This window comes from Pinus tabuliformis, chromosome 5_2 (assembly GCF_031772625.1).
Source record: "Pinus tabuliformis cultivar Carrire ecotype Pingquan chromosome 5_2, CPIR1, whole genome shotgun sequence".
NCBI lineage: Eukaryota > Viridiplantae > Streptophyta > Pinopsida > Pinales > Pinaceae > Pinus > Pinus tabuliformis.
The window spans coordinates 288113001-288185089 of record NC_142306.1 but is presented as its reverse complement, the minus strand read 5'-3'; the positions used below and the strand labels follow the sequence as shown (position 1 = coordinate 288185089).

At 36.9% G+C, this 72089-nt stretch overlaps 2 pseudogenes; both read right to left on the bottom strand.

Annotated features, from left to right (window-relative positions):
* Positions 1–30737: 30737 nt before the first annotated feature.
* On the bottom strand, positions 30738–58156 carry LOC149158671 (uncharacterized; annotated as a pseudogene).
* A 4644-nt stretch (positions 58157–62800) lies between these two features.
* On the bottom strand, positions 62801–63879 carry LOC149158670 (uncharacterized; annotated as a pseudogene).
* Between the last annotated feature and the right edge of the window lie 8210 nt (positions 63880–72089).

Below are 72089 nucleotides of genomic sequence, written 5' to 3'. Positions count from 1 at the left end.
GGGAAACCTCCTTTACATTACACAAATGAATGATTCTTGGATGATACAAATGACAAGACCTCCTTTCTATATATCAGAGTCTAAGGGGTCATAATATAATCACAGTCGACATAACAATAATAATGTAAGGCCACAATCATAACAATAGTAGGGTTCTATGGGGCACAATAATAACAATATGGGGACTACATGGGCACAAAAATATAATAAGGGGGTTGTACTAATGACAATAAGGGGTTACACTAGTAGTATAGGGACCTAACATGCCCCTCTCCTTTAAAAAGTGTTGTCCTCAATGCTTGAGTAGTTCTTGATGCTTCTGTATAAATTACTATCCTCCCATGTGGAATCTTCAATGGGTAAGTTCTTCCACTTGATGAGATACTCGGAATTTGATCTATTTCGTAGCTTTCGATTTCTCAGTTTTGTGACTGCTTTAGGCTCCAATATGAGTTTTCCTTCCTTGTCAAGTTCTCGCAATATTGTTTGAACTGGGATCTTTTGCAACTTTTGAATGAGTTCCCACTCCTTTGGGCATATGGATATATGTAAGGCTTAATGTTTGGAGGAACACTTCGTGGAATCAAATGAATAGCATGATCATGATCACGAATAGGTGGGAGGCCTTCGGTAGTCTCAAATACCTTGGAATGATTGTCCAAAACATTTTGGAGATCTGGAGAAATACATGATTTCGATGTGGGATCCTCTATTGAACATAATTGTACAATTACACCCTGTTGTTCTTTATTTAGAAGCTTTGTCATGCTATTAGAGTTGATTATATTTCCAGGTTTTCCTTCGATAGCCCTGAATTCAACTTCCTTTCCTTCCCAAAAAAATTTCAAGAAAAGTTCTTGAAAATTAAAAGCTATCATGCCGAAAGATTGTAGCCATTGGACTCCTAGTAAAACATCATCACCACCCATTGGAATGGAAAGCGTTGGGCTATTCAATACATATTTTCCCATGGATAGCTTGATATTATGGCACTTTCCAGAGCAATTTATGGTTCCTCCACTTGCAACCATCACTTGACACTCTGGTGTTAGATATAAGAAGCAATTCAATACCTTGGCTATCTTACAATTAATAAATTATGGGTACTACCCAAATCAATCAACACTCTTACCGTTTTCTTCTTGATATGTCCTTCTATCTTGATAGTTTGAGGAGTGGTCATTTCTTCCAATGCATTACAAGATATGGTCAGATTCATTTCTTCTTTCTCGATGTGACCTTTCACTTCTGGAACCTTTTTCTTCTTGATATGTCCTTCTACCTTGAGAGTTTTAGGAGTGGTAATTCTTTCCAATTCTTTACAAGATATGGTTGAATTCATTTCTTCTTTCTCTGGGCTTGGTTCCTGGTGTATATACTCTTCTTTTGACGTTTCTTGATCCTTTTCTTCCTCCTCCCCACAATCAATGTAAAATAATTTCTTCTCACCACACTTATGACCTTTAATGTATTTGTTATCACAATTGTAACAAAGCCCTTTTTCTCTTTTTTCGTCCAATTGTTGTGGTGTAAACCTTATAGGTTGTGGAAGGCTAGGAGAAACAACACTTCCATCTTTATAGTTGTGAGGGGTAGACTTCCTTGTTGCCATAATTTTGCTTTCCACTTTGTAACAAAGCCCTTTTTCTCTCTTTTCTTCCAATTGGTGTGGTGTTTCTCTTCATATCCTCACAATGTGCTATCATTTCCTTCGTGAAAATTGATCACGTAACAAGTTGTTTACGAGAACAAAGCCTTTTATACCATAAAAATTGATCTGGTTCTAAATATGAAGATGCAATACATACCTTTTGTAATAGTGGTACACCATGTATATCAAAATATTGCTCCATCTGTAGTATCCAATTTACTGGATCCTTTCCATCAAACTTCCTCATATTTTCTTTTCTTGATTTCAGGAGCTCAATCTTGAAATGATTGTACCTCTGTACTTTGAGATCTCAAAGTTCTAAATTTGCGACCTAAAGTATCCCTATGTGTCCTCTTTCCAATGCCATCAGTCTAATCAAAATTTGATTCTCCAAGAAAGAGTTATGCCCAATCTCCTAAGATGACCTGATTATATAATGTTTCATTAGCGTGAACTTGTACGACATGCCACGTGTCATTGTTTTGACCTTCTAATCTGAAAACTATGCACAGAAAACTACAGTCCGTCCTCTTTTTGTAACTTCTGATGAAATCTCAATTTGCTGCTCAGAGTGAAAGTTATAAAAATTTTCCCATGGTGACCTGTTTAGGATGTAATTCGGGATTCTGTGAAAACCATAACTTCCTCAGATCATATATCCAAAAATATAGCGAGACAAGATCTAAAATTTGGACTAGAGATTTAGAACAATTTCTTCTAAAATGAGCTTTTTATTTAGCCTCTGAAACAGTGTAGTGAAAAGGTTATAGCGAAAATACCATGATGACCTATTTTAGATGAAATTCTGGAGCTTGCAAAAACCCTAACTTCCTCATATCATATCTTTGAAAATATACCAAGACAAGATCTAAAATTTGGATTCGCAGTTTAGCAAGACTTCTTCTCAAATGGGTTTGTTTTTTAGCTTCTGAAACGTCCTAGAAAAAAGTTATAGCAAAAATACCATGATGACATGTTTGGAGCAGTGAAACCCTAGAATCCAAAGCTCTGATAGCAAATGTTAGGAAACGAGCTCACAAAGAGATAGAAAAGATAGATGAGTGCCTTACAAATAAGCCTCTTCGAGGGGGAAACCTCCTTTACATTACACAAATGAACAATTCTCTGATGATACAAATGACAAGACCTCCTTTCTATATATAGGAGTCTAAGGGGTCATAATATAATCGAAGTTGAAATAACAATAATAATGTAAGGGCACAATAATAACAATAGTGGGCTTCTATGGTGCACAATAATAACAATATGGAGACTACATGGGCAAAGCAGTATAATAAGGAAGTTGTACTAATACCAATAACGGGTTACACTAGTAGTATAGAGACCTAACACATTGGTGTTAGGAAGGTCATACTCACATAGTTGAGTTATAGAGTCATGTTATTATTTTGAAAAATATTTTTGTAGACTCTACTTGTGCTCAGGGGGAGCATCGATGGGTTCAGTGCATCTCAACACATACAAAAGGGGAGCTCAATTAGAGAATTCAGCATGTACTCAGGGGGAGTATGAACAACATAATGTATGTCAAAAAGAGAGAATATATTGGTCTACCATTTCCCCTTGATGTCAAAGGGGGAGACTGTCTTGGTGTTGTTTTTTCCATCAAGTCGAAAGGGGGAGATTTTTGGCATTATGATACAGGTGTTGTCCTTCATTGCAACTCACTCAGATGAAAGCTCATAGTGCAACAGGTCAAAGAATTACAGATCATACTACAAAGAATGAATAAAGAAAGGTATATGTAGGTTCACCTTGTCCAAGAAGCGTATACACGCAGGTTTACTTAACAAAAGGAGCATATATGTACACATGTGAGTTCACCGAAGGAAAAGCACGTATATCTTGGTAAGACAAAGTTTTTGGTCCAAGGTATTCGACCCAAGGTAAATGGTCTGAGGTATTTGGTCCAAGGTATTGGTCCTAAGTAGTTTTGGTCCATGGTATTGAGAAAGGCCTAAAACTACATAAGGAGGAGAACGTCATTAGGCCAGGTGTGCAAGTATTTTGAATATCTTATGAGGTGTTGGATCATATATCCAGGTTAGTGAGTTTCTGATGGTTTTCTTGATCTGATCTAAGGAGGCATCTATATGGCTGATTAAGGTTGATGGTTGTTACACTAAAAAATGTCACCACGACTATTTACAGTTAGTATGGCTTAATCAATAGTCATGCTACCCTCTTAGGCAAGTCTTATGCCTCTGCTCTCCATGTCAAACTCCAAAAAGAGAGAAAGTCTTGTATAAATGTATTTATCTATGGGGACGCAGGTTCTCTCAACCTTACCTGCGGGGACGCTCCCAATGTTCACAAAAGCTGCGTCCAAAGACGCTCTGTATGTAAAGGGACAGGTGCGTCCCCCTGTAAAGGTTAGAATGCGTAAGTTTCATCTTTAAAAAGTTACTTGTGGTCATTTCTAGAGCATTCTAGAAGGTTGTTCGACGTGTATTGGGCGCCTCCAGATGGTTCATGCACTCCTATCAAAGAGGAACTTATCCCATCAATAAGGGAGCTATCCCACCCAAAGAGGGGATTATCCCATTGATGGTGGACCTGATTAACCTCCTCTTGAGCACTATAAATACAGGCATTGGGCCAGAAGGAGAAGAGGTTGAAAGCTATACATTTCTAAGGGTAAATGCTACAGGAATTAGGACTCCCATTTAGAAGCTTGTGAGGAGAGATTGCCATCTTTGCTTGTTCTATTTGGAAGTGGGTGAGCTTTGTCAAAGTAAAGGAAGACTCTTGTGGACCCTGGAAGGAGCTTGCACAACACCAAGGCTCAGGTTGTAATGGTTCCTTTTGATTACCTTTAATGCAAATGGGTCCATTCTTCTCAATAACTTGTTGTTTATGAGTTATTTCATGTACTCCTTGGTCTATATGTTGAATATGCTTTGTTTTATGTTATAATCAGGTGCTATTTAATTGTTTGACTATTGGTGATTGCAGGTTTTGGAGAAAAGGAGGAGCTCATCCAGATCAACAAAGCTTGGACTTCTACAACAGCGTTTGGACAAAGGTAAGAACAAAACACTTGATTTCTCATATTATAATGCATGTTTAGAGAAGGATAGTTCTAGTTTGTCTTGTTTGTCACTAGAGAGTCTTAGGCTCCTAGGGAGGTTGGTTGTGTCTGCACAATCGACTCTTTCGCCTGACAAATTGGCGACTCCACTGGGGATTCCATTGATGAGAAAAGTCTTTTCCTTTCTGTGAACTTTGCTTTGAGAAAATTGGTTTATTTTTCTGGTTTTGGTTCTGTGATTCTGTCTCTGGGTGGGTTAGCTTAGGATTAGTTTTATTTTGGTTTTTCTTGAGTTTTTCAGTAGGACGCACCCTCTGAGTGCTGCACAGTGCGTCCCTGGACGCACTTTTGCTGTGTGCACAGAGCGGGCCTGCACCTGTGCTAACGGGTTGCTTGCGTCCCCTGCCAAAATTTGAGAAAATTCCATTTTTTACACTTTTTGCTCTTAGATTTTGTTTTTTCTTAGTTTTTACTGCCCAGATCCATTAGTATCCTGTCAAAGATCTTCACCTGAACTTGTTCCATTGGCATTTCTACTTTAAGCTTTCATCAATTGGGTGTTTTGAGTCTCTTTCTTGAGAAATTCTTGATTTATTTTCCTTTGGTCATTACTTGGAGGTTTCTCTCAGTCTTTTCACAATTTTGCATCTTTTTGCTTTTGTTTTTGCAAAAAAAATTCCCCCTCATTCGCCGGGGGGGGGCTAAATTGTGTAGGAGTGTTAATCGCCTTTGAGTGTTTTTATGTTTTGATCTTTGGAACTCTCACCCAATTTTCTCGACTTGCACTTGATTGGTTCTTAGATCACATTAGAATCATCTTGTGTTTGAGAATTCTCTTGCATAGATCACATTTGCATAATTAGAATTCTCATTTTCAGAATATGAATGAAAAATGTGCATAGATTACATTTGCATACTTTTCAAGTGAATTGTGCATAGATTGCAATTGCATAGTTTACGTTCTGAAAAATCAATCGTAGATTTAGATCAGTTTTCTTTGATTTGAATTTACACAAAAATAAAAATAAAAAATGGTTTGGAATTGATTTGCATTAGTTTTTCTGGATAAAATTAGTGCATTAGAGAATTTGCTATATTTTCTCTTAGTGATCAATTTTTTGCATTGTTGGAAGTGAATGGAAACTCTCTCCTTACTTTAGTTAGGATTCATCGAATTGAAACGATTACATTATCATATTCGATTGCATTCAATTGAGTCGGGTCATAACACCATTGGTTTCATCTCCATTTACCCATTTGAGTAATAACAGCCTTAATAACACAACGCTTAATTAAAATTCATCTAGTAATTTTTACATTTCTAGGGCTCTGATACACCAACATAGCTTAGGCTAGTGTCTTGGAGTAGGAGAGTAATTAACTCTCCAAGACAGCAAAACCAAACAAGTAGCTCATCTTGTGGTAGGTTAAATCCAACTGTTTCATTTGTACTCTGGGAAAGCTCCTCTTAAAGGAGAAGCACGAGCTCGTGTCCGAACCAGTGAGGGGATCAATCCTCCCTCGTTGGGAACGCCGCCAGACACGCACGTATTACAAACGGTAAACCTCGGATTAACCATTGTCGAGGAGCCAGGGGTCACTTGTCGGTAAACCTTGGATTATTGTCAAGGAGCCGGCAAGGGGATTGAGCTTGATACTCTGCCCTTGCGTGCTGTCGGAGTGTAGACTGTTCCCCCAGGTGCATTTGTTGCTGTTGGTAACCTTAGTGGCCGTAATCTTAGGATTCTACCCAAGGTGACGGTGGAGGGAAGATCCCACTGTACCTGGAGCAGACGTCGGTTATACTCACTTGGATTTTCTGGGGGGTTCACTTCACTCGAGACGGTTAAAGTGGAGGAACTTGGTCCAGTCTATTCATTAAGCAGGTTGCCGGGGTAACTGTTCCACCCACTATTTCTGTACTGGATTCTGCGAGGTTGGGCTTAATCACCAACTAGTGTTTTCGGTCCGGAGAGCTTACTGTTTGTGTGTGGTTTGACTCCTAGATTTGATAGCGCGTGTTAATTTGATTATTTTTACTTTTAGAGACCATAGGTGTGATTTGTGAATTTTAATTGTTAGGTGTGAATTGTGAATTGTTAATTTTAGTTTTAAATTGTTAATAAAATTCACTGAAGTTGAATATAATGGCAAATGTTCCGGAATTTATCAACCTAGGAACCCCTCCCAATGAGAATCCTAGTACTTTTCCTTACTTTGGAAATGTTGGCCCTCCTTATACGGCTACTTTGTCATTACCTGGATTTACAATAGGATTACCGATATGGTTATTTTCAACTTCGTTGGCCCAAAATACTCCAATTGTTCCATCTCAACCGGATGCTTCACCTCAACAGAGTTCACCATCTCAACATCACCAACCTTCTGTTGACCCTTTACCTTCTTCGCCTAATTTTTCTTCCTCCATTTCTTCCTCTTCGCCTGGTAAAAGCCTTGATGCTAGTAACCAGGAGGCTAAGAAGAAGAAGAAAGGGAAGAAGAAGAAGAAGAAGAAGAAGCAAGATAAGAAAGAAGTCAACCAACCAACCATGACTGTAAGTGTTAGTTGTGTTGAGGAAAACTCCGACATGCATCATAAACCCAAATACCCTTGCAGGCTTTGTAAGGGTGACCACTTCCTTGTCAATTGTCCTGGTATTCCAAAGGTCTTGGAAGTATGGTCAGAAAAATCTCATCAACTTTCCATTGATCCATCAACCAGTGATAGTCAGGTTCCTGGGAAAAAGGGTAAAGTTAGGTTTCCTTGTAAGTTATGCAAAGGGAGTCATCAAACTCACATTTGCCCTCACATGAATGAAGCCTCAACATTGTTGGAAAACCTTACTGTTCCACAGCAAGAATTTCCAACTGGTTACCGTAAACTTTCTCCCAACCTACCGTCAACTGACGGAGTGATTGATTCAATTTCACATTCAGTCAATCACACTCTTCCATTGGAGAGTGAAACTCGTGTCACTCAGGTTGATGATCCATTAGTTGATCAAGTGGTCGATTCAATTTCACATTCAGTCGATCACACTCTCCCTTTCGAGAGTAAATTTCATACTGCTGATGTTCTTCTTGTTACATCGGATTCTTCTATGCCGGGGGGCATTTCCCCTGTTTCTACAGAACCCCCTCCAAGCACTGAGGTCTTTTCCTTTGATTGGAATAGACTGAAAGAACCTCGTCTTCCTTCCTCCATCCCTTTCCAAATAATTGTCAAGGCTAGTGGTAGGGACATACATCATACTCAGGTAGATGAAGGTGCTTCTGTCAGTATTTTATCCTCAACTGTTTGGAAAGCTTTGGGTTCCCCTCAGCTTGCGCCTATTACGCAGAATCTGAAAGCTTTTAATAGAACCATCAGTGAAACTTTAGGGATTCTTCCTAAGTTTTCTATTACCTTGGAAGGTAAAACTGTCTGTATTGATCTTATGGTAGTTCGACGTCCCTTGGATTTCAATTTACTCCTTGGGCGAGACTATGTTTATGCAATGAAAGCTGTCGTATCGACACTCTTTCGCGTGATGTCTTTCCCTCACAATGGCAGTATTGTGACTGTAGACCAGCTTTCATTCCCTAGTCTTGTCTCAACTACCAATAATATGACACCCCTAAATGTTCCTGATTCTAAAGTGGTATCTACCCTGCCACGGGTTAATTATGTGGCAACTGGTCCCATGTTTTCAGTTACCGATGTAAGTGAGCCTCTCACTATTGATTTAGATTCGGTAATTGACATGGAAAACTCTATGGGATTATTTGAACACGATGTTCTTATCCCTTTTGAGTCCCTTGACGTGTGTTCCTTCCAAAAAACTATTCTTCCTTCGGATGAAGACCTTTTGGAAGCCATGATCAAGGTGTGTCCATTGACATGTCTTTCTTCCAGTTGGAAGCCATGATCAATGCTACGAGGATAGTTTGTTCCTCTCTCAACCTCGTTAAAAAATGAAACTGGATGGTACGAGGAAAGTTCCTTTTACTGTGTCGACCTCGTTAAAAAATGAATCAGTGAGTACGAGGATAGTTTTTTCCTGTATTAACCTCGTTAAAAAATGAAATAGGCTGTAATGAGGATAGTTCTTTTCTTGTGTCAACCTCCTTAAAAATGAAACAACTCCCTTTTCAAGTTAAATATTGAAAGTAAACCTTCATTTCATCCAGCCAGTTGAATGCATTGAAGCCTGGGGGGCATGTACCTCGCTTTGCATCATTATGCTGGGGGCATGCGAATTTCTGAGCATAGTTCCTTGTATTGTGTCAAGCTCATTAAAAAATGAATCAAGGATTTTAGAGCACAGTTCCTTGTCTTGTGTCAAGCTCGTTAAAAAATGAAACAAGGGTAGGTTAAGTAGGTAGATTGTAGAGTAGTTATGAGCATAGTTCCTTATCTTGTGTCAAACTCGTTTAAAAAATGAAACAAGGGTTTTGAGGATAGTTCTTTTCTTGTGTCAACCTCACTAAAAAATGAAACAACTCCCACAAGTCTTTCCAAGATCTTGAAAGTAAAGCTTCATTCCATCCACCTCATTGAATGCAATGAAGCTTGGGGGGCATGTACCTCGTTTTGCGTCATTATGCTAGGGGGCATGTGAACTTATAACAAGCATAGTTTTTCATTTCAAGCTTGCGTAAACATGAAACCGAATCCGAGCATAGTTCTTTTCCTGTGTCAAGCTCGTTAAAAAATGAAACAAATCCTCCTCTACTTGAGTCGAGAGTTTGACTAGATCTCATAAATGTTAAGTTGTATATTTAGGTTAGTTATTTCAGTTTTTGCATAATTTTCTTACAGTTTTAGGTCGGATCTTTCAAATGATCGCGTTCATGAACCTTCATTCCATCCAGCTTGTACTTAGTTGAATGAAATGAAGTTAGGGGGGCATGCGCTCTAGCAGTTATGCTTAGGGGGCATCAAGCACAATTTTCTCTTTGTTTCAAGCTTGTGAAAAAATGAAACTACTTTGAAGCATAGTTTTTATCTGTTTCAAGATTTTGTAAAAATGAAACCTATCTCGAGTCAATTTCAGTTATTTTCAAGACTCGTTAAACTCATGAAAATCCCGAGATTATTTCGCTATCTTTCATTCTCGTAAAACAAATGAAAATGCCGAGTTCTTTCCGTCTTTTCCTGCTCATAAATTAAATTGAAAGTCGGCCATATGAGTACATTTTTATCCCTTTTTCGAACTCATTAAAATTTACGAAAAAATGAAAACCATGAGTACATTTTTATCCCTTTTTCGAACTCGTTAAAACTTACGAAAAAGTGAAATCTTGGAGTTCTCTTTTAAGCCCTTTTCAGACTCCTAAAACATGAAAAGATTGCCGAGCGTTTCTTTTACACTCGTTAAAACAGAATTAAAAGACGGTCCCCTTATAGCTCTTTTCTGACCGTAAAATCAGGAAAAGATTGCCGGGTTTTTGTCGTTTCAAACTCGATACGGAAATAAAACGACGTGTCCTTGATCGCTTTTTACTTTTCAGGTCAGCGGCACTAATTATGAAAGTATTCCTTGGTCGCAAGATCAAGCGGTTCCCCCAGGTATTATTTTATACTTTTTCAGGCTTGAGGGACACAAATCTACGAAAAAGTTCAACTTGGAGTCTTCTTAACTTTTTCAGACTCTCTAAAATTGAAAAACACCGAGTTTCTCCTATACTGGGCTCGTTAAACATTTCACAGTAAAGGACCTGTTCAATTACAAACAGGAACGAACCACTCCTTCCTAGGGTTCGAATCAAAACTAGGTTGGACTCATCCGAAGGATGAGCTTATAATCAAGCATATGTTATCCTCCTCAAGCTTGTTAAAAATAAAGAGGTACTTGCCAGAAATGGTGGGGGAAAAGAGAGAAGAATTAACCTGTTTGTTACCTTTTGTCTCAAAAGAAACTTTATTACCACTCTTGAACACGACACTTTTCATTCACCTGGGTTGGGAAATCTTTTACCTCACAGTTGATCAAACCACTTTGAAAGTCTTTAACCGGGTTCCGGGGATTAACTTTGAGTTATTCGTCACCAAGCCATCTGTCGTGTCGTTATGTGTTCAAGAGGTCTGCAAGCAAAACTTTCATCTGCAAAATACTTGTCATCCATTTGACCATCCCTGAGTCGGTCCTTACAGCAACATTTCTTCAACTTGAACAATGATTTCGTGTTGCGGGCTTGCCTGCAACGGGTCGCTTTCTATCGACATCAGCACATTATCTAGAGAGATGACTTAGAAATCGTCAGTACCTTGAAGTCTACATGCATCAATGGCAGGTTTCTCGCCTTTGACGTCAGTTTACATCATTGACTTTCGATCGAAGGATTCCGTGAAATGTTCGACATCAACTCATTCATTCACATCTCATGGACTGTACTGGGTACTTTAAGAACCATTGAAATTACTGGTGGTCTCTCTCACGCTTGTTAACAGTTTACATCATCGACTGGTAATCAAGTGGTTTCTACCATGTTCGACATCAACTCATTTATTCGCATGGCTAGAATCGTACCAATTCGGGAAGTAGAAATGAAGACCCTGGATCTAGTTTCCACCATCCAGGCTGCGAGGAGTTTTGTATTCATTATCTAAGTAGACTAATCATAAACAGATGGCTGCGTCCATACTGTGTCTACAAAAGTCTATGATTGTGATGTACTGCAAGATCATTCCTGTATCAGAGTAGTTAGTCTGTTAGTTAAAGTTTTGATCTGAGTATGGGAATGCCTACCTCAGTGATGATATAATCTTATACATGTATTTTGTGTTGAAAATTGCAGGTTCTGACCAGGCTCTCCACGGGATAATCCTTGAAATGATAAAGCGCTTCACCCTTCCTAGATATTACAAACCCTAATCTATTCTAGACTTCGCACTTTAGGGGGCAATCTGTTACACTAAAAAATGTCACCATGACTATTTACAATTAGTATGGCTCAATCAACAGTCATGCTACCCTCTTAGGCAAGTCTTATGCCTCTGCTCTCCATGTCAAACTCCAAAAAGAGAGAAAGTCTTGTATAAATGTATTTATCTCTGGGGACGCAGGTTCTCTCAACCTTACCTGCAGGGACGCTCCCAATGTTCACAAAAGCTGCGTCCAAAGACGCTCTGTATGTAAAGGGACAGGTGCGTCCCCCTGTAAAGGTTAGAATGTGCAAGTTTCATCTTTAAAAAGTTACTTGTGGTCATTTCTAGAGCATTCTAGAAGGTTGTTCGACGTGTATTGGGCGCCTCCAGATGGTTCATGCACTCCTATCAAAGAGGAACTTATCCCATCAATAAGGGAGCTATCCCACCCAAAGAGGGGATTATCCCATTGATGGTGGACCTGATTAACCTCCTCTTGAGCACTATAAATACAGGCATTGGGCCAGAAGGAGAAGAGGTTGAAAGCTATACATTTCTAAGGGTAAATGCTGCAGGAATTAGGACTCCCATTTAGAAGCTTGTGAGGAGAGATTTCCATCTTTGCTTGTTCTATTTGGAAGTGGGTGAGCTTTGTCAAAGTAAAGGAAGACTCTTGTGGACCCTGGAAGGATCTTGCACAACACCAAGGCTCAGGTTGTAATGGTTCCTTTTGATTACCTTTAATGCAAATTGGTCCATTCTTCTAAATAACTTGTTGTTTATGAGTTATTTCATGTACTCCTTGGTCTATATGTTGAATATGCTTTGTTTTATGTTATAATCAGGTGCTATTTAATTGTTTGACTGTTGGTGATTGCAGGTTTTGGAGAAAAGGAGGAGCTCATCCAGATCAACAAAGCTTGGACTTCTACAATAGCGTTTGGACAAAGGTAAGAACAAAACACTTGATTTCTCATATTATAATGCATGTTTAGAGAAGGATAGTTCTAGTTTGTCTTGTTTGTCACTAGAGAGTCTTAGGCTCCTAGGGAGGTTGGTTGTGTCTGCACAATCGACTCTTTCCGCCTGACAATGGTCCGGGATCATAAAGGCTTAAAAGTATTATCATTATGTGGTTTGATCTTGAAATAAGATAGAGACGACGACAGCGGGTGGTTTTACCCACATTCGGTTTCCACCTTATATCCTGTTGTTCACGTGTGTTTCTTATGTGTGATGCTTTATTCTTCTTTTACTGCACTATCTAATAAATCTCTGATATACTAGTTTAAGCTTAATACATGATTAATTGTCTAAATCAAAAGTTCTTTTCATATACACTGGTTTCTTTAAGTACAGTTGCTTGTACACGCTAGTTCACTTTGCTGAAGTAGTGTATATAAATCTGTCCGGAAAATAAAATTATAGATCTGATCATACTGCTTCACCCCCATTTCAGTATTATTTCCAACATATTTCTCCCATTTCTTTTCATATATATGTTACTCCAAATCGTTTCACTTGAGCTGTTTGGTTTCAAAATATAATGGTGTCCTTCCTTGTGTTAATATTCCTCCAACTTATTTTCCTAATGCATGACCTTCTATTTCAAATATTCTATCAAAATATGATTTTTTCAATATTGGTATATAATACATAGCATCCTTTAAAAGAGAGAATGCTAAATTAGCATCACTATTCCATATAAATGATTTTTCTTCAAGAGAGATGTGAGTGGGCCTATAATTCATGCATTTTTATTAATAAATTTCCAATAATATCTTGTAAGTCCCAAAATGCTTTTAGACTATTGTTCTTAGGAACACGTCGTTTCATAATATCTTGGATATTTTGAGGATCTAGCTTAAGTCCTTCATTTAAAACATTTTGATCCAGATAATCTACCTTTTTTTCCAACAAAATATTTGGATCTTTTTCCATACATTTCATTGTTATTGATAATTTGTAGAACTTTATTCACATTTTTAGTGTTGGTTTCTCATCATTTTCTATACATATGAATATCATTAGAGAAAAAAACACATGTTTTCTATGGAAAGGTAGCAAAAACGTTGTTCATAATGATTTGAAAAGTAAAATAAGCATTAGTCAATGCTAAAGGAATGGATAAGAAATCAAAGTTCCCTTCACATGTTCTAAAATTTATTTTTGTAATGCCTTTTTTTCTTAATCTAATATGGTGGTACCATGGTTTAAGATCATCATTTGTAAAATAAGTTTCTTCATAAATATCATGTAATAGCTGATAAATATTTAGGACATTTAGTGGTGATTTTATTTAGATTTCTAAAATTAAGACACATACTTAAATAACTATCTTTTTTTTCTTAGCATCACTACTAGAGTTGAAATTGAAGTTCTACTAGGTCGAATAACATGAATCTAGCATGTCCCTTTTGGTTTTGTTAATCCCCACTTTTTTATTATGATGATGTATTTATTTCCTCCTGTTAGAAGCATTAGTTCTAGGTATTAGTTTAATTTTATTTTCATGATATCTAGATGGAGGTGTTCCTTCAGGAATTGCTTGGAAGACCCTATAGTTCTTTTCCAAGGTGCATTTTAATTCCTCTCACAAATTGTCTTATTATTTCTTAGCCTCTGTAATGTAAAGTTTATACCACATCTCCCTTATTTACCCCATTTTCTTATTTATTGTATTGCATGATAGCTAAAAAGTTGAGAATTTCCATATTTTAACCCTTGAAGTTCATACTCTGTCCAATTCAAATCTCATGAGTAATTTGTGATAGTTTGAAGAAATTGTACCTAATGTTATGAACCATTGAATTCATATGAGAACGTCTATAACTCAAATGGGAACAAAATACATTGTGATTTTCAATTATTTTAATATTGTGAATTTTTCAAACCTAATAAGTACTTCTGCATTAGTAACAAAAACTTGAAAAAATGCTAGTGGATGTACAAACAATTGACGAACTATACTCATAGTTTGTTAATAAAGTTATGGGTACTTCCTAAGTCAATAGAAACTATGGATTTTTTCTTCTTATTGTGACCCATAATGTTAACATTTTAAGTTGGTGAAAACCTTAGTAATGCATGAATAGATGTTTCACACTTTTTTGAATCAATGTTGTGAAAAAATTTATCATCTAAGTTTCCTACTCTTTCAAGTTTACATGTTCTTCCTCTTTTATCTGTTTAAATGACTCCATTTCGTCTTCATCATTATTTTTTAAGGTAAACATTTTAATTTATTGATCATTTTAAATATTTGTCGTTAAAATGAAACCATATTTGTTTTGGTATCCTTCTCTCAATTTCACTTTATGATATTTGAGTAAGGTGAAGTGGATTTGCCTTATGAAACCAAAATTAACTTTGCTTCCTATATAGAATCTATTGGTATACTTGTGTATATCGTTATTTATGGCTTCAATATGATGATAAAATCACATAACATCTATAATATTATTCATATGATCTAGGAAAATATTGGGTTTAATGCTCACTTTTAATCCACCCATGTAAGATTTTGAAATATGCTTACTTATATTACACACCCTTGTGGATAATAAATGATTTTTTTATACAATGTTCAACAACACAAAAATTCTTTATTCTTGTTAATTGGTTTAAGTGGTCTTGTTCCCAAATTTCCCACATTGTTATTTTAAGACACTTGTGAATAATTTCCAAGTGTAATTATAAGAATAGGGCTTACTTTTAAGCAAACATTGATACTAATGATATTATTTTATCTCAAAGTTCAAAGTTACTATGTAAATCCTCTTGTCATCATCCATAATATTGTGCAATGTAAAATATTTTTCTATTTGGTTCACCTTGGTAATGACCTATATTTTATCAAACTTCTTTAATTCAACTTTGAGGAGGTTAATATGCTTTGGAGACCATCCAAAAGCAACTCAATTACAAGATTTGAATGCAACTAAAAAGTTATTATTAGTAAAAATCTGTTCAGCATCAATACTACTTTTAGGTAACATTATCATTTTTAGGGAGCCTCACATCTAGAAATTTGATGTTATATTCCAATTGTTTAATCTTCTTCATGCCTTCCCTATTTTCATCCATATTTTCTTCCAATAATTCCACCATTTTTCCATCTTCTATTCCATGTCCCTTTTAACGAATTCTTTCATTTGAGAAAATTAAACCTCTTTTTAACATAATACCCCCTATTTTTGTACACTTGAATATCCAAATTGGATATTGGTGTGACATGCCTTATATTTCTTCATGAATTTTGGTGGAGCTTTTTGGAGGTTAAATTGGTTAATTACTTATTGGATATTTCCTTGGATCAATATGAGAAAATAATAATCCTCCTCTTTTACCTATTTTTCACAATTTGTGGTGAGAATAGTGGAAAACGTTACTACATCTTAAGGAGTGTAAGGTTTTATATATATCTAATATACCTATGCACTCCATTAGTATCACATGTCCCAATATGGCACAGAACTTATTAAAAAGGTTCAATCATTCCCTTATCCATATTACTCATCTATTGAGGTACTATAAGAAGGTCTTCTCGAGTATTTTTCTCAGTGGGCCATAGCAATAATATGGCTCATTAGCTTTCTGAAATGTGATTTTAGGTATACCCATGGGAACTCCTATATACACAAGGGTATGTGGAAGTGATATTCCATATATAGGTACTATTCAATTGTAGTACTTGAAGAAATTACAAGGTTCTCCAATAGGTCGAACAACATGTAGTTCCAATGTATATTATTCCCTAGCAATAGTTTTGTCTATCGAAAAATGTATCATTTTTTATTTAAATACACTATATATATATATATATATATATATATATATATATATATATATATATATATATATATATATATATATATATCTTTGATCTTGAAAACCTAAGAAAAATATCTTAAAATAATAATGTCACAATTAGTAAAAATATTCCTAATATCGACAACATATCTCATAAACTATAATGAATCAAAAAATGGTTTCTTTTCCACATGTAATTCATTTCCTCATCTCAATATTATGATATTTTTAGATCCTGAAACTTCATCTAAATGAAGTTATAAGCAAATTTCCAATATGACATTCAAAACTCATTTCATGATTAATTAGAAAAAATACATCCCATAAACTTTGTTTCTAAAAGAATAGTGATATAGAACCTAAAATTTATATCATATATGTGTTTTCCTTTCTCTTCAATATGAACAAAATTTTACTATATGAAACTTCACATAAAAATAATGATCGTGAAATTTAGTTACAAACCTTACCTTCAATAGAATATATTTTTGAAAGTATAATGAATGAGAACTTGAAATTTTCCCAAATTATAGTTTGATACTGTTCCTCATTGTCCTCATAAATTTTTGATATAAAACTTTTGATAAAAAATGTTATAGTGAAAATTTTGATGGCTTGATTGAAGAAACAAAACACTAGAATGATATATTTTAACAAATGTTATGAACCCATGCCTTGAAAATTGTATAATAATAATAAAAAAGAGTCCACTTTGAGTAGGAAACCTTCTTCTATGATGAATTAGATACAAAAGATAAGATATCATGTCTATACAAACAAATCTTGATTATTATAAATAGGAAATAAAGTGAAATGATGTAAGCTAATATTAAGCCAACCTAAACATAACAAATAAAATAACAATGAATGCTTATTGGGGCCTGAGAATAAGCTCCCTATGGAATTGGGATTCACCTCCTTGAATTGGTCTCATGTTAAACAATCTCTCAAAAGTAATCCTATTTTATCAGACCATGTTTCTTCCTAGATTAAGGATCTCATTCTTGCAATCACTTTAGGATTTTTTTTTCTTCATAATTAATCATTATTTCCTTGAACATGCATTCAATGTTTTACAATTATATGATATTTTTATCTTCAATTTGAAACCTCCATATTACAAAATATTATGATGGTTTTCGAACTAAACAAAAGTTAAAAAAAAAACTCTTATTGAATTAGTCACCTAGTGGAGAGAAATGAGAGCTAACAATGTATAAGGAACCTTTTTGAACAATATAGGGAATGGGAATGAAATTAATGTTTTAAGCTTCAAATTATTAAATTTAATTACATCCCTCATCCTAGCATCTCTTTAACTGAGGTGATTTATAGTGTATTGAGTTTCTCACCCACCTCACTATGATCTCAAATTCACCAAACATATTTAAAAACCTAACCATTAATATAATGGATTTAATAGGTACTAGATCTTAGGATATGTATTTACCCATGATATTATTGCAATTGAAATGAATTGTATAGCAATGAATGACCTAATTATCCCTTTGATGATTCAAAAGGGTAATATATGTGGTTATGTGTCAAATTTTATGTAACATAAGATGCTTTATTATGCTATCCATCTAATATTATCTAAAGTAATAAATTTAAAAAGGAGAAATGAAAATGAACATGGGGTGGATATGGGGAATGGAAAGAAAAAATCAAATCCAATTTCAAGCTAATTAAACACTATTTAAATGAATAGAGAGTAAGATATTGAAATGAAACAAATAATATGGAGCATAGTCCATAGTTTTTCTTAAAGATGAACTTGATTCAAACCACCTCAACTCCTTGTATTGGTGAAACAGTCCAATCACCAACCTCATGTCCCTATAAAAAAATAGTAGAATAGATGAAATAAAATGTGACTAGACATATAACATTAGGGAGAATATATCACCACACTTGAGATACTAAGCAGCCAAGAATAGTCCACAAGGTTCCAAAAAGATCTATATTTCATATAAAACACTATTAATAATAAGGTAATTTAAAGAAAAACACTAAAATGAGAACCCTCGGCAAGATTGAATCATCACAGTTAGGAGGACTTTTGTCATGAAGGGGAAATACCCGAGCTTAAAGTTAAACAACCAACAAAACCCCTTAGGGACAAGTCATTTTGCTATCACCTGCGAGTAGGTCAAGTCTCAGTTGAGGAATTTTATGAGGGACTGAAGGAACCAACATACTTCTACATTGGAAAAGGGGAAATGGAGCTTATGTTATCGTGCTCAACACAACCAAATTTTTTTAAGTATGCCCCTAATCCATGTAGTACATCAATCTTTATAATAAAAAAATTATAACACATCATAATAGGTAAACTCAAACAATCAAACCATAATGTGCACAACAAACAATTATTTGAACAACTTATTCTATTACTTCAAAAAGTTCTTCAAATCCATCCATTACAGTGAAAAATGTTAATAGAATACTTGTCCTAAATAAAACATAATAGGACACACTTATAACATAACATTGAAAGATCATTTATAATTTTACATTGGACACAAGGTTGACCAACAACCTTCTTTTACTATGGGAAACTCCTAATACTATGGATAAAACTCCCAAAACTAGCCTAAGGTATTTCACATTCCACGCGCTACTCCTTAGCCAACATTACGATATACTATACTTTTGGTGATACTCCTCTATATGGAATTCTCAAAATTTTCTCCCAAAATTTCTACTCCAACAAGTCCCCAACACTCACTTGTGGATCATCGTACGCCACTCAATCCTTTTTCTATTACAAGTTTCTTTTGTCACTACCATGATTCTTTCTTCTACTTCGTTTCAATATCTTCAAAATTGGACATTTTTGCTCATCTATTGCTACTCCTCTTCCTTGAGATACATTCTTCTAAGGTTGCAAGTACTATCTCTTCCACCTTGCTTTTCCACGAATATATGCATGCCACCTCTCAGCAAATGTAGTGTCCATTTCTTCTGGATATTTTAGTTTGCACAACATGAGCCATCTCCATGCTACTTATTAATAAGGATACTCCATTTTATTTTAGTTACAAAATATACATGATTTATGTGAACTATCATTGTCCTCAGCTTCCTTGATGCCAGAAATACTTGGGCGAACTTCCCTTGTGATTCATCATTAGATTTTGGTAGTTTAACTATTTTCTCCATAGCATGTACCAAATCCATGACTACCCCTAATGGATTATTTTTGGCATTCTTATTTGATGTCCCTCTCTTAATAGTTTTAACTAGGAACTTCCAACACTCTCTCAATTTGCACTTCATCACCATTATAACTCTCTTCCCTTGCTTATTGCACTCTTTCATTTTTCGATAATAGGTTTCTCTAATTTTATGGACTATCTACATGGTATGTTATAGTTCAAAACTTATTCTAGTCGATTCAACCTAATATGGAATTTAATCTTGTCGCATGGGCTTCCTAAGTGCACATTTTTGGTTGATCATACATCCCATCCACAAACCCCATTGTTGGATTCATTGCTACATATATATCCTTGTCATCATAACTTACTCATTCCACCATAAATGAAGTGGATTTTTGTTCCTGTTGGGCCCATGGTGTTTAGCTGGTATGGTTTAACAAGAAATTTTTATACATTACGTTCCTTTCTTTCTCATTCTAACTAACAATCCATCACCTTGAAAAATAACTATAATGTGCTCCTTTGTACTTGTGCATGGTAAATACTTTTTCCCCTACTTTCTATCTCTCTCTTTATTATCCCAAATTGTCTGAGTTTTATTACTTCGTAGTGGGTTGACTACTCTTGTATAGTTTCAACTAACTCTAATTAATGAATCATGTGATAGGTTCCCCATTAAGCTTATATAACTAGATTTCTCTGACTTTTATATCTCCCTAAATTGTGGGAGGCCTATCCATTGCATCTAAAATTCCCTTGGGTGGTTTAAAATTTAATATCCTAGACAAAAACCAAGTCTTCTAGTTGAAACTACTTCTTCTTTATGCACCTACCATGCCAGGATTTTTTGCACACCTTTTGGACATTTTGATGAAATATCGCCATGGAATGTTGTAATAGTTATGAAAACTTTTTTATACTCACCTCTTTCTATCAAATTAGTTAAGGAAACAATACATAAACTAGGCACTATGGATTCCATAGGAATTATTTCTTCCTTTCCACATATTAGGATAAAGAGTGTTGGTCTTGACAACCTCTTACATGTAGCTTTGTATGTCCATAGGACTATTGAAACATGTAAATGCCAATCATCTTGACTTGCATTGAAAAAAGAATTCAAATTTTTTTCTGAGATTTTATTGAAATATTGCATAATACCATTTTCTTGTGGATGATAATGGATGCTCTTATGGTTATAAATATGAAATTCTTCTATCATCACTACAATTTTCCTATTCAAAAAATGACTACCTTGGTCCCTCATCACTATCCTGAGCAATCCAAATCTTGTAACTACCTTCACAAGTATGAATCATATAATTGTGTTGCATTGTTGCATACACTTTTTCTTCTTCCACCCACCTGGTAGGATAACTCATCATGGTTATTATGTACCTTGCTCTGAATCACTTTTTGGTGGATTGTTTGGTCCAATGAATTTTATGGCCCTTTTATTTAATGCTAATAATGTGACTTTTGTATATAGTGGAATCTCATCCCATCTGTAAGGATCTCCAACTCTCTAATACACATCACAATTTTGCTGGAACATCTTATCATCTTTATGGAGAGTGGGCCATCATATCCTGCACACAACATCTTATGCGTGGTAGCATTCCATACATAATGACCTCTTGCAACTCCATTTTTTTATTTTATCAACATCAACAGCCTCTCGCGTTCTAATACGTATTTCCTAAGTATGTCATTTGCAACAAGATTAGATGAACATCCTGCTATTATTTGGTAATCTAAGGATTTTACTAACAAATATTTTTTCTACACAACTGTATCTTAATTTGTTGTTAATTTTGTGATTAGAAACTAAGAAACATTTGTGAAGTAGTCATCCACCATTTCTTCTACAAAAAATTGCATATATGGTAAATTTTCATCCATCTTTGTTGCATATTATCCAATTAAAATCCATGAAAAATGATCAGGGCCAACATTGAATTTTCCTATCTTTACCATGACCTAAAATTCATACTATTGGAATGAAAATAACAACCTGCAGATTCTACCCCATAACAGTACCTTATTAAATAGATAACTCAAAGTAGAATTCTTATGAACTTCTTCAAGTATGATCCTAATAGATAATGTCTAAATTTATGTAGTTCATATACCATTTGCAACCCTCCCCACTCCGTAGTGGTGCAATTTTGTTTCTCTATCGAGAGTTTTTGGCTAGTAAATGCACTAGGGTGATTTATCTCCCCTTCTCCTAGCTAGGCCAACACTTCAGCTAGAGCTATTGAAGAGGCATGAATGTGCACATGGAATTCCTTTCCCCATTCTAGGAAGACTAAGATCAACATAGTGATTAGTTTTTATTTTAACATGTCTAAGGCTTGCTAGAATTATTCGATCCACTGAACCTTCACTCCTTTTTTCAACATCTTCTCTAAAGAGGCAATGATATTCACATACCCTCATATTAATTTTCTATATTATTTGGTATGACCCAAAGTTTCACGCAACTAATGCACTCATGTTTCCCATGGTAAATCTATTGTAAGTACAATCTTCATAGGATCAACTAGTAGTCCTTGTTTGCATACCACATGACCATATACAAATTGTGAAGATAAATTATACTTCTTTAAATTTAATGATAATTATAATTGACAACATCTATCTAGCATAAGGCACAAAACTTCAATGTATTTTTTTAGTAAAATCCAATGATCAAGGTAAACTTCTAGAAATTTGTGTATAAAAGTTTTAAAACCTATGACAACCACCCTAGAAAATATTATCGTTGCATTCCTTAGGCCAAAAGGTACAAGTTTGTACTGTATTGATCCTAATTATATAAAAAATGTAGTCTTGTGTATGTATTTTACCATAATCGTGATTTGATGGTATCCTAAAAATTTGTCCATGGTGTAAGCATATTGTCCTCCAAAATTTTCCAATAATTCATATGTCAATGGGGTGGGGAATGGGTCATATATGCATGAATCATTTAATTTTTGAAGGTCCACATAGATTTTGATTTCATTTTTTTTTATCCTACACCACCATCATACTTATTTAAATTCTTCCACTGGCTCAATAATTCCTTCTTCCCACACTTTATCCAACTCCTTGTGCACTTTCTTCTTGTAAACAAAGTTCAACCTATAAGGTTATTCTTAAATTTGATTTGCATTGAGATACAAGGGGATTTTCATCTATCTGAGTTCTTATGTTATACCTTTCATTTTGGAGGAAATGGTCGAAAGTACCTCTTGATAATTGTGCAACAAATTGATATTTTCTCAACTATCTCCTCATCACAATAGTCTATATTAAGAGAAAGCTTTGAATTCTCTTCTATTATGATGTTTACATTATTCATGTTGATAGGGTTAGAATAGTACACATATTCGAGTTCTAGACCAACTACTGTGCACTCTCCTCATATCCCTCAATGATATTATAGCATTCAATGAACTATTTGATAGGATAACACTGTCAATGTGGAAAAAATATAGGTGTCGATATTCGCTAAATCCATTCCTGACTGGTTCCACATACCACTCTCCCTACATTGGATTTAATTACATAGTGGCCCTCAGATACCTAGATTCTAATATCACTTTCCTTATTTTAAGGTTGATTATAACTTGCTTATCGAAGGGCTAATCAATCCCATGTAATTCCATATAAGGACTAGTGTCATCCACAATCTCAATGACTTCCAAGTCTACAATGCTCTTAACCCCATCATTGTTAGCTTCAACTCCTACTAACTTGTCAATAGAGGATATTCTTGATTGATTGGCCATTCTTAATTGAATGGGTAACCAAATCAACTTTGGTCTACCCATCATCTTATATGTTTTCTTTAGAAGACTATTCACATTTTATCCCATGTACATGATAATCTAGTCCATATCATAAGCCGCAATCTATGCATTGAGTCTAAATTCCTTATTTTTCCTCTTCTTGCACGTGAATTATTTAATTGTGCACCTTAGGCCTTGTCTTATAGGTACTTCCTGTACTTGTGCACATTGTTTGATCATTCTACGTAGCTTATCTAGGGTAGATATATCTTTTATTAAGTCTAAAATTTTTTATATAAATCTTGTGATTGAGCTTACCTCTCCATCCCCTCCTTTTGGTGCATCCCTAGCATATATAAATCGAAATTCATGTATTGTTTATTCTTTGTATGTGATCAAGCCTTACTAACCCCATTTCATAACAACCAACTCCCTTCTCACCTCCTTGTATGTTTACCTTTCCCTTGTTGTATCAAACTTTGGAGGTGGCTTTGTTTCCTTCCTTACACATTGGTATTGTTGATTCAATGGCTAATTGGCATCTGATCTCATCCTTTCTCCTCCATGCGTAATTATTTCAACTTTTGGTCAACTTGTGCACTCTTTTATAGTTATCATCTGCACATTTTTTCCCTTATTCTCTTGCCACTTTGATATTAGATGAAGATAATCCTTACAAGTGTGATCTAGTTTCTTGAAATAAGTATGTTTCATGCACAAGTTAGGGAAATCTCACATCAAATGTCCTCAACGTTCATAATTATAATAGATGATTGATCCTCAACCTTGCACAAATCCTCCTCTCCCCCCCTAGCTTGAAATCCATAGCCTCTAGCCTATATCCCTTGGAATATTCCTATAATATATCCTCTGCATGTTATAAATTCACATAACATATTCAAAACCTTTTCCATCCTACACCCTATATTTATTAGTAGTGCCCTATCTTAGCAAGTATAGTGCATGAAATCTACACTTGTCATGCTTGATTGATTTGATAAAGTCACAGAACATTTTTTTCACCTAACTTTGATATTTGTACACCATCATACACAAAGTGGGTATATGTCGCTAGACCCTACAACCCTCACACCATAATCACCTACCTTATGATAATGGATTCATAGCTCCCATAGTCATGTATGTGATGAAAGTTGGACATTAATTTTTATGGTGTCCCTCCTTTCTGCATATGGTGCACCAAAATTATTCACATTTGTCCTTACACTTCATCAAGTCCTACAACTATATTTGTAAATACCCAATTTTGATTGGAACTATGCCATTCTTGCATCACTTTCACTACCTACAAGCTATGCTCTTAGCTTCATGGTAGTCTCTAGTGCTTCATATTGCTTGGAAAAAATTTGTTGACTCAATGGAATATGTATATGAGGAAATATACCTACAATTAACCATTATCTATTTTGTGCACCATGAATCAGAAATGATAATTGATCTCAAAATACTTTGAACCTGTCATTGTAATACCATAGTGAATCACTAATTTACTTCTCAATCTCCTTGACCTCTATGATACTCTAGGACTCTCATTATAGTTTTTTCAAATCATTCAACAAGTCTTACTTGATCTCTTCCAATCCTCTACCTTTCCCTCCTAGCACACTTTTCTTGAATTTCATGTACCAAGTTAATGTGTAGTCCCTAAAAGTGGTCTCCATATGTTCCACTTTTTCTCTTCATCTTATACTTCATTTCCATTTCAATTTTCCCCATATAAAAAATTATTTCACTAAGGATCCTTTGATCCCACATCACTAAAGACTTAAATTTACATATAACACTCAACATATGTCATCATTCTCTATGCAGTTGTGTTCTATGATACTTTTGGCTAATCTTTTGATGTTATATATATTGTTTGGCTACTTAAATTATTCTAACTAATTTTACTCTTCCATGATCCACCTCATTATCTTTCTATATCCTCCTCCTTTCTACCCTTGTGCCATTAACTGGTTAACCCATAGTCTCCCTATCACCATCGAAGAGATTCAACTTCTCATGTTATCATATCCCATCATCATTACTACTTTGTCACATAAATATATCTTTATGCACGTGAATAACGATTTCAGAAATATTCCTCAATGCTCTCTGAAGGAATTCCTCTTGACTTCACTATATGAATAAGTAACTTCTATCAGAGATTATATAATATATCCCTCTAATATATAGTTCAACTAGAAATCAATTGCACATGAAACTTTGTTGTTCACTGAGTTCACCCTTCGAACTAGTTCTAGATTCCAATTTTATGGCACTATAGTGCATCAATTTCAAATGTTCTCTGATATTCTTGGACACCAATTGGCTATAACTATAGGAAGCTAAACAAATAAAATATCAAGTAAGTATATAAATAGATACTTTTGTAGCCACTTCTCAAGATCTATTTGTTGGTTATTGGTTTTTTCCTGCCAAAAATTTGTATTCCTATATTTCTACGCATTATTTATTCTCCTCACTATTTGATCCAGATTGGATCATTTTATTATTTGTCATCCATATTGATGCGTTCAAAGTGGAAAAAGTGGACGAATCAGGTCATGATACCATTTTTACTAGTGAGACCCAGTTTGGAAAAATGGGCTCTGAAACCTTCCAGGAGCATTTTCAGGCATCAAACATAATGTTTTGCAGGTAAAAAATTACAACTCTGGCACCACACCTTTTAATGTTATTCTACACATAGAGATATTTCCAATGACACAAGAAACATGTAAATTATAGTTTGTATGCGAAAGTTATGCCACTTAGAAGTTAACCTTCATGTTTTCACCACCATAGTTCGAGAGGATGCATGGTCAGTTCCGATTATTCATGGAAAATGGGCTATCCATGTGATTTTGATTTAAAAGAATATATAAGTTTCTACATTGTAACTTCGTTTAAGATTTTATGTAGTCAAACTTAACCACTAGTAGGATATCAGATTGTGTTATAATCAGGCCACTAGGAGGAAGAGGCATTACATTCTTTCAAGTGAATTTGCTTCGTAGCTAAGCAAAATAAATAGTCAAGAGGGATAGGAGGGAGAGAACACAGAGAGATTTTTTTCATTGTATCATCCCATGGGCCATTGACCATACTTCTTTATACCTGTAACCATATTTCCATACAGAGAAAGAGAGTAGAGTGCCCTCAAATTGCAGCTAGGATTTCTCCCAAAAAGGTTTCCTAGAGAATATATTGTGTCTTATTTGGGTGTGTGACATTTTATTTTCGTTCCCTATTTTATGCATAATTTCCATTCGTGTGCATGCACTAGTTACAGTAAAATCTACAGATCTAGAAATTTAATAAAATTGTAATAGGGTAGAAGTTAAGATTTTTAATATAATATTATTAGATTTGTAGTGATGAAATATCCAGTGGAATTTCCATGGTAGATTACAGATCATTATTCAACCTTCACATTCCATTCAATCACATATATTGACCCGAAAAATAGAACCATCTATTGGAAGGTAGGCAGTAGACCCAAGTTTAAAGATAAACAACCAAAAAGACCCCTTGGAAACTAGCCCTCCGCAAGTAGGTGAAATATCACCTAAGGAATCCTATGAGGGACTACAGAAACCAAGAAAATTCTATAGTGAAGAACGAGAAATAGGCCCTATGCTATTGTTGTCAACACCACCTAATTTTTTTATATATACCTCTAATCCATGTAGTAGGTCAATCATTATTATAACGCATCATAAAAGGTAAACTAGAAAAATCAAACCACATTGTGCACAATTGATAATTATACAAACAACCAATGCTATTACTTTAGAAAATTCTTCATTACATCAGGGCATCACTGCTTACTGCCATAGACCATCCATTAAAGTACAAACTTTTAAGAGAATACTTTTCGTAATTAGAACATAACAAGGAACACCTATTTATAAGTTTTCATTGGGAACAAGGCTGACCAACAACCTACATTTACCATGGGAAATTCCTCATATTATGGGTAAAAGCCCCAAAAACTAGTCTAAAGTATTTCATGTTCTCTGCACTAGTCTTTAACCTACATTATTTTCCAATATCTATCTAGAATTTCCTTCTCTGCATAGAATCCTCAAAATTCTACCTCCAAGCTGCTGCTTCAACAAGAACCAAGAGAACTAAGAGAGGAGAGAATAGTCCAAAGTCAAACATGGGATCTATGCATGTATAAACATGTGGGCTAAAATTAGTATCTTTATTAACATATGAATATAACATACAATGTGAAAATGATAACATGTTACTCAAATTAAATGATTATTTTTTTACCCTAATTATTGACTATTATCCTTCTAACTTCTTCGCCATTAATCAATCGTAGATAACTCTTGAGCTTCTCCATTCTCATCTCCTTTCAATATTGTGCATTTTCACTTTGAATCTTCCAACTTTAATGTGAAAATATATGATTAAACATGTGATACCAATCATAGCCAACTCTTAATTGATGGAAAATATTCCTATTATCTCTATGTTCATTTGTTAATTATTTGTTGCATTTTATCTCTTTGATGCTTGATTTTGACATTTGGTTTTCGCTAGAGGTTGTGTTATTTTCACATTTAGTTATCCAATTTTAATGTAGTAAATAAAATTAAATGTAGATGTAATAATAGCGTGACATAACATATTACATGTATTAGTTACTGATTTATCTTATTGAAGTATTTAGTGCAAATATGTTAAATATATGACTCCCATTGGATGATATACAATAAGAAGGATGCTTAGAATGAAACATTGGATTCCATGTAAATTATGTTCAACATACAAGTATGATAGACAAATTATATAAATCTTGTGTTGCATATTATTAACAAGATATACATATCAATTCAAAATTTTCTTGATCATTGGTTTTCATCTTCTGTGATGTCTCTTGGCATTTTATGACTGTTGAACTGGTTGGCTTAGTGGGTCGTGACTCGGGTTCAAAGTTAAGTTGTGCCAAACAAAACCCTACACTACTAGCCCTTTCGGCATCAACCTATGTAGCATGAACTGAAGTCTCACCCGAAGTAGTATGGGGGGATGCTAGAACCAAGTTTCTGCATCCAGAGATCATTGTGATGTCCTTATATGACCTAGACCTATGTTAGTGTATATCACTAAGCCCTTAGGGCTTGTTATTGTAACTTCCTTCAAACAATCCCTAGACCTCCACGAAGGTCTATGATCAGCTTCTACAGACCCTTAACAGATTAGTTATCTACTTACGCACATCATAAAATAGCCTCAGATCAAAATTCACACAGATTTTCTTAAGTGCTTAATAAACGTAACAAAAGGTATTATAGTCTTCGCATAAATAATTAAGATGTATTGTGTTCAGTTAATGATACTTATCCAATAGATTTGCACATCAATGCATTATTAATTATAAAGACATTATTCCAATCACAAAATATATCCAAACATAATTAACAGTAGTAAATGAATAAACACATGAATTTCTCCAATTGTCTTCTTTATTGATCTTCAATATAAGGTTAGAGACACAAAACTTCCCTGTGCACTCAGCTGCAGGGGTCCACGCATTCAGCTGCAGACACTACTCTAGGCCTCTGCGCACTCAGCTGCAGAGCCTCTTCCTCCTATAAGACTTACTTCTATGTGCTATCTTTTTAAGACCCCATCTGTTCATACCCATAAACATATGAATTAGCCTCTCTAAGACACACCTATTTATAGCCTTTTATATACAATCCCATGGTCTGCGGACCATGGGTGGATATCAAAACTGACACAACTTTAGATAAATGAGGGTAAAACCCATTTTTGACTCCTAACTACCTACATGCTCAGCATCCACAATTTGTAGATACTTTACATATTTTCATCAAAAATTGGGCTTTTTAACCCAAAACTGACCCAAGGGACCCCATCCCAATAGACCCCAACAAAAAGGTCCTGACTCGCCCTCGAGTCACTCATTTGGCATAGTGATCTTACTGCGAAGATCCCTCAACTCCAGCTGGACAACTGCTACATCAGTAAAGCTCTGTGTAGCTATTTGCTTTACTTCTTTGACGAGTTGCTCCATATATGGACCTTTGGTAGTCAGCTTGATCTTTTGTTGTGTTTACTACAAGCCCATCAGATTTTCCTAAATGTTGGTTGTTACTTGGTAGGCTTCATTTAACCAAGGTCCCAACCTAGCCTTAAGTACTTCCTCCTTCTTCTGAGCTTCTTCCACCTGTGTGAGAAGCTATTGCCCCTCCTGTAACTTAGCGAGGTGTTGTGCTGGAAAAATTGAGTGCGTCGTCACACTGACCTCATCATACTTCTTTTGTAGTCGTGAACCTCTGTGTTCAGGATCTATAGGTTTGGATCTTCCTACATAGCTGTCACTAATTCCATGTCCTATTCAAATAATGCCAAGGAGTGAGCGAATACGGTATCTAACATGGTCATTCCTTCTTTTATAGTGGCTCCACGTTGTTCCCTCACCTCGAGCGGAGTCGAAGGCTATAACTTGAGCTGCAACTCCATGATTTTCATGTTGAGTTCAAATTGAACTCTCGCAACTTCTGCATTTGCCTCGCGAATGCCTACAAATAATTTTCAGATCGTGGCCTATGGTTGTACATTCCTAGGTATGTGTAACTTCAGCACTATTCTACACACCTCTGCTACCACGGCTGCCAGCATGGAGATCTGTGCTTGGATAGTATCTCTATCTTTAAGGGTCTTTGTCTTGTCGACGAACATTTGTTCATTTTTCACTTGGTACTCACTGATTAAACGGCGATCGCACTGCTCCTAAGGTCTCAATTCTTCGATGACCCTTGCCTGGAATGCATGAAGAAATTCGTTGGTGATCGATGTGATGTTAAGCACGACGTCTTTAAGGGTGCTCAAAATGACTCTATCATTGGCCGATTCCATGCGTAGAGACACTTCTAGTAGCACAACTGATCTAAGGTTTGTTGTCTGTACCAGTTCTGTAACATGACTTGTCCCCCGTGCGAGGCTCGTTTGTGTTGCGCTCACTTTAACTGTGCCCACCTATACTCTGCTAGTTTGGATCTACAGTTCACACAAATCCTTCTAGAAATTTCCCAGTGACTGTATGTACTATTTCTCAAATTGCTTCAATAGTTCGGTTCTATTATCACACACTTTTTCACTGATCTCTTTGAGATCACCCTCTGTCAAGGTTAAGGTATCCACCTACGTTTTGTCTGATTTCTTCTTTTTTTGGAAATCCTCCTGCTACTTCTCTCTGTGCTCCCTTAGTCGAAATGGGGTACTCTGCCACTCATCACCTCCACCACCCTGCTCAGACTGCTCTTCCTCCACGCGAAAAATATTTGCCACTTTGCTTAGAGTCACATTGTTCTTGATCCGCCTGCTTCTTTGCAATGCACTCCTTTTCCATTGGATCCTTCTCTTTGGCTTCCCTCTTCTACTGCGCAGCCAACTTTTGCACCGCATATTTTTCTGCATCCTTCCTTTTCTTTTCAGCGAAGCTCCCTGCACCCTTTCTGGTACCAGCATCCAAGTATGATGGGGTGTGCCATTCTGTTGGCCAGCACTTGATGACCTCCTGGATGGCATACTGCATGACCAAATACAACAAATCAAACCACTTATGTTGCAGGTCCTGTTGGCATTATGATGCATGTGTTGTACTTGATGGAAACCCACTTATAGAAAAATGACTCACTTGTACATGTTGACTAGATGAATCTATGTAACTAGATGAATCTACATGGGATATATCAGATATGACAGAATGCATGGAAGTTGTATTTACATATGTGACAAAATGCAAGGCAGTTCAAAAGAATCAGTTCAGAAGTAATGTACAATGGGAAATCACATTATAACAGGTATATTCAAAGGGAACAAAGTAATGGTACAAAAGAATAGGATGAAGGAACAAAGGACTATAGATCAGAATCAATAAGTTGAATAAAAAGGACATTTTCAAGCATGTTAAGTTGTATACAGAGGTTCACTGTAGAAAAGAAGCATATACATGTGGGTTAATAGAACAAAATAAGTGTATAACGTATACACGCACTTTCACAGGAGGAAAAGCACGTACATGTTGGAAAACCAAGTATTTGATCGAAGGTATTTTGATCCAAGGTATTGGTCCAAGGTATTTGGTCTGAGGTATTTAGTCTGAGGTATTGACCCTAGGTATTTGGTCTGAGGTATTTAGTCTGAGGTATTGACCCTACGTATTTGGTCCTAAGTGGTTTTGGTCTCAGGTATTGTGAAAGGCCTAAAACTATATAAGGAGGAGAAGATCATTAGGTCGGTGTGTGCAAGTATTGAATATCTTATGAAGTGTTAGATCATATATGTAGGTTATGAGCTTCTGATGATTTTCTTGATCTAATCTAATGATGCACCTATGTGGTTGATGATGGTTGATGGATCAGGATCATAAAGCATGAAATGGATTATCATTATGTGGTTTGATCATGGACAGTCTAGATTTGAATACTGATGCTTGTTTTATTCTGTAAATATTATGATCTGGGTATGACTGAAGTCTGGAATGTCTGTGAAGTTTCAAGTTAGTATTTGTATATGTGTATGATCTTTTGCTTTGGTAAAAGCGCGTATACACACTGGTTCGACACATCGAAGTAGAGTATACCCTATGAAATATGATGTTTGAAGTTGTAGTTGGTTCTAGTTGTTGATGTAGAGTTCTGGGTTATGCTTTGTGTTCTGGTGACAGTATTCTAAATGTTCAGATTGATTGATTGTGATTTTCTTCAGTGATGATGGATGAGATCTAATGATGGATCAGGATCATAATATCTTATCATTATGTGATCTGATAATGGATGGGCTAGATCTGATTTCTAACACATGTTTAATCCTTTATATGTGATGATCTCGGTATGTCTGAAGTCGGGAAGTGCAGCGAAGTTATAAGTATTTGCAGACCTATACATTCGTTCACTTTGATGAAGTTGTGTATATGTGCTAGTTCGACTCTTCCAAGTAGCGTATATACTCTGGTGCATGAGTTTGAGGTTACAGTTGTTTCTGAATGATGATGTAGTGTTCTGAGTTCATATCTGTGTACTGGTTACAGTGATCTATCTATTTCAATTGATTGGTTGAAGTTGATTAAGTATGAATGGATGGTTAATTCAGTTGTGTCAGAGGTTCAGAGGATGTCAGTGATTGATTGAGTTTGGTTGATTTAGAGAGTGATGATTGAGTTTCAATGATTGGTTGATGCATATGTATTTAATGGTTGTATTCCAATGGTGATTGATTCTAAGCTTCAATTTTTTTTATGGGTCCAGTATGAAAACTTGATGAAATGAGGCCTTCGTGTGTATTGTTGTGTACCAGGAGCATCCAGTCTGAAAATTTATGAAACTTGGTCCCTAGAGGAAGAAAGAAGGTCATAGCCTTCTATAGGTTGGCACCTACGTACTAGTAAACATATCGGCTAGTACAAGAGCGAGGGGATTGTATCTCCCTTCTAGTAGAACATAGAGAATGAGAGAAGGTTGCAACCTTCTGCAGGTAGAATCCTGCATACTAGTATGAGTCTGCACTAGTATAATATTGTAAATAGATTTTGTTATTATTAAAAGAAGACAAAGACGACAACAACATGTGGTTTTCACCCACATTGGGTTTCCACCTTAAATCTTTGTGTTCATGTGTGTTGCTTAAGTGTGATGGTTTATTCTATTATTACTACACATGGTTACTATTTAATGTTTAATAAATTATTGATGCACTGATTAAAGATCAACATATGATGAATTAACTGAATCATAAGTTCACTGGATATACGTTGGTTGCCTTAAGAACAGTTGCGTGCACACATGAGTTTCCTTCACTGAAGTAGCGTATATAAATATAAGTATGGAAATGAAAAGGTTATCGATTGTAATACTGATTCACCCTCCCCCCTCTCAGTATTATTTCCAATCATTGGTATCAGATCAGGTCCTTTGGCAGAAGCTTGATCACTTGAAGGATATCCATAGAAACAATGGGAAAGAAGAAAGCACTCCAAAAGAATAAGACATCTCAAAGGAACTATGACAGTAGGAGAGACGATTGGGGATTATGTGGAAGAAATTCTTCAGATTCAGAATCACCTCAGAATGATGATGAATAAGCAAATGAACTATTAGGTATGAATTTGTTATCCTCTAGTGATACATTTCTTTGTTCATTTGAAGATGATGAAAGTGACAGTGAAACAATTGAATTTTCTCTTATGGGTGAAAGAGAAAGATATCAAATAGAAGCAGAATTTAAAAAAATCACAGACAAAATTAAGGGTCAACAAGATCTATTGCACAAAAGGGAGTGTGCCTTCCAAGAAGAAGCTATCGAACTAAAATCTCAACTAGAGGAAGGAAACAAAGTAAGGAAGCAGTACAAGGAAAAGGAAGATTAATGTCAAAAGCTGTAGGATGAAGGGACATCATTAAGAAATGAAGTAAATAAAAGGAGCACAACAATCAAGAAACTTAAAGATAGATCCAGTTACTATGAAATTCTTGAAGCTAAGATCCTCTCTCTGAAAGAAGATCTTGAAAAATCAAATAAGCAGAATGAAAAACTACTCCAAGCTCTTGAAGAACAAGAAAACGAAGTTCTCAAATTAAGGAAACAAGTGGAAGAAGGAAGAAAAGCTGAAGAAATCATGAGGAAGTAGTATATTGAAAAGGAAGAGCAATAGAAGGTTGAGGTAAATATACTAAAAGGTAAATTAGAAGGAAATGGTAATCTTTTACGATTTCAATATAGTACTAAGATTTTGGATGATATTCTTAGCAGTCAAAGGTCTCCTGCCATCAAATTTGGTCTTGGTTTTCATGAATATATTGAAGGTGAATCTAGCTCACAAGGTGAGGCAAGGAACTCTAATGCAAAATCTGAAATGCTCAACAAGGAGATGAGAGGTCAACCACATCAACAACCAAGGAAAGAAATTCTTCAAAGAAAATATTTTACTCCTAACCATGGAAGTGCTAGTCAGTTAGTTCTTCAAATGAAAAATGTTGAATGTCTTATATGTCATAATTTTGGACATGTTGCAGCGAGATGCAGAATGGTTCAATACCCTCACACAGAAAGATCATCAACTTCCAAGTACCTTAAGGGATATTGTTTTTCTTGCAATATGTTTGGCCACAAAGCCATTGATTTCTATAGAAGGATATGAAACATGCAATATTTTATGCATGTAACAAGTTTGGACATATAGCGAAGGAATGCAAGAGAAAATTTCGGGCACATACCAAAAGGAGATAACATCATCACACTCGAATATATGGAAGAAGAAGGAAATACAGTCAAAGAAATGTGGCATGGCACAGTGCACAGACATAACAGACTCAGCAGAAGCTGAAAGTGTGAAAATTCACTGTTCTAAATCTCATACGCAAGTTTCATAAAGACAAGTCCCATATATACACGAAATAGATGCTTTACAGTCGCGTATATGTTGGTTTAATGAAGAAGCAGTGGGACAGGCTCAGAAAAATGATTTGATATGATTCAGATGATTATCCATTATATTTTATGTCTTGATTATAGATGACTACGGTCTGTGGATGTTATTTAGAAGTTCTCTTGATCCTCATAAGTTGTTGATAACTTGATGTATATCTGATTGATGATGATATTTCTTAACGATATATGCAATGAACATATCAGATAGTGAAAAGGTGGCATGGGTTTAGGGGAGAAGATGCTATGCTCCTAATAATGCATTTTTGGCATTATGTTTAGAAGCCTTTGGTACCTAATGATTCTTATGTTGGCATTATGACACAGATTTGGCACTATGACACAGGTGTTGTCCTTGATGGCAACTCACTTAGATGACAGATCACAGTTCAGACTCATGGAATGAAAAACGAGAGGTATACACAGGTTCCCCATTGACCAAGCCGTGTGTACATGTGGGTTAGCAGACCAAAAGGTGCATATAACGTACACGTGCACTTTCACAGAAGGAAAGTGATCCGAATGGAAAATGGAATCAACCCATGGTACTCATCCACCCATATTATTCATCGACCCATGGAATTTACCCATGGTATTATAAATGGCATCCGCCCGTGGTATTGTAAAATCCACCCATGGTATTCATTCACCCATGGAATTTACCCATGGTATTGTAAATGGCATCTACCCGTGGTATTGTAAAATCCACCCATGGTATTCATTCACCCATGGAATTGACCCGTGGTATTCTAACTGAAAAATACTATAAGTAGCAAGTCACATTTTGTAAAAGGAGAGATTGTCCGCCACAATGTAGCCTTTAGAGTTATTATCGGTTTTAATAAAAAAGTTTCTTTGTGGTTTTGTTTATTGGGCATTCTCCTATTTTTCTTCTGGCAATGCAAGTTTTCAGATCTTGGGGGTCTCTCCTCCCAAGATCCATTTCAATCTTTTAGATCTTGGCGGCCTCCTCCCAAGATCCAGATCAGTCATTCTCCTATTTTTCTTCTGGCAATGCAAGTTTTCAGATCTTGGGGGTCTCTCCTCCCAAGATCCATTTCAATCTTTTAGATCTTGGGGGCCTCCTCCCAAGATCCGGATCAGTGGTATCAGAGCAGGTTATGATTCCATGGGAACGAGGGTTTGATGCATGTTTCAGTTTCAAATTTTGCAGCAATATTCAACAAACTTCAGGCATGTGCTACAACCTCCACAGAGCACTTTCTTGGGTCAAGCAGGAAGAATTTTTCTTTTTTCATTTTTTTTCAGGATTTTTTTTGGGCGGCGACTTTGCAGATCAGATCTGAAACATTTGGTACAAAATTTACAAAATCAAATACCAGATCTGGATTCCTCTCAAAAAATCACCCAATTTCAAAAAAAAAAGGGTCAAATCGGAGTCCGGATGTGGGAGATATTGCTGATTTAAAATCAGCTATTTGATCAGAATTTTTGTGACGGCGGAACTGTTGCAGCACAAATTTGAGATCTCAGAGTGCCCAGATAAGGATTTCCATCACATGGGAAGATGAAAAATGGTCCTTCTGCTTCCAGAAATAGGTTATAATAAATATTCTGAGTTATGTTGGTCGAGTTATGTCCATTTTAATTTTGGAGCAGCATTCAGAGTGGGTTTCCATTGGAGACGTGCCCTCCCACCCCACTTTAGTAGGCACCTGCTTCACATTCATCAGTTTCAACATAGCAGCAATCGGCTTGGGTTATTTGGAGATGTGCCCTCCCACCCCAGGCTATGTAGGCACCTGCTACTTCATCAGCAACCAACATCACGGTTGTGGATCATCCACAAACCCACACTTCATCGAAGTCCATTGCTAGGCCGTACACTGTTAGTATCACAATTGGTCACAAGCATTACAGGGTATCTCTATCTTCGGATCTTCGTTCTTCATGGTTATGGGTCATCCACAAACCCACAGTTCATCGAAGTCCATTTGCTAGGCCACACACTGTCAAAATCACAGTTGGTCACAAGGATTACAGGGTATCTCTATCCTCGGATCTTCATTTATCAGGGTTTTGGGTTAACCACGTAAAACCCTTATCTTCAGTGGATCTTCATATTCAACAAAGGCTTTGCAGGAGGGAACTTTACGCAATGGGGACCATTGCTTCTTAAGGAGGGAGGAATGATCCGAATGGAAAATGGAATCAGCCCATGATACTCATCCACCTATATTATTCATCGACCCATGGAATTTACCCATGGTATTGTAAATGGCATCCGCCCATGGTATTGTAAAATCCACCCATGGTATTCATTCACCCATGGAATTTACCCATGGTATTGTAAATGGCATCTGCCCGTGGTATTGTAAAATCCACCCATGGTATTCATTCACCCATGGAATTGACCCGTGGTATTCTAACTGAAAAATACTATAAGTAACAAGTCACATTTTGTAAAAGGAGAGATTGTCCGCCACAATGTAGCCTTTACAGTTATTATCGGTTTTAATAAAAAAGTTTCTTTGTGGTTTTGTTTATTGGGCATTCTCCTATTTTTCTTTTGGCAATGCAAGTTTTCAGATCTTGGGGGTATCTCCTCCCAAGATCCATTTCAATATTTTAGATCTTGGGGGCCTCCTCCCAAGATCTGGATCAGTCATTCTCCTATTTTTCTTCTGGCAATGCAAGTTTTCAGATCTTGGGGGTCTCTCCTCCCAAGATCCATTTCAATCTTTTAGATCTTGGGGGCCTCCTCCCAAGATCCGGATCAGTGGTATCAGTGCGGAAAATCTCTCCTTTTACAAAATGTGACTTGTTACTTATAGTATTTTTCAGTTAGAATACCACGGGTCAATTCCATGGGTGAATGAATACCATGGGTGGATTTTACAATACCACGGGCAGATGCCATTTACAATACCATGGGTAAATTCCATGGGTGAATGAATACCATGGGTGGATTTTACAATACCACGGGCGGATGCCATTTACAATACCATGGGTAAATTCCATGGGTCGATGAATAATATGGGTGGATGAGTACCATGGGTTGATGCCATTTTCCATTCGGATCAGAAAGGCACGTACATGTTGGGAAACTAAGTTTTGATCCATGGTATTGGTCCAAGGTATCTAGTTTGAAGTGTTGACCCCAGGTATTTGGTCCAAGGTATTAGTCCTAAGTGGTTTTGGTCCATGGTATTGAGTAAGGCCTAAGACTATAAAAGGAGGAGAAGATCATTAGGCAAAGGTACTCAAGTATTGAATCTCTGATGAAGGGCAAGATCTACTATATAGGTTATTAGGTTATAGTGCATAGCTAGATCTGAACCAAGGATGAACCTTAGCACTTGATGAAGGACAAGATCTAATGATTGGTCAAGATCTTAAGGCTTGAAGTGAAGTATCTTTATATGGTTTTGATCATTCATCTAAATAACTGGCACATGTTGTAGTCTGTAAATATGATGATCTGGTTATAACTGAAGTTTGGAATTGTTGACAAGTTTAAATCATTGTTTTCAGATATGTACGCAAGTTCACTTTATAAAAGGTGTGCATACACGTTGGTTCTGCATATCAAAACAACGCATAAATCTTAAATTTGATTTGCAGATCTGTACGCAGGTTCACTTTGAGAAAAGTGCGTATGCACACAGGTTCGACACAGGGAAGTAGCGTATACCTCATAAAATATGTTTTAGTTGCTTCTGTTTGCTGTTGCAACGATCTGGTTACTGTATTCTGGTTACAACATTCTAAAACGTGATTGATTGATTCTGTTGTGGTTGGTGCAAAGGAGATTGGTTGATGCAGATATATTTGATGTTTGAATGATGTTATTGATGGATCCAGACTAAAAATTTATGAAACGTGGTCCCTGGAAGAAAAGAGAAGGTTGTAGCCTTTTGTAGGCTTGTACTTACATATTAGTAAACATATCAGCTAATACAAGAGCTAGGGGGTTGTAGCTCCCTTCTAGGAGAAGCTGGAGAATGAGGGAAGGTTGTATCCTTCTGTAGGTAGAAGCCTACGCACTGGTATAAGACTAAACGAGTACAAAAATTGTAAAAAGAAGATAGAGATGATTGTCTGTTCTATTTTTACTACACCTGGTTATTGTTTATATCGTTTTGATGCACTGATTAAAGATAAACATATGATGAATTAACTGAATCATAAGTTTGTACGATATATGCTAGTTGCTTTAGACATAGTTACGTATACATGTGAGTTCCATTAACTGAAGTAGCGTATATAAATCTAACTATGGAAATGAAAAATTATTAACTTGCTAATACTAATTCACCCCCCCTCTTAGTATTATTTCCAACAATTGGAGTCAGAGGAGGTCCTTTAGAAGAAGCTTGATCGCTTGAAGGAAGATCCATCATCATGAGTAATCAAGAAAGAGAGGGATCCATTAGACCACCATTCTTTGATGGGAGAAACTTCATTTATTGGAAGGTAAGAACCACAACCTATCTTCAATCTCTTGGAACAGATGTTCGGGAAATCGTGGAAGGAGGATATACATTTCCATTAGCAATTCCTACAGATGTGGCAGGTAAAAAGAAATATGAAACCAATGCCAAGGCTGTCAATATATTATTGGGGAGTCTGTCACAATCAAAAATTTTCAAAGTTATGCAGCTCAAAGTTGCCCAAGAATATCGGACAAGATCATTCTAAGCTATGAAGGAGACAGTCAGGTAAAACGTGTAAAACTGCAAACTCTCAAAATTCAATATGAAACTCTCAAAATGCACAATGATGAAAGTATATCTAGTTATTTCTTACATATAGATGAGATTGTTAATTGCATGAAGAATTTGGGTGAAGAGATAAAATAAGTTATTTTAGTTGAAAAGGTTTTAAGATCCTTGTCTACTAAGTTTGAATCAAAAGTATCTTCCATAAAAGAAAAATAGGATCTTCAGACTATTACTATGACATAGCTGCACAAAATCTTAACTGCCTTCGAAATGAGAAAAGGAGGTCCATCAGATATGAGATAAATCACATTCAAAGCTTTAGGAAGATAAGAAATCAATGAATCATGACACATTTCAGAAGGAGAGGAAGAAGAAAACTTTGTCAAGAATCTTCAAAGGGGTTCCGAAAGATTCAGAGGTAAACTACCTTTCAAATGTTTTGCTTCTAGAAGAGTCGGTCATTATTCAACCAAATTTCCTCATAAAGATAATCTTGATAAAGGTAAGGAATCAACAAAATGGAATAGGAAACAAAGTGTAAGTAATAAGAGCTACTATACGCATGAAGATAGTGATGGTTTATCAATTAGTGATGAATATGAAAATAGTAATGACTATGGACATCTAATGGCTTTTGAATATGATGATTTCTTAGATGCTTTATATTAATATGACCTTTATGAAGAAATCTCTAAACTCAAAATCTTTTTAGAAGAAAAGAATATGATTATAGATACTCTGACATTCCAACTTGCTGAAAGAGAAAAACACAATGAAAAACTAGAATGTGAAATTGTGGGTCTAAGAAAGGATATTGATAAGAAAAAAGCTCTCAATCTTAGATTTTCTAAAGGATTAGAAACCTTAAATGAAATTATCGAAGTGTAGAATTATCCTATGATAAAGACAGGTCTTGGATATACTGAAGAAGCATCTCAAGCACAGAAGCCATCAACCTCCACTAAAAGCTATCTTGATGCAGCAAAGAGTAGTGAATAATTTGACAATTGTCGGAAAAGGCATAAAGCAGATCACCAGGTAAATCAAACTCAATTTACTTCAAGGATGAATAGAAGCTACAACCAACCTCAAGTAAATCATTCTCATTCTATTTCAAGAATGAATATCAATAGAAACTACAATCACGAGGTTAATAGATTCGATAATTGCGAGAACTTCTTTAATGGCCAATGTTTTTCATGTCATAACTTTGGATAGAAAGCTGCTCAATGTGTTGCTTACAAGACCATCATGACTAGAGAAGCATGAATTCAAAGTAATGTGACAGGGATCATGAAATGGACCTACAATAACTTTTCTCTTCTTGAAATGAAATAGAATGCTCTATCTGCAACAATTTTGGTCCCGAAGAATATGAATGTAGGAGTAAATTTCAGCAAACATCTCAGAAGGAGAAAACATCATTAAGTCCCAAATATGGAGCAAGAAAGAACTGCAAATAGAAAGATGTGGTATAGCCTTGTACGCAAAAGGACAAGAAAATTAGTGGTACATCGACAGTGGATGCTCAAAACACATGACAGGTAACAAAGAAAAACTTCAATCATATAATGCCTTAGAAAAGGAAAAGAAGGTCTCATTTGGAAATAGCAGTCCTATTGTCATAAAAGGTAAAGGTTTTTTTCTCTTAAAAGAAAAATTTTAAGCTAGGAATGTTATGTATGTGGATGGTCTAAAGCATAACCTGTTGACTGTCAATCAAATGTGTGATCAAGGAAATGTAGTATTTCGATCAAATGGATGTGTTGTTTGTGAGCTTGATACAGGAGAAACCATGATCAAAGGTATAATAACTCCAAGCAACTTATACATACTTAAGTGAGGACAACAACAATGTTATCTAAGCAAAAATGATGAACACTAGTTATGGCAGGTCATCTAAGCTTCTCTCAAATAAGAAAATCATGCAGATTCTAGGCAGTTCGTGATCTTCCTAATATCAGCATCCCAGAAAATACAATATGCAAATCATGTCAATTTGGTAAGAAAATTAGAGTGCACTTCCCTGAAGAGGAAGGATCAGCTAGTAAGCCTCTTGAACTTGTTCATACTGATTTACGTGGACCATCATGGAAAAAGTCACCTTGTGGGGAATAATACTTTATATTGTTCATTGATGATTTTTCTAGAATGTGTTGGATAGGACTTCTAAAGCATAAAGATGAAGCATTTGAAAAATTCAAAGCCTTCAAAGCTTTTGTTGAAAATGAATCATATCGCAAGATAAAATGCCTTAGATCTGATCGAGGAGGGGAATTTACCTCAGATGAATTCTTTGACTTTTGTGAAGAACAAGGAATAAAAAGGAAATTCTCCACGACAAGGAGTCCTCAGCAAAATGGAGTGGTAGAAAGGATGAAAAGAACTGTTCAAAAAATGGCTCGTGCTATGCTAGGTGAGTCTGGAACACCTACAACCTTCGAGGGTGAAGTTGCATTTGCTACCGTCACTATTCTCAACTAAGCAAACGTTTGGGTAAACAACACTCAAACTCCACATGAACTTTGGTATGCTAAAACTCCTACTGTAAAATACTTCAAAGCTTTCGAAAGCAAATGTTACATCAAAAGGACTAATGAAAAGCTTGGTAAGTTTGAACCCAGAGCAGATGAAGGCATTCTCCTTGGTTACTCTTCCCAAAGTAAAGGATATAAATGTTATAATAAAATACTTCAGAAAATTATTGAAAGTATTGATGTTGTGGTTGATGAAGCATGCAAAAATCCAAAGCAAATAAAAACCAAAGATTTTGAAGAACATGAGGATTATCCTCCCACATCAAATCAGACTAATTCTGGAGAAGAAACCAATGAACAACTAGAAGAATAGATAATGGTAGAAGAAAAGACTCCATCCAGGTATGTTCAGAAAAATCATCTAGCGACTCAAATTTTGGGACAAAAAGAGGGAGGTGTGCAGAAAAGAAGAACTATTATAGAAGCTTCAAGCTATCTAGCATTGGTATCCTCCACCGAACCTCAAAATGCAAATGAAGCATTCAAAGATGAATGTTGGGTCAAGGCCATGAATGAAGAACTTGAGAAAATTGAAAAGAATAATACTTCGGAATTACTTCCTAGACCTCATGATAAGAATATCATAAGAACTAAATGAATATTAAAAAACAAGCTGAATGAAAATGGAGAAGTTATTAGAAACAAGGCCAATAGATTTTGAAGAAACTTTTGCACCTGTTGCTAGACTTGAAGCCATAAGAATGTTCCTTGCTCTTTCTAGTTTATAGAAATTCAAAGTATAGCAAATAGATGTAAAATCTACCTTTCTTAATGGAGACTTAGAAGAATAAGTCTATATTGAGCAACCAGATGGATTCATTCTTAAAAATGATGCAAAACTTGTATGCAGACTTAGAAAGGCTCTCTATGGTCTAAAACAAGCTCCAAGGGCCTGATATTACCATCTTGACAGATATCTCCATCAACAAGGTTTTTTAAAAGGATTAGCTGATAGCAATATATATGCAAAGATTGACAATAATAAATTGATAATACTTGTTGTTTATGTTGATGACATCATTTTTGGTAGCAATGAAGAAGACATGAGTTGGAATTTTTCTTCGGTAATGAAACAAGAATTTGAAATGTCTCTACTTGGTGAGCTTACATATTTTCGTGGTCTACAAGTTCAACAACATAAAGATGGTATTTTTCTGTCACAAACCAAATATCTCAAACAGATCTTGAAAAAGTATGGCATGGAAGATTTTAAACCAGTATGTACCCCAATGGTAACACGATGGAGTCTCAGCTCAAATGATGAAGCTACACTGGTACATCAACGAAATTACAGATCCATGACTGGCAGTCTGCTTTATCTAACAGGTACCCAACCAGACATCATGCATGTAGTAGGAATAGTTGTAAGATTCCAAGCAAATCCAAAGGAATCACGCCTTCAGGCAATCAAAAGGATTTTTAAATATCTTCAAGGGACATAGAATTTTGGTTTATGGTATCCTAGAGATACAGATCTTACAATTCATGCATATACAGATGCAAATCGGATAAGAAGCGTTGATGACAGAAAAAGCACTAGTGGTGGTGCATTCTATATGGGTTCTAGATTAGTGTCTTGGTTCAGCAAGAAACAAAGTTCAATTGCATTATCTAAAACTAAAGCATAATATGTGGCTACTACATCTTGCTACACACAACTCCTTTGGATGATGCAAACATTCCAAGACATTCATATCACATGTACTCCACCCATCCCCAGTCTATGTGATAATACAAGTGCCATCAGTATTTCAAATAATCCAGTCATGCATTCCAAGACCAATCACATACCCATCAAATATCATTTTCTACGTGAACAAGTGTTTGAAAAAAAGTTCAAATTGGAGTATGTTCCTTCCAAAGAACACGTTGCGGATATATTCACCAAACCATTACCCAGAGAGACATTTGAATATCTTAGACAAAAGCTGGGAGTAGTTGATCCATCATCCTGTTGTTAAATCTTATCTGTTTCAGAGAAAGGTGGTTATACGCAAGTTTCATGAAGCATAGTCATGTACATATGTTGGTTTCTGTGGATATAGTCACATATATGTTGGTTTGAGGAAAAGCAGTGGGCTAGACTAAGGATGAAAGTGGTTTGATATGGTTAATATAATTATCTGCTTTGCTTGATGATGGTTACAATCTATAGATGACATGTGGAAATAGTTGGCTCTCATAAGTTGTTGATAACTTGATGTATATCTGATTGATGATGATGCCTTGATAACTCTTCTACTATATGAAATGATCAGATCTGACAGTGATCATCTGGCACAGGTTCAGGGGGAGCATATACTTCTGATGATGCATTGTTCGCATTATCTTAGAAGATCTTGGTACAAATTCACTCAGTTTTTTTTTTATTCAGGTGGAACAGGCTCACAGGGAGATCATCATTGCTGGTCTAGATGTTGATTGACATATGTTGCTAATGATAGTTGTTGATGGCTATCATGGTCTTGTCTCAGATATTTTTTCTCTGTTATATATTTCACGTATATCTTTTAATGTAAAGGTCATGAAACAACCTATTTTGTTACCCCACCATGCATGGGATTGATGATGTAATGTTCTTGTTTTTGTCACGTATAAACAATTGGTATATCCCCACTTGGTTGGGAGATGGATGTATGTATGAGTCATTGGTGATAGGAAGGTCCTTTATGATATATGTATAGAGTCATGTTCTTCTTTTAGAACATCCTTTTACAGACCTTGCTTATATTTAGGGGGAACATGGACTCAACCATGGAGCTCAATCAACACACTTTAGCATATCAGAGAATTCAGCATGTACTCAGGGGGAGCATAGCCCTCTTCCCTTGATGAAAAGTGGGGAGAATGACTAGGGGTTGCCATCAAGTCCAAAGGGGGAGATTGTTGACATTATGACACAGATTTGGCACTATGACACAGGTGCTTTCCTTGATGGCAACTCAATCAGATGATAGATCATAGTTCAGACTCATAGAATGAAGAAAGAGAGGTATACCCAGGTTCCCCATTGACCAAGCCGCATGTACACGCAGGTTAATAGACTAAAAGAACACGTGTATAACGTACACACGCACTTTCATAGAAGGAAAGGTGCGTACATGTTGGAAAACTATGTTTTTATCCATGGTATTGGTCCAAGGTATCTAGTTCAAAGTGTTGACCCCAGGTATTTGGTCCAAGGTATTGGTCATAACTGGTTTTGGTCCATGGTATTGAGTAAGGCATAAGACTATAAAAGGAGGAGAAGATCATTAGGCAAAGGTACTCAAGTATTGAATATCTGATGAAGAGAAAGATCTAGTATACAGGTTATTTGGTTATGGTGCATAGCTGGATCTGAACCAAGGATGAACCTTAGCGCTTGATGAAGGATAAGATCTAATGATGGGTCAAGATCTTAAGGCTTGAAGTGAAGTATATTTATATGGTTTTGATCATTTATCTGAATAACTGGCGCATGTTGTAGTTTGTAAATATGATGATCTGGGTATAACTGATGTTCGGAATTGTCGTAAAGTTTAAATCATCATTTGCAGATCTGTACACAGGTTCACTTTATAAAAGGTATGTATACACGTTGGTTCTTCATATCAAAATAGTGTATACATCTGAAATTTGATTTGCAGATCTGTATGTAGGTTTGCTTTGAGAAAAGTGTGTATGCATGCATGTTCGACACATGGAAGTAGTGTATACCTCATAAAATATGTTTTAGCTGCTTCTGTTTGTTGTTGCAATGTTCTAGGTTCTAGCTTGGGTTCTGGTTACTATATTTTGGTTACAACATTCTAAAAAGTGATTGATTGATTCAGTTGTGGTTGGTGCAAAGGAGATTGGTTGATGCTGATATATTTGATGTTTGGATGATGTTATTGATGGATCGAGTCTGAAAATTTATGAAACGTGGTCCCTGGAAGAAAAGAGAAGGTTGTAGCATTTTGTAGGCTGACACCTACGTACAAGTAAACTTATTAGATAGTACAAGAGCTATGGGGTTGTAGCTCCCTTCAGGAGAAGCTGGAGAGCGAGAGAAGGTTGTAGCCTTCTGCAGGTAGAAGCCTGCGTACTGGTATAAGACTACACCAGTACAAAAATTGTAAAAAGAAGTTTCTAATTTAAAAAGAAGATAGATACGATTATAGCAGGTGGTTTTCACCCACATTGGGTTTCCACCTTATATATTGTGTTCATGTGTGTGATTTTGTGTTCTATTTTTACTGCACCTAGTTACTATTTATATGGTTATGATGCACTAATTAAAAATCAACATATGATGAATTAACTAAATCATAAGTTTGCAGGATATACGCTAGTTGCTTTAAACATAGTTGCATGTACACGAAAGTGTCGTTAACTGAAGTAGCGTATATAAATCTGATTATGGAAATGAAAAATTATTGAATTGGTAATATTGATTCACCTGCCCTCTCAGTATTATTTACATCATCTTATCAATGGTGATGATGCTTGTGTGGCTAAAGTGTTTAAATGATACATCAAGCTATGTTACGATTATGAGTTTCCCATGATGAAATCTGAGATGATACTTGTATTGCTTGGGGTTACGTAGTTGTTGTTCAGATTAGTTTTATGGATGATTGTGGATGATTTTTGATGATGCATACAATACATATATGTCACTTTCATAGCGATCTTCATAAGGACAAGGAGAAGTACAATGCTTGAGTACACAACTTCATTATTCGATGATGAGCCACTCATTTATTTTATGTTGGTGTCATCATGCCTCCAAAGATGCATAGAGTTCATATGGTGCATTTATAATGAAAAATTCCTATAGTTCTTGGCTCCCACATGGTTGAGGATTGTTGTTGATGATGATATCAAGAAAGCTTGACAAATGACCATGAGCTCATGTTTTGCTAGATACATAGTTGATGGATACACAGTATGTTGAATACATGGATGATTACTTAAATTGCATATTGACAAATATCATTGGTTGGCCGAGAGAATGGTGTTATTGCAGGTCTCATGATGTTATGAAACTGGCTCAAGAAAAGATAGAAAAGATAGATCAACGCCTTAGAATTCAACCTCTTCGAGGGGGCAACCTCCTTTACATTACATAAATGAACAATTCTTGGATGATTCAAATGACAAAACCTCCTTTCTATATATAGGAGTCTAAGGAGTCACAATATAATCTAGTTGACCTAACAATAATAATATAAAGCCACAAAAATAACAATAGAGGGATTCTATGGGGCACAAAAATAACAATATGGGGGTAATAGGGGCACAAAAATATAAATAAGGGGTATAACTACAATAGTAAATGGGTAATCACTAGTATTATAGGGACCCAACATGCCCCTCTCCTTCAAAAAAGTGTTGTCCTCAACACTTGAGTAGTTCTGGATACTTCTGCATAAAATTCTCATCCTCCCATGTGGAATCTTCAGCGGATAATTTCTTCCACTTGATAAGATACTCTGAAATTGATCGATTTCGTAGCTGTCGAGTTCTTGTTTCTGTGACTGCTTCCGGTTCCAATATAATTTTTCCTTCCTCGTCAATTTCTGGCAATATTGTTTGAACTGGGAGCTTGTCACCTATAACCTTCTTTAAACATGAAACATGGAAAACTGGGTGCAATCAAGAAGCTGCAGGAAGCTCCAATTTGTATGCCATAGTACCAATCTTTTGGAACACCTTGTACGGACCATAATACTTTGTTGATAATTTATTATCCTTCTTAGCTTGCTTTAGGGACATTTTCTTATATGGTTGTAGCCGTATGAATACCCAATCACCTACATCAAAACTTCTTTCACTGCGATGTTGATCTACCTGTTGTTTCATTCTATTTTGTGCCAACATAAGGTTATCCTTTAAGAGTTGGAGGACTTGTTGTTGATGTTCGATGTGATGTTCCACTGCCTGAACCTTAGAATTTTCTCTTAAATATGATGTGATGGATGGTGGTTGGTACCCATAAAGTGCCATAAATGGGGTCATTTTTGTTGCTGTATGGAAGGAAGTGTTATACCACCATTCAGCCAGAGGCAACCATTTGACCCATTGTGTTTGTTTATCATATACAAAGCAACGAAGATATCCTTCCAAACATTTGTTTACTATCTCAGTTTGCCCATCAGATTGAGGATGATAAGATGAGCTATGAGCTAACTGAGTACCAAGACAAGAAAATAATTCTGTCCAAAAATTTCCAGTGAAAATGGGATCTCTATCACTTACAATAATCTTTGGGTTTCCATGTAGCTTTTGAATTGTTTCCATAAATGCAGTAGAAACTGTACTGGCTTTAAATGGATGTGATAATGCACAAAAGTGTGCATACTTGGTAAGTCTGTCAACTACCACCATGATGACACTTTTTCCCTCAGACTTGGGTAAACCTGTGATAAAATCCATTGAAACCTCCTCCCAACGTTGGCTTGGAATGGATAAAGGTTGTAATAGACCTGGTGTCTTAATTGTTTCAAATTTATTTTGTTGGCAAACCAAACATTCCGCCACAAACTTTTGAATATCTGATTTAAGGCCATCCCAAAAAAATTCCTTCTTAACCCTGTGGTAAGTTTTTAAAAATCCTGAGTGCCCTCCTAAGGGAGAAGTGTGCAATTCCATAAGAATCTTTTGTTTTAGCTGGGAATTCTTACAGAGGTATAAGCGATCTTTGTACCATAACGAATCATTTTTCCAGCTAAATGTATCAGACGTACTGGAATCTTGTTGTAGCTTTCGAATAAGTGCCCACACTTCTTCGTCATTCTTCCATTCCTCCCTTGCTTCATTTATCCAATCTGGTTGGATAATAGAAATGGCGCACAACAATGCTTCCACATCCTCATCCTTTCTTGAGAGTGCATCTGCCACCACATTTTGCTTCCCTTTTTTGTAGATGATTTCAAAGTCATAACCCAACATCTTTGTGACCCACTTTTGTTGCTCTTCAGAGGATAATCTTTGTTCTAAAAAGTATTTAAGGCTATCATGATCCCTTTTTACCTTGAAGTGTCTTCCCATTAGGTAGGGTCGCCATTTCTTAAGTGCATGGAGTATTGCCAACATTTCCTTCTCATAAATAGCTTTGCTTAAAAACTTTCCCTTGATTGGACGACTTTCAAAAGCAATGGGTCTTTCATCTTGCATTAGAACAGCACCAATTCCATTTCCTGAAGCATCACATTCCACAATAAAGGTTTTTGTGAAGTCCGATGTAGCTAAGACCAGTGCTTGGCACATTGCCTCTTTAAGATGTTCAAAGGCCTTTGTTGCTTCCGGAGTCCATGAAAATGCATCTTTCTTCAATAATGTTGTTAGAGGTGCTGCTATTCTCCCATAATTCTTAACAAACTTGCGATAATACCCTGTCAACCCAAGAAATCCTCGCAGATGCTTTATGGATGTGGAGATTTTTCATTCCTTAATTGCTTTACTTTTGCTAGGGTCTACCTTAACTCCTTCATCAGATACAATATGACCCAAATATTCCACCTCCTGGACTCCAAAGAAACATTTGGATATTTTTGCATATAATTGTTTCTCCTCCAATAGTTGTAGCACCCTATCAACATGTTCAACATGATCCTTCCAAGACTTGCCATAGATTAGTATATCATCAAAAAATACTAACACAAATTTTCTAAGGAATGGTTTGAAAATTGAATTCATCAAACCTTGAAATGTTGAAGGTGCATTGGTAAGGCCAAAAGGCATGACCAAAAATTCATAATGACCCTCATGAGTTCTAAATGATTTTTTTGGAATGTCTTCAATCTTCATTTTGATTTGATGATATCCCGAACGAAGATCCAACTTGGTGAAGTAAATTGATCCATGCAATTCATCCAGTAATTCATCAATGACAGGAATGGGGAACTTATCTTTAATAGTGAGCTTGTTGAGCTCCCTATAATACGGACACATGCGCCATGATCCATCCTTCTTGTGCACCAATACTACTGGAGCAGAGAAAGAACTTTGACTCGGTTGAATTATACCAGCCTCTAGCATTTCTGCAACCATACGTTCAATTTCACTTTTTTGGACATAGGGATATCTGTACGGCCTGATGTTTGGAGGAACACTTCCTGGAATCAGATGAATAGCATGATCATGATCACGCATAGGTGGGAGACCTTTGGGAGTCTCAAATACCTTGGAATGATTGTCTAGGACTTTTTGGAGATCTAGAGAAATAGATGATTCCGATGTGGAAACATCTAGCGAACATAATTGTGCAATTACACCTCTTTGCTCCTTTTTTAGAAGCTTTTTCATACCATTAGAGCTGATTATCTTTCCTGGTTTCCCTGCAATACCCCTTAATTCAACTTCCTTTCCTTCCGTAGAAAATTTGATGAAAAGTTCTTGAAAATTAAAAGCTATTGTACCCAAGGATTGTAGCCATTGGACTCCTAGTACAACATCAACACCTCCCATTGGAATGGAAAGCATTGGGCTAGTCAATACATATTCTCCCATGGATAGCTTGATATTATGGCACCTTCCAGAGCAATTTATTGTTCCTCCATTTGCAATCATCACTTGACACTCTGGTGCTGGATATAGGAAGCAATTCAATTCTTTTGCTACCCTACAATGAATAAAATTGTTGGTGCTTCCTGAATCAATCAACACTATTACCTTTTTCTTCTTGATTTGTCCTTCTATCTTGATGGTTTGAGGAGTGGTAATTCCCGCCAATGCATTACAAGATATGGTCGGATTTAATTGTTCTTCATCTAGGCTTTTTTCCTGGAGTATATCCTCTTCTTTTGACCTTTCTTGCTCCTTTTCTTCTTCCTCTTCACAATCTATGTAGAATAATTTCTTCTCAGCACACTTATGACCTTTAGTGTATTTGCTATCACAACTGTAACAAAGCCCTTTTGCTCTTTTTTCTTCCAATTGTTGTGGTGTCAACCTTATAGGTTGTGGAAGACTAGGGGCAACAACACTTCCATCTTTATAGTTGTGAGTGGTATGCTTCCTGGTTGCCATAATTTTGCTTTCCATTTTTCTTGCTAACCTGAATGCCTTCTCTAATGAATCAGGTTCCCAAAGGCGAACATCATGTTGGATATTATCCTTTAAAGACCCTATGAACACATCAACCCTATGCTCCTCTGGAATATCTTTTACCCTTATGTTCAATTTTTGGAACTCCTCAATGTGCTCCATTACTGAACCCTTTTGTTTGAGACTTATCAATTGGCTAAAAAAAGTGTTGCTTTTTGTATCCTCATAATGTGCTATCAATTCTTCCGTAAAAATTGCCCAAGTGATAAATTGTTTACGAGAGCAAAGGCATTGATACCATACAAACTGATTTGGTTCTAAATATACAGTTGCCATACGTACCTTTTGTGTGTCTTGCACATTATTGAGATCGAGGAATTACTCCATCTGTAATATCCATGTGGCAGGATCTTTGCCATCAAACTTCCTCATATTTATTTTTGGAATATGGTGAGTCTTCGATCCAACATAACATCTATGCAATCATGATTAAAATTTCTTTTATTCTCATCATGAGTTTCCTTTAGTACCCTTTCATCCTTAGTGCCCATTTCTTGTAGCAACTTATTCATATTTATCTTCAAATCGTCCATGTCTGTCTTCAGATCAGCCTTCAAATCTACCATGTCTCTCTTGAAATCTGTGTTTGAATCATCCATCTTAGCCTCCATGCCCTTTATCTTACATTCCACGCTATTTATCTTAGCTTCTGTTAGCTTTTGTGAGCGTGACATTTGTTGCACTTGTTCTTGTAATTTTGATATATCATGTAGCATTTCTTCCTCTTCTTCATGAGTCATGCTAGAGCTTTCAGGTTCCTTACTAGGTGTTTGCATTTTCTTTCCTCGGGGCATCAGTTACCGATAATAATGTTTTACTATGCCCTTTGAATTCCTTCAAACCAAGCTTATGCAAAAATTAAAAAAAAAAACTACACACCTTTTTTCACTTTGTAGAAGCCTGATATTGAATCTGATGTATCTCTGTAATTTCGGATCATTCAATTATAAAATTTTTACCTGTAGTAGCCTTTTGAGTCCTCTTTCCAATGCCACAAGTCTGACCCAAATTGGTTTCTCCAAGGAAGATTTATGCGAAATCTCCCAGAGTGACTTTCTTATAGACTAGTTCAGTAGATCAAACTTGTACGACGTGCCACGAGTCATTGTTTTGACATATGGATCTAAAAAATGCATACAAGAAACTACAGTCCATCCTCTTTCTGTACCTTCTTACACAATTTCAATCTGATCCTCAGAGAGAAATTTATGACGATTTTCCCCAGGTCACCTGTTTTGAATGTAATTCAGGAGTCTGCAAAAAGACCAACTTCCTCAGATCATCTCTCCGAAAATATCACGCGAAAAGCTTTGAAATTTGGACCCAAGCTTCACCGTGATCACTTCTCAAATGGGTTTTTTTTGCGACTTCTGAAACGTCACAGAAAAAACGTTATAGCGAAAATGCCACGATGACCTATTTGGAGCAGCGAAACCCTAGAATCCAAAGCTCTGATACCAAATGTTATGAAACCAGCTCAAGAAAAGATAGAGAAGATAGATCAACACCTTAGAATTTAGCCTCTTCTAGGGGGCAACCTCCTTTACATTACATAAATGAACAATTCTTGGATGATTCAAATGACAAAACCTCCTTTCTATATATAGGAGTCTAAGGAGTCACAATATAATACAGCCGACCTAACAATAATAATATAAAGCCACAAAAATAACAATAGAGGGATTCTATGGGGCACAGAAATAACAATATGGGGTTAATAGGGGCACAACAATATAAATAAGGGGTATAACTACAATAGTAATGGGGTAATCACTAGTATTATAGGGACCCAAAAAATGAAGACATATGTATTTGAAGACATGGATATTCGAAGACATGGCTTACCTAGTCACATAATGATAATGAGTTCTTACCTTCTGATGATAGGTTGATACTCACATATGTTGATTATCATGGTTGATGCTTATCAAATCTGGGATGATCCCTAGTGATGATACATGGTTGATATATTGAAGGTTCTTGTGGAAATATCATGCAGTTCTTGATGATGATGATGACGGTGGTGTTTTCACATACATATGATATGATGTGAATGATTTTGTGCTATTGCTTGGAGATATGACATATTCCTAGTTGATTCATGGAAGGTTATGATAAGGATCTTTTTACTAAGGAAACAAAGCAAGTTGATCTTGATGAGATCAAGAGGATGAGTTGTTATCTATATGTGACATACTTTGTCACAGATTGATAATATTTACATTGTCATAACTAATGATGCACATATACAGGTTGCTGGTCTGGATGCTGTTGACAAATGCTTATGGTGTAGATCATACTTGGTGTATGATACTTCTTGATGACTATCATGGTATTGTTTAGATATTTGGTCCCTGTTATAAATTTCATGTATATAATTTTATGTAAAGGTCATATAAAACCCATGATGTAATAATTTGTCTCTCTCTGTTGTAGTCTTTTAATTAGTCGTTTTTGGTCATATGATGTAATTTATACCCCCACTATGCATCGGAAGGATGATGCAATAATTGCTATTTTTCAGTCATGTATAAATTGTTATATCCCCACTTGGTTGGGAGATTGATGTATGTATGAGTCATTGGTGATAGGAAGGTCAAACTCACACAGTTGAGTTATAGAGTCATGTTATTCTTTTGGAAAATATTTGCAGACTCTGCATGTGCTTAGGGGGAGCATGTATGCTATAGTTCATCTCAGCATGAACAAAGGGGGAGTTCAATCAAAGAATTTAGCATGTGCCTAGGAGGAGCATGATTAATATTTATATTCCGCTCTTCAGATATGAAGGCCTTCATTTTGGTCAGCCCTTTTCCCTTGATATCAAAGGGAGAGAATATCTTGGTTTGCCCTTTGCCCTTGATGTCAAAGGGGGAGAGTATTTTGGTGTTGCTTGTTATCTCTTATAGTTTCTACAACTTGCAATAATCAGTACCAACTGATACCAAGTATCTTGGTGTTGCTTGTTATCTCTAATAGTTTCTACAGCTTGCAGTAATCAACACCAACATGGTTTCCATCAAGTCCAAAGTGGGATATTGATGGCATTATGATGCATGTTTTGTACATGATGGCAACCCACTTATAGTAGAACAACTCACTTGTACATGGTAACTAGATTCATCTATGTAATTAGATGAATCTACAGGAGAGATATCAGATATGACAGAATGCATGGCAGTTGTATTTATAGATGTGACAAAATGTAGGTTAGTTCAAAGGAATCAATTCAAAAGTAATGTACAATGGCAAATCACATTATAACAGCTCTATTAAGAAAGAACAAAGTAATGGTACAAAAGAATAGGATGAAGGAACAAAGGACTACAGATCAAAATCAAGAAGTTGAATAAAAAGGACATTTTCAGGTATGTTAAGTTGTATATGGAGGTTCACTATAAAAAAGAAGCATATACACACAGGTTAACAGAACAAAAGAAGTGTATAACGTATACACACACTTTCACAGGAGGAAAAGCGCATACATGTTGGAAAACCAAGTATTTGATCCAAGGTATTTTGACCCAAGATATTGGTCCAACGTATTTGGTCCGAGGTATTTGGTCTAAGGTATTGACCCTATGTATTTGGTCCAAGGTATTGTGAAAGGCCTAAAACTGTATAAGGAGGAGAAGATCATTAGGCCAGTGTGTGAAAGTATTGAATATCTTATGAAGTGTTAGATCATATATGTAGGTTATGAGCTTTTGATGCTTTTCTTGATCTGATCTAACGATGCACCTACGTGGTTGATGATGGTTGATGGATCAAGATCATAAATCCCAAAATGAATTATCATTATGTGGTTTGATCATGGACAGTCTAGATCTGAATACTAGAACATGTTTTATTCTGTAAATATTATGATCTGCATATAACTAAAGTCTAGAATGTCTGTGAAGTTTTAAGTTATTATTTGTAGATGTGTATGTTGTTTCGCTTTGGTAAAAGCACATATACATGTTGGTTCGACAAATCGAAGTAGCATATAGCCTATGAACTATGATGTTTGAATTTGTAGTTGGTTTTGGTTGCTGACGTAGAGTTTTGGGTTATGTTTTATTTTCTGGTGATTGCATTCTAGTGACAGTATTCTGAATGTTCAGATTGATTGATTGTGATTTGCTTGAGTGATGATGGATGAGATCTAATGATGGATCAGGATCATAATATGTTATCATTATGTGATATGATAATGGATGGGATAGATCTAATTTCTAACACATGTTTTATCCTTTATATGTGATGATTTGGGTATGTCTGAAGTCGAGAAGTGCAACAAAGTTATAAGTAAGTATTTGTAGGCCTATACGCTGGTTCGCTTTGGTGAAGTCGCGTATACACATCGGTTCGGCTCTTCTAAGTAGAATATATATTCTGATGCATGTGTTTGAGGTTATAGCTGGTTCTGAATGATGATGCAGTGTTTTGAGTTCAAATTTGTGTATTGGTTACAATGATCTATCTGTTTGAGTTGATTGGTTGAATTTCACTAAGTATGAATGAATGGTTAATTCAGTTGTGTCATAGGTTCAAAGGATGTCAGTGATTGATTGATTTTGCTTGATTTATAGAGTGATGATTGAGTTTCAGTGATTGGATGATTGGATGTATTTGATGGTTGTATTGCAATGTTGATTGATTCTAAGATTCAATGTTGTTGATGGGATTAGTATGAAAATTTGATGAAACGAGGCCTCCATGTGTATTTTTGTGTACCGGGAGAATCCAGTCTGTTATCTCAAAATCAGATCCTGATAGGCTGCTGGTCAGGTTGACTCTAAGTAACTATTTCAAACCTACTTTAGGCTGAGGCTTAGCCTCCTCAACCTGAGAGGGCTATCTCTAGATCGGTTAATGATTTTGATTAAGATAAGATGGCTAACTCTTGTAGAACAACTATGACAAATATGAATGCTGGAAATATATTAAACAACTATCCATTGGGCCTATGGAGTCAACAACACTTCAATACAACAAAGGTCTTGACCTTACATGGAAGTCAGGGCATTCAACATTTGAATATTCAGAATATACACTCATAAGGAACCACACAGTTTATAGATGCATACAGGAAATCAGAGCACATTCAGTGAATTCTGAGTGGTTATACATCCATACCACTGTAAACAAAACTAAGAAGAAGACAACATCACACATTCTGAATATGAAAAATCCTTCATGAATCCTGAGAAGTAAAATCAAAATTATATTACTGAAAGTAAGTCTTTTACATAAGCCAAATACTATGCTCTGTTATAAAGTTTTCCAACCCTGATTACATTGTTGTTTTAACTATATATAGAGTTTTTATTCTAACTGATCGAGATTCCTCCTCCAGCATGAGGGGAATTCGAAAACTACTTCTAATGACACCTATCAACCATTTAACTAACTAATACATACAACAAAGTGCTGACTGGAGTTTTTTTTAGAGTTCTAAATCAACTATAACTCTAACTCCATATTACATGCATGATGGCTTTAATTAAGATGATTTCATTCTCTGACATCTGGTTCCCTTCTGGCGGTGGCTGTGATGGATGTTTAATGCTCCATGTTGACCTTGGATGCTGAATCTTCTTAACTGCCCAGAAATATAGGAGACTATCCTTGCTTCTCGGCTTTAGTTTTCCTCAAAATATTCGAATGCAAAGAAGCATGTCTTTATCCTTTAATTACCCAAAATTTAGAAGACTGCCATGTCCTTGATGCGTTGGAAGCTTTTTCCCATGTACCTGTGTGATGACAAAACCTTTCAAAAAGATTTGCTGCTTTGTCAATCATAATTGATCAACTGAATTGTAACATGCAGCTACAACAGTTTCATAGCGCGCTACGAAACTGCTGTGTAATTTCAAAAAACACAGTCTTCCTTTCATAGCTAAATGATTGCCAGTGTTCATGGCTTAAGAACCTTACTCCCTTGATTGTTTTGAAAATATTTGCTTGCAACTTTTCAAGAAACATATATTTCTCCTGAGGAAAAGATGCAATGACATCAATAACACCATTGACTGTTCCAAATATAACTGTATGAAGTTGGCTGGTACCTCACTGGCTGATTAATGGATTCATTGCCTGTTTGCCCTTCATCAGTTGCAATAGCATTTCCAGAATGACCAGCTGAATCAGGTGCTCCACCCTTGGATCTCCTTGATTTCGTGGGTTTACCTGCCCCAGAATTTTACGATTGTGCCAACGTAGAGTTTTGGGATGATTGGGCAGGTGCGATTGCATTTAAAAGAGCTACACCAACATGAGCTTGTTACCATCTGAAGGATTTGCCACACCATGATCTCTGTAAATCTCAAACTCATCAGGACTCCATCGGCATACAAGGTTGAGGTGGAGTGTAGCCATTTGAACACCCATTAAATGTAGTATGCGAGATGCTTCGGGTGATATTGGCTCTCCTTCTCAGCAAACTACATGATTAGCTACTAATTCTATCACACCTTTATTTAATCGAACTGGCATCCCCTGCTTCCGCAGAAATGGTTCCATCTCATGCGTGAATTTTTCCAAAGGACCTTCATTCAACTCAACCGTTTCTGTTGCAAGTGATCCAGTCTTTGCAAAATCGCGCTCTTCAAAAGTTTCAAAAATTCTCATAACCTCTTCTTTTGGTGGATTGGAAAAGAATAGACCACATTCACCATGTAACATCTCACTAGCTTTATGAATACCATCCTTGACTTCATCAGCAGCTGTGCGACCAAATGCAATCTGTAATACTTTGTTTGATCCTAGAAAGAACCTGCTTCTACCTTTTAATCAGTCCCTGAGATCTTTGAACTTCACATTTCGCATATTCTCAAATGAGAAAACATATACTGAGATGTAATCCTCCACAGCTTGCCTCACTTGATTCACTATTGATTCCTTATGCTCCCTTCCCTTCTTTTGGTTTTAGAAAGAGTCACCATTTTGTTGCGCTTAGACTTCGGCATCTTTGATGCTGGGAGTAAATTAGAGCAGAACAAAGGCCAAAGTAGCAAACACGCTTAACAGAATACAGCGTCAGAGCAAGGGTTTATCTTCGAATAGAGTTTTTGTCGCGTTAAATCTCGTTGAAGGTGTTGCTTTGTGCCTTTTAAATGAGAGACATGTGGAATACAGTCAAATCCCACCGCATTTAGGCCCTTTCCCAGGCGGTCCAATCCGGGTATTGTTAACATTAATAATATTATGGCCTCTGCTGCTGCAGTGTACCCATGACGGCCACATTTAGACTGCAATTCTCTTGAACCATCATCACGGAGCTCCCATTTGTATAACTGAATCTTTTGATTGATGCCAACAAGCAACTTTCCATTAAATGCATTCAGATCGTAAACAGAACCCTTTGTCTCCTTCTCAGCAACAACTGCAACATGTGCCAATACCAAGACACCTAACGACCTAAAACACAACTGATTCTGATAAGTATGACATCTGGGTGAGATTTGCTATGGATCAGCACAAAATCACCTGGACCGGGTTTCTGCGCTACGAAATCACATGAAACATGTTGCGCTGCGAAAACACCTAAAACTGACTTATGCGCTATGAAATCACTTAAGGAGTTTTGTAGCACATAATAACCTTTGAACAGAGCTGACACATGGAAATTGTGTGAATTATGAGACCAGTGGTGAATGAGAATGCATAGTGGACTCCTAAGACTCAGACTCTAAGGCAAACAAATACTCAAACTTAGACTAGCACCAATTTTTTTTTACCATCAAACTAATGTGAGTGGTTTTGAAATCAGAATTCTTAAGTGATAACAGTGGCTCCACTTGGGATAGTGTGCTCTTGTAGTACACTAAGAACTCGCAGGTCCAATGCCTTATCCATTTATGACAAACAGAAATTTGCTTGACAAGCATCCCCTTCAAGATTCTGGGGGCTTCACTTCATCATTTGCATACCTCACATTGTCAATTTTCTGTGACGAAGACTGTCTAGTTGAACCAGGCTCAGACATTTCATGTACTCCATCTATTATATGTAGTGACATTGTACTTGATTTTCCACCAGTTTCAAGAGCAGAATGTAAGCTTGCATCATTAGCACTGCTGTGCTGATCATCACTCCACCCAACTGGAGCAGAAATTAAATCCCCACCTTTGAACTCCTCTACTTCATCATAAAAGCATTCCTCTTCCTCTCTACCAGTATAACTTAACTGTTTTTTATTGGCACCACCAGCAGATAAGAGATGGAAAAATGAATCATAATCAGGATCACTCATATCCATGCCAAATCCAGTCTTTTCAGCTGGAAATATCCTGTCTTCTTGAAGATTTTGAAGCACATTCCCGATTGTGTCTACTTTTACCTTCAATCGTTCAAGATTTTTACGCATACGAAAGGGTCCTTCAGTAGGGCGGAGCTACCATTCAGGTTCTTGATTTACAGAAGATTTCTTCATAGGCCATATTCCACGTTCATGTACAAGCTGTTGAATATGACTCTGCCATTCACTTTCAGCATGAAGGATCCATCCATATTTGTCCTGCCGCACAACTCTCTTCCGACGAGCCTCTATGCCTTTTGTTCGTACCCCAGGAAATTTTACCGCACCTGCTATATATTGCATCCACATAATTTTAGCACATTGTTCCAAGACCTTGCAAATATTTTGTTTAGAAGCATCGAGCCACTCATAGAATTCTGTTTGATTATTTCCTAACAACTTATCAAAGCCTCCACGTAAGATATCCAATAGTTGTCCCTGGTTTGGTTTCAATACCAGTAGTTCCTCCAAAGCAGCACGACGATTTAATAATAGATACCTGATAATATCAGTGGCCATGTTTTTTTGCATTTTGGCTTTGATCCCAAAGCAATGAAATCAAGTTCACACAAAGACAACAAATAAGATCAGTATCAGAATTGTTTGGGCAAAATATTATCCTTTTGTGAGTAATCAATAACTGTAGAACTGTGCATGTATTGACTCCAGAAAGATCTGTAGTTGGAACACCAGCTGCATTTCTTTTAAGTTCAAGATGTAAGCTCATATGTGAAAGTATGTCATCCTCGCCAATGAATGAAGGTGAAAAGCAAAACATTATCATACGATTTGTGTTTTTCAATAAAGCTTGTACATATACTTCTATTGGTTTGCTTCCTCTTGTTAGTGAGAGAATGTTTTTGCCAGTTGGCATTGCTTCTTCAACACGGCCATCTTTGTTGGTAAGTTGCAGCATGGACAACAAAAATTCTAATGCTTTTAATGCCTCCCCTGGCAGGCTTGAGTTTGATGATCACCGTAGGAGAGAGAAGTCTATATCTACTAAAAAAAAATAAACGCTCAGTCAACCTTGAGCTTATTTGCATTTTCCTACCTACCTACCCTATCAATTCAAACTTCTTTCAGCTCAATCAATGTGAAATTTCCAATGCAGCCAATCATTTGTCTTATCTGATATTTGAGTTTTTTGACTGCATCGGAGTTTAGAGCCACTATGATATTGTGATGACCGCTGCCATTGAAATTTCCTCTGATCTTCATAGAAAAACTGAAACACTAGAGAGTAAAACTCTTCCATGTAGTCAGCTATAGGATCCCAGAATACATGATCAGCTTGATGGTTCTCGTAACTTTCTGGTTGTGCAAACTGATCTTCAACAACAGTGTACAGTTCCTCAGTCGTGAAAAAGAAAGGAAGCAACACTCTCTCCTTGTGTTCTGCCATAGAAAGCTTCTGAAAATAATGATCATTATTATGAAAACTATATGCCTGAATTTGACCTTCTAAACCTTCAATGTCTTTCTCAATGTCCTCAGCAACTTCATCCAAAAATTTCATCTTATCCTCTGCCTTACACTCAAATTATTTTAGATACGAGGACAAGGACCAAGAAAATTTTTCATCTGTTTCTCCATTACTATGATCATTATTCCATTGTTTGAAACCTTGAATTGAAGGAGAGTTTGCCACCACATCTGATCTATCTATCCATTCCTCCAAAAACATAAGCCAAAAGTCTTCAAATGACTTAATGGATTTGGTAGGAAAGCTTTCAATCCATTGTTTACATTTCCCTTGAAGTGAATCATAGAACAACATAATGCAAACATCATCATGCTTAACTCTAAGAAGCTCTGTAAAATCACAAAAATCTGTTATATGCTTCAAAGTTAAACTCAGATCTTCTCCATTGAATTTTGGACCATTCCTTAGAAACAATGCATCCTTGGGAGAATGATTTGGGAAACCATGAATTCCTGAAAAATTTATGCATGCATACCTTGAAATAAGAATGGTAGCATCTGGGTCCTTCATAACTCCAGTGGAATCACCATGAATCTATGAATTTCGAATTCTTCAACAATGGAGTCGCCAAGGTAGATTTGCAGCCTCAAAAAACCTTCTGAGCTCCTGCTACCTTCAGAAGTTCAGCTTCATGATTTCGGGAATGAATAATCCTCAGTCTCCCAGCAGACGCACCAAAATGTTATCTCAAAATCAGATCCTGATAGGCTGCTGGTCAGGCTGACTCTAAGTAACTATTTCAAACCTACTTTAGGCTGAGGCTTAGCCTCCTCAACCTGAGAGGGCTCTCTCTAGATGGGTTAATGATTTTGATTAAGATAAGATGGCTAACTCTTGTAGAACAACTATGACAAATATGAATGCTGGAAATATATTAAACAACTATCCATTGGGCCTATGGAGTCAACAACACTTCAATAAAACAAATATCTTGACCTTACATGGAAGTCAGGGCATTCAGCATTTGAATATTCAGAATATACACTCATAAGGAACCACACAGTTTATAGATGCATACAGGAAATCAGAGCACATTCAGTGAATTCTGAGTGATTATACATCCATACCACTGTAGACAAAACTAAGAAGAAGACAACATCACACATTTTGAATATGAAAAATCCTTCATGAATCCTGAGAAGTAAAATCAAAATTATATTACTGAAAGTGAGTCTTTTACATAAGCCAAACACTATGCTCTGTTATAAAGTTTTCCAACCCTGATTACATTGTTGTTTCAGCTATATATAGAGTTTTTATTCTAACTGATCGAGATTCCTCCTCCAGCATGAGGGGAATTCGAAAACTACTTCTAATGACACCTATCAACCATTTAACTAACTAATAAATACAACAAAGTGCTGACTGGAGTTTTTTTTAGAGTTCTAAATCAACTATGACTGTAACTCCATATTACATGCATGATGGATTTAATTAAGATGATTTCGTTCTCTGACATCTGGTTCCCTTCTGGCGGTGGCTGTGATGGATGTTTAATGCTCCATGTTGACCTTGGATGCTTAATCTTCTTAACTGCCCAGAAATATAGGAGACTATCCTCGCTTCTCGGCTTTAGTTTTCCTCAAAATATTCGAATGCAAAGAAGCATGTCTTTATCCTTTAATTACCCAAAATGTAGAAGACTGCCACGTCCTTGATGCGTTGGAAGCTTTTTCCCATGTACCTATGTGATGACAAAACCTTTCAAAAAGATTTGCTGCTTTGTCAATCATAATTGATCAACTGAATTGTAACATGCAGCTACAGCAGTTTCGTAGCGCGCTACGAAACTGCTGTGTAATTTCAAAAAACACAGTCTTCCTTTCATAGCTAAATGATCGCCAGTGTTCATGGCTTAAGCACCTTACTCCCTTGATTGTTTTGAAAAGATTTTCTTGCAACTTTTCAAGAAACATATATTTCTCTTGAGGAAAAGATGCAATGACATCAATAACACCATTGACTGTTCCAAATATAACTGTATGAAGCTGGCTGGTACCTCACTGGCTGATTAATGGATTCATTGCCTGTTTGCCCTTCATCAGTTGCAATAGCATTTCCAGAATGACCAGCTGAATCAGGTGCTCCACCCTTGGATCTCCTTGATTTCGTGGGTTTACCTGCCCCAGAATTTTACGATTGTGCCAACGTAGAGTTTTGGGATGATTGGGCAGGTGCGATTGCATTTAAAAGAGCTACACCAACATGAGCTTGTTACCATCTGAAGTATTTGCCACACCATGATCTCTGTAAATCTCAAACTCATCAGGACTCCATCGGCATACAAGGTTGAGGTGGAATGTAGCCATTTGAACACCCATTAAATGTAGTATGCGAGATGCTTCGGGTGATATTGGCTCTCCTTCTCAGCAAACTACATGATCTGCTACTAATTCTATCACACCTTTATTTAATCGAACTGGCATCCCCTGCTTCCGCAGAAATGGTTCCATCTCATGCGTGAATTGTTCCAAAGGACCTTCATTCAACTCAACCATTTCTGTTGCAAGTGATCCAGTCTTTGCAAAATCGCGCTCTTCAAAAGTTTCAAAAATTCTCATAACCTCTTCTTTTGGTAGATTGGAAAAGAATAGACCACATTCACCATGTAACATCTCACTAGCTTTATGAATACCATCCTTGACTTCATCAGCAGCTGTGCGACCCAATGCAATCTGTAATACTTTGTTTGATCCTAGAAAGAACCTGCTGCTACCTTTTAATCGGTCCCTGAGATCTTTGAACTTCACATTCCGCATATTCTCAAATGAGAAAACATATACTGAGATGTAATCCTCCACAGCTTGCCTCACTTGATTCACTATTGATTCCTTATGCTCCCTTCCCTTCTTTTGGTTCTAGAAAAAGTCACCATTTTGTTGCGCTTAGACTTCGGCATCTTTGATGCTTGGAGTAAATTAGAGCAAAACAAAGGCCAAAGTAGCAAACACGCTTAACAGAATACAGCGTCAGAGCAAGGGTTTATCTTCGAATAGAGTTTTTGTCGCATTAAATCTCGTTGAAGGTGTTGCTTTGTGCCTTTTAAATGAGAGACATGTGGAATACAGTCAAATCCCACCGCATTTAGGCCTTTTCCCAGGCGGTCCAATCCGAGTATTGTTAACATTAATAATATTTTGGCCTCTGTTGCTGCAGTGTACCCATGATGGCCACATTTAGACTGCAATTCTCTTGAACCATCATCATGGAGCTCCCATTTGTATAACTGAATCTTTTGATTGATGCCAGCAAGCAACTTTCCATTAAATGCATTCAAATCGTAAACAAAACCCTTTGTCTCCTTCTCAGCAACAACTGCAACATGTGCCAATACCAAGACACCTAACGACCTAAAACACAGCTGATTCTGATAAGTATGACAGCTGGGTGAGATTTGCTATGGATCAGCACAAAATCACCTGGACCGGGTTTCTGCGCTACGAAATCACATGAAACATGTTGCGCTGCGAAAACACCTAAAACTGACTTATGCGCTACGAAATCACTTAAGGAGTTTTGTAGCACATAATAACCTTTGAACAGAGCTGACACATGGAAATTGTGTGAATTATGAGACCAGTGGTGAATGAGAATGCATAGTGGACTCCTAAGACTCAGACTCTAAGGCAAACAAAAACTCAAACTTAGACTAGCACCAAATTTTTTTTACCATCAAAGTAATGTGAGCGGTTTTGAAATCAGAATTCTTAAGTGATAACACAGTCTGAAGATTTATGAAATGTGGTCCTTGGAGGAAGAAATAAGGTCGTAGCCTTTTGTAGGTCAGTGCCTACATACTAGTAAACATATCGGCTAGTACAAGAGCTAGGGGGTTGTAGCTCCCTTCTAGTAGAAGCTGGAGAACACGAGAAGGTTGTAACCTTTTGCAAGTAGAAGCCTATGTACTAGTACGAGTCTGCACCAATACAAGATTGTAAAAATATTTTCTTATTATTAAAAGAAGACAGATATGACAACAACAAGTCGTTTTCACCCACATTGGGTTTCCACCTTAAATCTTGGTGTTCATGTGTGTTGCTTATGTGTGATGGTTTATTCTGTTATTACTGCACCTGGTTGTTGTTTAATGTTTAATAAAGTATTGATGCACTAATTAAAGAGCAACATATGATGAATTAAATGAATCATAAGTTCACTAGATATACGTTGGTTGCCTTAAGAACAGTTGTGTGTACACGCGAGTTTCCTTCACTGAAGTAGTGTATATAAATCTGAGTATGGAAATGAAAAGGTTATAGATTGTAATATTGATTCACCCTCCCCCTCTCAGTATTATTTCCAACAGGGCCTTCCACGCCTGAATGTAGACCTGGTGAAAATATGCCTTGAATATGGCATATGTGAATAACTGCTCACATAGGGTCGGGGATAACCTTGGGTGTTTTTTGATGACCATGAGGAAGCTCACTTCCTTAGCACCCAAAATATCTTAGTTACTGTGACCCATGCAGGGTCCTTCATGGCCTAGAGAGAGGCAAACTCTGTAGCCTTCGGCAATCCTTCCTTCAACAGAGGAAAATGGATGTCCTCCAGTAGCTCCCATGTGACCAACACAATGGAGAGCAGAAGCCAAGCATAGTGGAAGGGATTGCTCTCATCATGGACCTCATGATAATTCACGAGCAATTCCCTTCGTGCATCTTGCAGCTAATGATACCGCAAGCACCAGAACCTTGTCTGTGAGGAACTTCCTCATAACATTTCCAGCAAGTATTTTTGTGGAAATATTCACCACGGGATCGTTGATGGATGTGATGGAATAACTGCGTGACTTCTACACAAGCTCAAACTCCTTTTTCATTTTCTTTGATAAGTCTCTTTCTCCTGTCTTTCCGCCAAAATCATAAGGTTGGATTCAAACACTCATGTGGTAGGTGTGTGATATTGTGGACGAGTATGTCCATGAGGGGTATAGGCATGCCAAGCCATAGGAATCCATCATGAACAAGAGTAAGTAAATGCCACACATAGGTGGTGTTAATATTAGTACGATGATAATGGAGCACCCATAACAGTTTCAATGACCTGAAGTTCTCCACTCTACAGATCTATTGAACTGTATCCAACTCAGTGACACCTAAGTCTGGGTAATAAAAATGCCTCATATAATTTTATGTCGTGAGGTGAGGGAACCGCTCATGGTCGGCGAGGTCCCAATATTCCATTTTTAATAGGTGGATCCATACAAGGCGCAGACCCTCGAAGGTCATCTACTCTGTCAATAATAGTGTATGAATGAGGAACTTTTCTAATTCTAGTTCCTTGTGGACCTTCGCCTTCCCCTTACACGGAGGAATATATTATGGAAACTTGGTGATGGGCTCTGCTCCCTCAATGTTTATATCCTCAGTGCCCTATTCATCTTCCAAATCTATAACCTTCTCAAGCTACTTGTCCTTCTTCCTATTTTGAGCTGCAGTATTTTCCCTGTACAAATCAGGCACTAGTACCAACCTCTTCTTTTTGTCTTTCTTTTTTTTATGGGCCTCTTTAACAGGGGCGAGCTTCACCCTAGGTGAACTCAGCACCATAGGCATAGGAGCCGGAGCTTCTTCCATGCTCACAACCTCTGGAGCAGCTCCTTCGGATGCAATAGTTCCCCCCATTCTTGTAGTCTAAGAAGGGCATGGTCTTAACAAGGTATCACAGATGAATTTCCGGGTTAACTCTGGTAAATGATCAAATGCAAGGCTCATGAAAAAATCCTTGAAGAATGCACGATTAATAAGCAATGGACAACACAACTCAAAAGATCTAAGGGTGCAAAGTGTTCTCTGTTGGTCCGACATACGTAATGTATTTTGGATTTTGAATTCAAATCTGATCGTTGCCCCCGAAATTCATCCATTAAATTTTGTTTTGGTGGTAGATCTTCAAATTTTTTTGCCTTAAATGTTGCTAGCTCACTCTTCTTAATCATATTCTAGCTTTAAAATCATGAACAGTGACTCCAACGGTCACTTTCCTATTATGTTGTGTGGCACATCCCCTTATAGTGCAACTCCCTTCACACAACTTCTTATGCTCTAACTTCACCATTTTGTGTGCAACCCTCTTGCTGCATAATCCTCCAATCTGGACAATGTAGTTTTTAGTCTCGCACTCCCATGCAATTGCCTAGAGCACTAAGACTATCCTGTCATCATGTAGTCGTTGAGCCAGATCTCATGTATATGGCTTTAATCAACTTCCATTCACCCTTCCTGGAAAAGGTTCTCTATTCAGCTTCGCAAGTTGAACTGCGTCTCCATCTGTAATTTCTTTGATGACATATGGCCCAAGCCAGTGCATTTGGAACCTCCCTAGAAACTTAGTGAACTTACAATCATATAATAAAACCAAACCATTTACCTTTAACATGCAGAGCTTGATGTGCCGATTGTACCATGCCTTTTCACGTTCCTTCTATGCTTGCTGATGGAATCCAGCCAAGAATATGTCTTCTTCAAGCTCCATCAGCTGCGCGAGCCACTCTTCCAAGGCTCCATGATCCTCCATCTATATTCCATAGGCTTTATAGCTTCTACGCCATAGACCAATCTAAAAGGCATTTGTCATGTTAGCTTCTTGCAAGTAGTCTTGTACACCCATAACACTATAGGTGCGCACATGTCCCAGTCATTTCGCTGTGCGTTTCAAATATTTGTTAGCGCATTCTCCATGATTTTATTGAAGGCCTCAACTATCCCATTATCCCGAGGATGATACGGTGTGCTCTTTTTATGATAAACCTAGAATTCCTCAATCAACACATTGATCATTTCATTTAGGAAGTGTGTACCCCGATCACTCATCAATATTCTTGGGCAGCCAAATCTAGTTAACACATACACAAACAAGAACCTTGTTGCCATAGCCCCTGCATAATCCTTCATCGGTTGTGCCTCTCGCCATCTGGTTAGGTACTCTGTTGCGGTGATGATATAGTGCACACCAGTCTTCTTGCCTAGGGGTTGAATTGGCCCTACAAAGTTAGTTCCAATTTTTCAAATGGCTGCAATGATACTTGGGGATTTAGTGGTAGCTCGTCCCTCCACAATGGTCTACTGTTCTATGACATGCATCGCATGCCGTACATTATGCTTTGGAATCTTTATGCAACATAGGCCACCACAAACCCATGAGAAAATGCTTTTGCATCGTATCCTTTCCTACATAATGTCCTCCTGCATCCCCTCCATGTGCCTCTGTGAGGATGCTATTTCTCTCAAAATAAGGCACATGTATTCGCAAGATCTCGTTAACACCCATATTATATAAATTTCCAAAGATCATCAAAAAATATGTTACGTGCACCACTAGTTCCTTCTTTTACTAACTGGTATATCCTTCTAGAGTTGCTTTGATATTCAAAAAGTGGATAGTATCCACAAAATGATTATCCTCTATGTGGACCATGAAGAGCTATGCATCGGGTAACCCTTCCTACAAATTAGTGGGCTCCTCTCCTGTCTCAATCTGCGACAGATGGTTAGGTCCTGCATTCAACCTACCTAGCTCCACAATGACCTCAAAGTCATATTCTTGAAATAGGAACAACCATCCACAAATCCCCCCCCCCAACACAGGCTTATTGGCCAGATATTTCAAGGTGGAATGGTCTATGTACATCTTGAAATGTTCGCCCAAAAGATAGTGCGTGGACTTTTGAAGTGCATACACCATAGCCAATCATTCGTGCTCTATCATTGAGTAATTGTCTCATCTTTTGATAATTTATTGCTCGTGAAAGTTATAGGGTGGTCTATTTCTCCTTCACTAGCCCGTGTTAGCATTGCACCCAACGTGATACATGAGGCATCAACATGCACATGGAATTCCTTCTTCTAATATAGGAAGACCAAAATCGGTGCAGTGACCATCTTCTCCATTAATACATCCAAACTACATTGGCATTCTTCATCCCAACAAAACCTAGCATCCTTCTTCAGCGATTTCTCCATGGGCGCGGTAATCTAGGCATAAGCCTTGATGAATTTTCTGTAATACCCGATATGTCCAAGCATTGCGTGTAGCTGCTTGACACTTCTTGGAGCCTCCAAATTTAATATCACTACGATATTGGTAGGGTACACCATCAGCCCTTGCTTGCACACCACATGACCCAGCAACATCCTAAAGGGGACACAAAACAGACACTTCTTTAAGTCCAACGCTATCTAGTATCTGTGACATGTATCCAACATCAGGCGTAGACTTGCTACATTGTACTTCACTAAGCCAAACTCCATCTAGTCGTCAACATATAATTATAAGAACTTATGGATGAACTCTTTAAATGCTGCTATAACTACGTGAGAGAATATCGTAGGCGCATTCTTGAGTCCAAACGGCATGACAATATACTGAAAACAACCCCATTCAGTCACGAAGGTTTTTTTTCTTCTATCCTTCGATGCGATCTTGATCTGATGGTACCCTGAAAATACATCAGTGAATGAGTAGCCCTATTGCCCTACAAAATTATCTAATACCTCATCAGTAAACGGTGTCGAAAAAGGATCATGGACACAAGCATCATTAAGTTTCCTCATATCTATGCAAATCCTTGTTTCTCCCTTCTGTTTATTTTCTTGAACCACCATCAGGCTCACTGAGTCAGATTTGGCCACATGTTTGATAATGCCTTCCTCAAGCATCTTATCCAACTCCAAATGGACCTTTTCCTTGTACTTGGTAATAAGGCGATATGGCCTCTTCTTAATACGCTTTGCATCTAGTTTCAAAGTAATTTTCATCACACATAAGTCACCTATGATGCCTTTCATGTCCGAGAACTTGGTGGGAAAAGGATCCTGCTACTAACGGAGTAACTCAACAACTTTATCCATTGTGGCATCATCCAAGTAGTCCTCGATCTGGGGAAACTTTGGGTATGCTTCAGTACCAATGTTTAGTTGCTCAGTTTTGAAGGACGCGGTGATATCCAGGTTCTCTATTTGCATACATTCAACTTTGCAATGGCCTTATGCCTCTAAAATATTGATATTTCTTGGATCTTCATGCTCCCCCTCAGCGGTCACATTATAGCATTCCATGGCATGGCACAGCTGGGTGCTCTAATTGGGTTGCACCAACTCCAAAGTATCCTGCGGTATTTTGAAGATTGTTGCCTTAACCTCCTACAGAGCTTCATCAATTCTTTCGAACCCATCTTCAAAACTGAAGGTCATTAAGAATCCTTCTCTTAATATATCCCACTCCATGGTGCCATGACAAAGCTCCATTTCTAGGTACCAATTCATGGGGATTATATCCAAAGCATGAAGGAATAAGTGTACCCATTCTAGTTGTGGCTCTATGCCATAACATTTAATACACTTTGTTGAATGATCACATGGATCATTTCTCCCATCATACTTTTCAGTTAGTAGAACTTTAGTATGACAAAATCGCACCTCATCATCCTCCTGTAATCTCACCATTCATCAAAGTTTTCCTTGCGCATGTTAGGGTCCCACCCTAACCCCCTTATTTATGTCATGGGATCACGTCATAGTCAAGAGTCAATAAAGCCCATATTAATATTTGTAAGTGGTTAACCCACAATTAATGACGGGACCACAGTTAGTTGCAAATGGGCAGTAGTATTAGATAGATGGTATTAATAAAACCCGCGGTATTGGCCCGTGGTATTGCATGTATGAGTCATATATAAAGGATAAAGACTCCCTGCGAGGAGTATCGTGTCTTATTTTGTAATCGAGCTCTGCTCTATTGGAGGTTGCCCCCTCGAAGAGGCATGTGAACATTGCTCTTTGAATAATAAAATCATTACTATTCTGTGTTTTGGGTATCTTTTCTTCGCATATTCTGTGTTCTGGGTATCTTTTTCTTCGCATATTCTGTGTTTGGGTATTACTTTGTAGGTTAAGAGCATAACAAGTGGTATCAGAGCCTGGTTTCCAGGGCTTGGTGGGATCTCTAATTTTTAGCAAAAAAAAAATTTGGCTAGAGACGTGTTCCGGCGTCTTTAAACCACGGGATCTGTCGTTAAGCGCATAAACCTGCGGATTTGGGGAGGCATGCACACAGGAAATACAAGAGGTGGTCACGTCTGTTGGACTCCCTTGTAACCCCTATGGGTACCCCTTCGAGTAGTAGCGCATTAGACAGAACCGCGCACGGACTGTCTTCCACGTACCCTCTGGGTATATAGGAAGCCCCCTAGGCTCCCTTGAAACCTCGCCATAGATAAACCTTCGGCCGTCTTGTGGCTACAGTTCACCGAGAACAGCACTCAGAGAGATTACTCACCCGTACGATAGGGTAGTCGGGTTGTACGGCTAAGGGTACGGCCGATCCTCCTTAGTTAGATCCCTGAAACATTGGGCCGAGTACTACTTTCAGACCCTTATGTATATTGCGATCTGTAGCACCTGACACTCCTCAAGACCATAGTTCCCTTTCTATCGGGGGATCACACATCATCTATTCCAGTGGGTGCAAAGAAGTGCAGCAGCAGCAGACATCAGTCCGGCAGCTCCATCAGATCAGCAGCAACAGTTGTTCCACCATTCAGATCTCTCAGATCCACCAGATCGGAGTAGTTGTGAAGGGTTCCTGTACCTGGATATACTTTTCGCAGGACTTTTGGCGGCATTGAAATTTTGAGGATTTGGCGACTGCAGTATTGATCAGGAAGGAGTAAAACTCCGTTTGGAGTTTTCTAAAAAATAAAAAAATAAAAAAAATATGAGATCTTCTGGGGCGCTTATTGGTGACCTAGCCCATCAGAATCAGGACGACGAGCTGAGCAAGGTGGTACCATTCAATTTCTTAGTAAAAATTTTTAGGCGGTCCCAATTTTTTATCAGGTTGGTGTATGGTAGAAACTCGCGCTCAAGCGATGGCCAATGAAAGGATGGACAAAATTGAAGACCAGGTGAACTCCATCCAATTTACGGTGAACGAAATACAACATGAGATTAAAGGAATAAGTATCCAGATACAGAATGCATTCTCGAAGGGCAAGGAGCCAGCCCACGAGGAGGCGAATAATGGCCATGAATACCATGAGGGTGAGTCTAGCCACTCGCCCCACGTCTGGCACACCCATCCACCACCCAGTCAGCGACCTCCCAAGTTGGATATGCATAAATTTGATGGTTCTCACACGTTCGCATGGCTAGCACAAATGGAGCAGTATTTCCAATTGAATCATATCATAGATGAGGGGACTAAGCTTATGGTGGGCACCATGTACTTGGACAAT